The sequence below is a fragment of the Biomphalaria glabrata genome, chromosome 14, assembly GCF_947242115.1.
Source record: "Biomphalaria glabrata chromosome 14, xgBioGlab47.1, whole genome shotgun sequence".
In the NCBI taxonomy this organism is placed as follows: Eukaryota; Metazoa; Mollusca; class Gastropoda; family Planorbidae; genus Biomphalaria; species Biomphalaria glabrata.
In genome coordinates, this window is record NC_074724.1 from 4,482,395 (window position 1) to 4,548,049 (window position 65,655).

Sequence of the window (65,655 nt, forward strand, 5' to 3'; positions counted from 1 at the left end):
AGAATGGACGGGCCTGCCATTGAAAAAGGTTCTAACAAAAGCAAAAGACATGGAGGAATGGAGAAAGACGGTCAACGAGTCTTGCATGGTGCCCCAACTGTCCAACAGACTAAGGGATAGGTAAAGGTTAAACATTTGACCACCTCAGCGTAACTGTAAGAATCAAGAGCAGGCGACATATCATTGCCCGGTCTGTAGATCAATAGGGCTTACAAGTTTTAATCTTCTTTGGCTTTAGAATAATCTGAAGCAATGAGTTAGGAAATGACATTTCGATAATGCTGTTGCATCTAAGAGAACGTAAAATGTAGAATAAATATCTTTTAATGTGTCATCAAGATTTGCACTTCTTACACGTAGATGATCGTATAATCTCTTTTGACAACTCGTCAGGCTGCACATAAGTCAATAACTTAACCGAATTTGTGCTACTTGTGCTAGGTGTTTTCAAACATATTTAGCTTACAATACATCCAAAAGTTCTCTTTACGATATTTAAGTCTTTTCTTTATAAAATGTAGTTGTCATCCGTAAGTAATGCATTGGTTTGTCTAGTTTAGTTCATCAACATACCTAAACAGAACTACATCTTCTTTTCATTACAAGAGCATGTAAACTTTTGATTTCAAACGCGTTCCTATATTGACGACTTGCATACGAAACACAAGGAGACAGAAAGGCAACAAGAAACAAAAAGGTAAGCAAGTAGATCGACTCCTTTGGCCTTTTTTTGTGTGTTGTCAGTTTATTTAAATTATAATTAAATTATCTATTAAGGGTACTCATATAACTACGAAGTAAATTGTTTCGAAAATTTCCTACTTACAATAATACTATTTAACACAGTAGAAACAAAAGTCTTTGCGATCCATTAATATTTTATGATATGGCCGTAGTAACATCTTTTGTGTTTTGTAGTCAAATAGTCATCATGGTGAACTATTGTCTATGTAATTATATCTCGGATTTTGACTTTTGTATTCCGGTCTTTGTATTTTCTAACAAGAATCCTTTTACTATAAAGACCTCAAGACTGTAAGGGTTGGATCGAGACCAATCATCACAGAAGGCCTGAACAGTGACCTTTGACGTCGAAACATGTGGGCAGTTTAGACCCATAGCTCGTCGCTACTTCACAGGTTTGACGACGTGTCAACGAGCTTTTGGTCTCTACTGCCTACAGGTTGTGACTTCGCAGGTCAGTTTTGAGGTCTTCTATAACGCATGGTCTCGGTTGGATTCAGACTGACCTCCCTCCTAACTGAAATACCAAGACATCCCTCCTAACTGAAATACCAAGACATCCCTCCTAACTGAAATACCAAGACCTCCCTCCTAACTGAAATACCAAGACGTCCCTCCTAACTGAAATACCAAGACATCCCTCCTAACTGAAATACCAAGACCTCCCTCCTAACTGAAATACCAAGACCTCCCTCCTAACTGAAATACAAAGACCTCCCTCCTAACTGAAATACCAAGACCTCCCTCCTAACTGAAATACCAAGACATCCCTCCTAACTGAAATACCAAGACATCCCTCCTAACTGAAATACCAAGACCTCCCTCCTAACTGAAATACCAAGACATCCCTCCTAACTGAAATACCAAGACATCCCTCCTAACTGAAATACCAAGACCTCCCTCCTCACTGAAATACCAAACTATTGTCAAAAGCCAAAGGCATTCATTAACTCCCCCTTCTTCTGCTACTTAATATCACTTAGTAACACTTTGAGCCAAGACAATAGACCATGTAGAAAATGTTATATACCTTGGGAGTGTAGTCAGTGTATCCGGTTGGAACAGATGAAGACATGAAACGCCGTAGAAATCTATCGCGTCAGACATTTACACAGCTAAAACCAACCTGGAAATCTCCTCACATCTCAAACAAGACTAAACTAAGAATCTTTAACTCTAATGTCAAGGCTGTCCTACTGTATGGTTCTGAAACATGGAGAACAACTGAAGCCACAACAAAAAAAAAAAATACAGACCTTCATCAACAGATGCCTGAGAAATATCCTAAAAATACACTGGTATGACAAAGTAGAAAACACCAAACTGTGGGAGATGAGTGGGCTGAAAAATATAGAGGTCCAGATTTTAGAGAGGAAGTGGAGATGGATTGGTCACACCCTTATAAAAGATACCAGCAACAGAGCTAGGCAGGCCTTAGACTGGAACCCCCACGGAGCAAGACGTAGAGGAAGACCAAAAAGTACATGGCGACGCAGTGTACTTGAAGAAGCAGAGAAGACCGGGAAGAGCTGGGAAACCATCAAAAGACTAGCAAGAGACCGTGGAGAGTGGTGTGTTTTTTCATGAGGAACTCAAAGGAATGATGATGATGATGATGATGATGACGAACACGTTGAGCCAATTCAACCAGGCACGCGCAAAATTTGGTTGTCAGAAGTAATTCAGGCGCATGACATATTTACAAAGAGTTCTTCAAACCAGACTGACAACCGCCTGCTTTTATATCCCGAAAAATGAACCACGTAGACATGTGATTTTATAAATTTAAAAACTTTATTAAGTATCATTCACAGTCAAGTTAGCATACAGGATGTCTTTAGGATAGGGTTAGGGATGAATTCTTCATCTGGCATGCGGGTGACATGTTGTAGCCAAAGAAGTCTTCTGTGTCACGAAAGCATAGATAGTGTGTGAATTGTCCAGTTTTAAAACGTCTTGGCTGGAAACACGATCCTTATCTTATCTTATATGATACAGGAGTTGCTTTATGCTTCACGCCTCTAGTCATGCATGTTAACCAATGACTTTGATACTGCCAAGTCACTGATTTTGCTGGCTGGCTCAGGCAACCCATTCCATGCTCTAATAGAACTAGGGAAGAAGGAGCATTTGTACGAATGGACCTCATTCACCAATCGTAAACAAACAGCATTTAGCCACGTGATTCTCCATCTCTTCCATACAAATTACGATCAATGTCTATCACGTGACAGTTTTTTTTCCGTTGTTTTAATCAATATTATCACGTGACTAAATGTTGTTTGTTTACGATTGGTGAGTGAAGTCATTCAAAAGAAGATACTCTGTATGCGCGGCAAGCAGAAGAAGTGAAAACTGTTTTTATTTAAAAGCTCGGTGCATCAATGTTGACTAGCTCTCACGACAGTAAACAAGAGCTCTAATTATACAATCGTTGTAGATACGCATTTTGCTATCCATGGTCAGTTTGATATTTTCCCCGATATGCTAATAGAGTTTTACAAATCTTGCACTGACTGTAGCAAGATCATAAGATTATATGAGACCAATAAGTGTACTCCTCGGAACTCAAAAAATGATTAGTGATTGTTCTCAGCAAATAGAGTGATCGGTAGAGCATTATACAGAATTCCGACTCCAGTGCGGGGTAAAACAAGGATGTGTTTTGGCCCCAACAATATTTGGCAGGCCATTCTTCATCAAGTGCGGGGTAAAACAAGGATGTGTTTTGGCCCCAACAATATTTGGCAGGCCATTCTTCCTCAAGTGCGGGGTAAAACAAGGATGTGTTTTGGCCCCAACAATATTTGGCAGGCCATTCTTCCTCAAGTGCGGGGTAAAACAAGGATGTGTTTTGGCCCCAACAATATTTGGCAGGCCATTCTTCCTCAAGTGCGGGGTAAAACAAGGATGTGTTTTGGCCCCAACAATATTTGGCAGGCCATTCTTCCTCAAGTGCGGGGTAAAACAAGGATGTGTTTTGGCCCCAACAATATTTGGCAGGCCATTCTTCATCAAGTGCGGGGTAAAACAAGGATGTGTTTTGGCCCCAACAATATTTGGCAGGCCATTCTTCATCAAGTGCGGGGTAAAACAAGGATGTGCTTTGGCCCCAACAATATTTGGCAGGCCATTCTTCAATTCTTCGGCATAAAGTCAAAAGGAAAGACGGTCACGGAACTGTATTCGCCTGCGATGCGGCACTCACCTTTCAATGGCAAAAGAACCACAAAGCAGGCTAATGCAGCTGAAATTCTGGTCAAAGAAGAAGCGTGGTAGGTATCGGAAATAACACCCTTATGGTGGAGGGAGCAGGAATATAACTCCCCTGGGATTAACTTTTGCCTCTCTCTCTCTCTCTCTCTCTCTCTCTCTCTCTCTATATATATATATATATATATATATATATATATATATATACTTAATGAAAATATAAAAATAATAATTGTTTTTTATTTTGTGGTTGAGTGCATCAATAGAGGATTACTGACCATTGGATCAAAGGTCATCATAAAACTTTTTAAAATAGCAATATTGGTTGTCTTTGTACTGGTCGTGCGTAAGTTGTTGTTTTTTTTTAATTTTATTCTTCATTTTAACTAATTATTCAACTACTTGGTTTCGAAATTTCCTAAAGTCCATGTTGCACTGAGATAGAGCTAAAAACTTATACGTATTTATGTTTCTGCTGGTACGATGTTTATAATTAGTATTAAGATATTTGCATATTTTTTTTTTATTGGGTGTGATGACAAATAAGTTGATATTTTTACGTCCCTGCCGTGTCTTTCACATTTAAATTTGATTCTATTGTTGTCGACACATAAATCTAGGCTTGCGAGAAGGATTATAGTGAACTGTCTCATCAATAAACGTGTTTTTTGTAAAACAATAAAAGCGTTCATCCTATCTAATTCTATTTTATAATACCTGTTTATGTCAATAAAATATTATGTCAATAGAATATTAAAAGTGGTTCTCAAAGTTCAATGCCATATCTACGACTCATGATCACGGTAGCTGAGTTGCTAAGTGCTTGGATTCCGAACCTGGGGTCCTGGGGTTGAATCTCAGTGAAGACTGGGATTTTGAATTTCTGGATTTTTTTAGGGCGCCCCAGAGTCCACCTAACTCAAATGGTAACCTGGCTTAAGTTTGGGAAAGTAAAGGCAGTTGGTCGTCGTGCTTGCCACGTGACACACTGCTGGTTGACCCTAACCCCTAACCCTAACAGATGAACATAACATCATCTGCCCGATCTGCCCTATAGATCGCAAGGTAAGAAAAGGGGAATTTTATTTTTTACTTTACAATCACCAATCGTAAGAAGCGTGGTCGAGAGGCTAAGTGCGCTTGGCTTGGCTTGGCTACATAGAAGGGGGCACGAGGTTCGACACCTCAGAGTTACTGAACGCCTAAAGGCAGCACGGAAAACCAACTCCTAGATATCCCCCCCCCCACTGGTCCACAAATCAGATTGGACCAAAAGCGCTCTGAGCATGCTATAAACATGAAAGTAACGCTATATAAAAGCTATAATAATAATAATAATATTATTAATAATAATAATTGATTACGTACCTCTACTCTTGAGACAGTGATCTGTGGCTCAAAATCACAGGCTAAGTAAAACTGAAATCCCTTTCTCTGAGAGGTCTGTAGGAGAAATGCTTATTACCGATGATCAGCACATATAACATATAACACATATAGCACATATAACATATAACACATATAACACATATAACACATATAACACATATAACACATATAACAGTGTCTCTCTGACATCTAAATTTTAGAATAAATGATTAATAATACGTTTTTATATATATCATCAACCATCTAGTCACATATTCACATTTCTTTTTCAGATGTAACTGGTCAATCAGAATATAAATATAAGCCCTCAGTTGTCCAGGTGAAATGTACAAGAAATAGATCAGAAGGATTCCAATTGCTGTATGGAATAAATTTTCAAAAGTGCATTTACTGGAGTCAATCAAACAAATCCTTCGATCAAGCTGTCTCCCATTGTAAAGGTTTCCGTACATTCATATTTACACAGATAGAAATATTAATAACAAATCGACCCGCGGCGTAACATACGCCGCTTTTTAGTGACGGGTGAACCCTCCTGAAAGACACAGTTGTCCAAGTGGGGTAACTCCAGTCCGACTTGCAGAAATAAAAGAGTTACCTTTTCAAGACTTTTTCATCGAGGGTTAGAGAGTCGGAGTGCGTGCGCGTCTCTCATGGTTGGCCGAGGAAGAGAATTACATAAAGTCACACTAGCGGATCCAGAACTTTGGAGTGGGGGGGGGGGGCGACTTTTTTCCAAACCCTAACCCTAACGCCCAGTAAACCCTAACCCTATGCATAAACGTGCGTACAGCATATACATACATATATATATATATATATATATATATATATATATATATATATATATATGAGAAAAAAAGCGCAGCATTTCTCAACCTTCGGCGAAAAACAAAACAACTGGGGCAGCGCTATAAGGTTCCAGAGTTCCTTGTTTTACCCTACGCTAAAAGCGTTTTCTTTCATTCTTCAATGCAGAAACGCATTCTCCTGACATATAGAGCTCATTATTCATAAAAAGAATTAGGGGCTAAGCCCCGACGCCAAAAGCATTTTCTTGCATTATTCAATGCAGAAACCCATTCTCCTGACATCTACAGCTCATTATTTATCAATGGAGTTCGGGGCGAAGCCCCGTCGCCAAAAGCGTTTTTTTTTTCATTCTTCAATGCAGAAACGCATTCTCCTGACATATAAAGCTCATTATTCATAAAAATAATTCGGGGCAAAGCCCGGACGCCAAAAGCGTTTTCTTGCTTTTTTCACTGAAGAAACGCATTCCCTGACATATACAGCTCATTATTCAAAAAAGAATTCGGGGCGAAGCCCCGACGCCAAAAGCGTTTTCTTTCATTCTTCAATGCCGAAACGCATTCTCCTGACCTCTACAGCTCATTATTTATCAATGGAGTTCGGGGCGAAGCCCCGTTGCCAAAAGCTTTTTTTTTTTGCATTCTTCAATGCAGAAACGCATTCTCCTGACATATACAGCTCATTATTCATGAAAAGAATTCGGGGCTAAGCCCCGACGCCAAAAGCGTTTTCTATTATTCTTCACTGCAGAAACGCATTCTCCTGACATATACAGCTCATTATTCATAAAAAGAATTTGGGGCCAAGCCCCGACGCCAAAAGCGTTTTCTTGCATTCTTCAATGCAGAAACCCATTCTCCTGACATCTACAGCTCATTATTTATCAATGGAGTTCGTCAAAAGCGTTTTCTTCACTGCAGAAACGCATTCTCCTGACAACTACAGCTCATTATTCATCAGTGGGGTTCCGACGCCAAAAACCTTTTCTTGCATACTTCATAGAAGAAACGCATTCTCCTGACCTAAAGCTCATTTTTGATACTATTAAAAAAGGACCTTTCGAATAATGTTGTACTTGAAAAATATTCTAATATGAATTTATAGGCCCTTAATACATTGCAAATGAAACCGATTTGTTCCTTGAGAAGATAAGATACCCCACATATTTAGATTTGGCGTTGAGGATCGCCGCCGAAAAAAGAATTATTCGATAAATAATATTCAATAAAATTAAAGTATAAATTGTGAGTTATAGTCCCAAATTTATTTAACTAAAAAAATTTCAGATTGAGTAAAGGTTGGGAAAAGGCGACTATGTTCTGTGTTATTTGAGTTTAGAACTTCTCAATCATGACTCTTATACTAAAAATTTCGTTTGAATTCTAACTTTCTTAAAATAATTATGATAAATTCATGTGAAATTACATAAACTATGTTTGGAAATGAGAGAGCGGTAGAGTGAAAACGATTAATCCTCGCTCCTTTAATAATGTCTGCTAAAGATTGCATTTGGCATTAAAGAATAGGGGTGGGGCGACTCAACTAACACAAACTATGATTCTCCATAAAAATAGGACCGCCCCCCAACTCAGAGGGCTAGAGTGGGAGGGCAGTACATGCAATCACTCTCTCCCCAACTCCACCGAATCGGCCAAGATACCAGAAGGGGATTGACATAATATAAAATTTATATATTAATTCAATTAATTTTGTTCACAAACTATGATTTCTCCATAAAAGTAGGACCGCCCCCCAACTCAAAGGGTTTAGGCAGTAGAGGTATTCGCCCCCCCCTCTCCCCCAATCGGCAAACAGGGAACGACATAATATAAAGATCGGTTAAAATATTAATAACAAGTGTTAATCATATATACATATATTTAATTGTTTCTGTTAGCAAGTTGTGATTTCTACAAATAAATTGGACCGCCCCCCCCCACTCGAAAGTGTATGGGTGGGGGTGGGGGGGGGGGCGGGATTGATACCATCGCCCCCTCCCGACCCCACCAAATTAGTCTTACAATTTGTGCGTTACCACCAAACAAAAAACAGTATAACTTTAAGAAACCAAAGTGTACATTCACACCAGACTCACTCATAATTTACATGTGACAAAGTCTATACCAGATTGTTCTTATTTAATTATTTGATTGCCAGGGGAACAAAAGAGTGTTTGTGTCTGTTTGTCTTTGCTATCGGTGTCTTGTATCTCTTTTGTGATGGTAAAATCACAAAATCCTGACACAAAGGGTGATTCTTTATTTCGAGGATCTTGTTAATTTTTTTTATAGATGTTTGTCTCAAACAACTGCCCAAATGGGGTTTGTTTTTTTGCCAATGATTTTACCAGCAGCATTTAGGAATCTATAAAGTTTATTTTTATTTTTAATGCTCAGATAGTGATATTGAAACTTAAAATATTGCAGATGTGAGCGTGATAAAACATAGCCAATGCCTTTTCGCTAACATTAAATCGTTGTCTGGTGTGAATGTACACTTTGGTTTCTTATAGTTATAATGTTTTTTATTTGGTGTAATGCACAAATTGTAAGACAAATTTCCATACGAATAATAAAGAATATTATTATTATTAAACCTAAATAAAAAGATCAGCGTTATTTTAGACCCCCCCCCCCTTGGCTACGCTCATGGATATGCCAGCTTATGTGAATTTGACTCTAAAGCAAAGAGAAGAACAAAGTAATAGAAATGTGTACCAATAATAAACAAGGTTACAAAAGACATTTTGTGTGGAAACACAAACTCAAAATCGGCCCCCGAAGTAAAATGTTTTACATAATTCGGATAATCCTTCAGAGTTGAAGATAGTTTACTTCCTAGTCCAAACCTCCCGCAGGACGACGGGGTATGGGAGCAGGCAGAGTTTGAACCTTCGATCGTCGATTAATCCAAACGACAGTCCAGCGCGCAAACCGCACGACCAGTGGTCCACCCAGGTAGGCTTCAATATTTTCAGAAAGAACATCCGAATGAAATTATATCAAAGACAAATAAGAGATAAGAATGGAGAAAGAAGGTTAACAGATCTTGTGTAGTGCCCCAACCGTCCCGCAGATCAAAGGATACGTGAAAGTGAATGTAAAGTTAGATGTGACCCTGGCCTAACTAGTTTGTGGTCTATAGGGCAGATGATTTGTTTTGGGCTATAGAAAATATGTTCACGAAAATAATTTTTATAAGATTACTATTCGTCTTCAATTAGGTCTAACTTATAATGCATACTGATTAGCTTTTTCTTATAAAAAACTGCTTGCATAATTGAATTTAAAAATTAGAATTTTCGCTTTCAGGAAAAAAAAAGTAGCCGTTGCATCAGAACTTTGAATGGTCTAAAATATTGTGAAGTCGGATTTTCAATATCTCTTCTAGTTTACGAGATCTAAGGACAGAGGACAGACGGACAGACATTTCGCACAAAACTAATAGCGTCTTTTCCCCTTTCGGGGGCCGCTAAAAAACAAAAGTTTCCGAGCATTGCACTTTAGTAAAATAAAAAAAAATATGCTCTATTCCAATTCATTTTGTCTTTCAGATAAAGGTGGCTTCCTGGTCACAATAAAGACCAGCGCAGAAATGGCTCTGGTATCTCAGAATGCGAAAAACTGGGCTTTCTGGATAGGCTGTGATGACAAGAAGGAGAAAGGAACTTATGTCTGGCATGATGATGGGAGACCGGTTCAAGATGTGGAAAAAACGTTACATAGTAATACAAACTATACGCCTAGATACATAGTTCTTATTTTAATTATGGCTTTCACTTTCTCTCTCTCTCTTTCTCTGTTTATTTACCTTTTTTAACTCTCTCTCTTTCCCTTATTCCTCTAGTTCGTCTCTTTCCTTTTATATGTTGCGCTTTCATTATTTCTTGCTTTCTTTTTTATTTCTTCACTTGCCATTACCCCATGGTTCACTTGTTAATTCGCAACTTCGCTCTTTCTGCCTGATTCTCTCTCTCTCTCTCTCTGCAATATTCTCTACTTCTCTACCTCTCTCTTCGCCTCATTCTCTACCTCTCTACTTCTCTCTTCGCCTCATTCTCTACCTCTCTACCTCTCTCTTCGCCTCATTCTCTACCTCTCTACCTCTACCTCTCTACCTCTCTCTTCGCCTCATTCTCTACCTCTCTACCTCTCTCTTCGCCTTATTCTCTACCTCTCTACCTCTACCTCTCTACCTCTCTCTTCGCCTCATTCTCTACCTCTCTACCTCTACCTCTCTACCTCTCTCTTCGCCTCATTCTCTACCTCTCTACCTCTCTCTTCGCCTCATTGTCTACCTCTCTACCTCTCTCTTCGCCTCATTCTCTACCTCTCTACCTCTCTCTTCGCCTCATTCTCTACCTGTCTCTGCCTCACTTTCTCATCATCTTAGCCTCACACGTTCCGCTGTATTACTATTTCTCTGTTTTCCTTCTTTTAATTCTCTCTAGCTCAGGGGTTCTCAATATATGGGTCGCGACCCCTAGGGGGATCGAATGCCGATTTTGCTGGGGTAACTTAAGACCAACACAAAAATGGATTTTTTCAAAAGTATAAAACTTGAAATTTACTCAGTTTTTCCGTTGGTCGCAGCACAACAGAACAAATCCTAAACCTCAGAATACTCTGTAAAAAATACCTCCTACACCAAGATAATCTTTTGCATGTCTTTATTGATTTCAAGAAAGCTTATGATCGAGTGTTGCATGGGGTGACAAATACAACATAAATAAAAAGATAATTCAAGTTGTCCAGCCAGAACCTCTACAAGGAGGTCACAAGTGCGGTGTACTTCAACAATAATATTGGGGAGTGGTTGGAGGTACCCTAAGCATTAAAGGAAGAAGAATTACAAAATTTCGCTTCGAGGATGACTTAGATAGCCTAGCAGGAACAGAAGAACTAGCTGACTTAGTGATGCGCATTGACAAGACTCCCGCAGCATATGGTATGCAAATAAATGCCGAAAGAAACAAACAAATTACGACCAATAGCCAACAGGGCTTTTAAAGGGGCATCAGTATTGGAGATGAAAGGCGGACTAGTGTTAGCAGCTTCAAATACCTCTGGTCATGTCCACATTTTTATATGCCTGTGAGTCTTGGACGCTGACTGCAGAGCTAGAGAGGAGGATCCTAGCAATGGAGTTGAGATGCTACAGATGGATCCAAGGTATCACATTAAAGGACCGCATCACAAACCAAGAGATTAGAGACAGGGTTACTGCAGCAATTGGACCCCATGATGACGTGCTAACTATAGTAAAAACAAAACGCAAGCTAAACATCTATGGCCATATAACAAGGTCTTCGGGAATCGCAAAGACCTTCCATCAGGGAAAACAGTACGAGGAAGAAGAAGAAGAGGCAGACAGAGAAAGCAATTGTAAGAAAACATAAACGAATGGACGGGCCTGCCATTGAAAAAGGTTCTAACTAAGACGGTCGGCAGGTCTATGATGGTATTACATTGTATTACAGAATTATAGATAGGTAAATAAAGGAAGAGGTAAGTTACTATTTGTTGGTGTTTGAGATCAATGTTCCATATTAATAAAAAGTTTAAATATTTCAAATGTGTCGTGCGCGAATACAAAAACTATGTATGATTTAAAACTGTAAAAACTATTTGTTCTAAGACAACAAAATCATTCTAATACATTATGGCCTTGTTATGACCCTAAACAAGGCCATAATGTATTAGAATGATTTTGTTTTCTTAGAACAAATAGTTTTTACAGTTTTAAATCATACATAGTTTTTGTATTCGCGCACGACACATTTGAAATATTTAAACTTTTTTTTTCGTTTTTATTTAGAGTAGTTTATGCTATTCGGACACCTATAGGCCAAAATGTCAAAGTTTGACTTTGACAGGACATTATTTGACAATGGTTCGACATAGAAAAGAAAATAAAGTATCGGTATCTTCTTTAGTTTAAGGAGAAAAGGATGACTACTTATATTTGTACCTGTTATTATATTTAAGGTCAAAGAGGCCTTGTGTTTTCATTTAATTCAGACAAATTTGACCCACATTATTTGATTTCGGACAACATAATTTATTTCAGACAGTTTGTATATTTAGGCATCAATAAACTCTGATTTTAATTCTATATTAATATAAACTAAATTTTAAGATCCCCCAGCATAGCCCATCACATGAAATCATTAAGATGTTTCCGTGTTATGCATAAATACGAACACAAAAAATAAAAAATATCAACACACTTATCCTACCAAAATTAGGTCACTGGGATAATGACTGCTACACTGACTTTTAGACTTATTTTATGTTTGCATTATTAGATGTGTGTTGAATGTTTGTGTTTTTTAGCGGCCCCTGAAAGGGGAAAAGACGCTATTAGATTTGTGCGAAATGTCTGTCCGTCTGTCCGTCTGTCCGTCCGTCCCGTTTAGATCTCGTAAACTAGAAAAGATATGGAAAATCCGACATCACAATATTTTAGACCATTCAAAGTTCTGATGCAACGGCTACTTTTTTTTCTGAAAGCGAAAAAGTCTAATTTTTAAAATCAGTTATGCAAGCAGTTTTTTAAAGAGAAAAAGCTAATTAGTATGCATTATAAGTTAGACCTAAATTAAAAAGAATAGTAATCTTGTAAACGTCATTTTCGTGAACAATTTTTTTTATTGCGAAATATTTTTTTTTTTTTTGAGCATTCGAATAAGAGATTGATCCTTTTCAAAACAATTACATCTATTATAAGACTTCAGTTAGGCCAGGAGAGGCGCGGTAGCTGAGCGGTTAAGCGCTTAGCTTCCGAACCGGGGGCCCCGGGTTCGAATCCTGGTGAAGACTGGGATTTTAAACTTCGGAATCCTTAGGCGCCTCTGAGTCCACCCAGCTCCAATTGGTACCTGATATTAGTTGGGGAGAAGTAAAGGCGGTTGGTCGTTGTGCTGGCTACATAACACCCTCGTTAACCGTAGGCCACCAAAACAGATGAACTTTACATCATCTGCCCTATAGACCACAAGGTTAGTTAGGCCAGGTTTACATCTAACTTTGCATTCACTTGCACCTATCCTTTGATCTGCTGTACCGTTGGGGCACTACACAAGATCTGTCAACCTTCGTTCTCCATTCTTATCTCTCATTTGGATGTTCTTTTTGAAAATATTGAAGCCTACCTGGGTGGACCACTTCGGGGGCCGATTTTGAGTTTGTGTTTCCACACAAACTGTCTTTGTAATCTTGTTGTTTATTAATTTAATACATTTCTAACACAGATTATCTTTTGTAGTATAGTACAAGTTAGGATAGACATTCTTGCCTAAATAGCTGAATTCTCTATATTCTCTCTATATAAATCTAGATATATCTAGTAGGTCTAGATCTAGGCATTTCATTGCATTCAATGTACCAAGCTTACTCCATACATTTTCCTATTTATATTCTATAAAAAAACAACAACAAACAAACAAATATAAGATCATTAACATTGATGTCCAAAACTGGCTTTCTGAAATAAATTTTGGTAAGAAAATCGTACAAACCTCCCGCAGGACGGATGGCTGCCTGGTCGTGCAGTTTGCACGCTGGACTGTCGTTCAGATTTATCGATGGTCCCTGGTTCAAACCGTGCCCGCTCCCATCCCCCGTCGTCCTGCGGGAGGTTTGAACTAGGAAGTAATTATCTTCCACTCTGAAGGAACATCCGAAACATGTAAATTACAAACATTGAATCTATACAAAACTGAAACAACTGGATGGCTGCCTGGTTTGCGCACTGGACTGTCGTTCGGACTTTTTGATGGTCCTGGGTTAAAACCATCCCCCTCCCATCCCAAATCGTCCAGCGGGAGGTTTGTACTAGGAAATAAATTACCTTCAATTAATCGTAATACATTTTTTTTATAGTAGTTACTCTAGAGTCTAGACTATTTTTTTACTGTTGGGGGTCGCCGCATGATGGGAAATAATAAAAAGGAGTCGCCGAGCTAAAAGGTTGAGAACCGCTGCTTTAGCTCCTGTTCTCTTTCTATTTATTTATCTTTCTTTTCGTTCTCTGTATCACTCCTTCTCCGTCTTTTCTATTACCTCTTTTTTGTTCATTGTGTATCTCAATCCTCATTGTAGGCCTACTCCTTTCCTTCACCAGTCAGTTTTATTCTTAAAGGAACATTTTAACTGTATTATAATTTTATAATTTGGAATGATTAACCTTTTTTTTTTGCGGCCCCCGAAAGAGGAATAGCAGCTATTAGTTTTGTATGTGGTCTGTCCGCCCGTTCGTCTCGTTTAGATCACAGAAACTAAAAAAAAAGATATTGAAAATCCGACATTCTAATATTTTAGACCTTTCAAAGTTCTGATGCAACGGCTACTTTTTCTTTTCTGAAAGCTCATCATTTAATTTTAAAAATAAAATGCATACAGATTTTTGATATAAATACACCATTTTTACACTATTAATACTAAATACTAAAAAACAAGGAAGACTATATTACTAAAAAAATTGGAAAAGGGGGGGGGGTCATTTTTTTCTCTATATAAAAAATATTTATGCAAAAGTTTTTGTTATTTTCTAAACAATGATTTAAAATATATGTATTACTAATTTAAATGTTTCTGTTATAAAATCTATTTGAAGTTAAGATACAATGTTTACTTTTGTTTTTAAAGTGAAAGATGTTATTTATTATGTATATAGATCGAATATAATATAAAACATCATTTAATAAGCTGTCTTCAATAAGAAGCACTTGCAGTACAACCAAGGAGATGAGAATTGAATTAAATAAAAACAATTCCTCCCAGTTGACTTTGAGAGATCGGCTATGTAGATAATCATGAAAAAGATAATCATTCAATATCATCAGATAAGCCAGGTTTACGTTGAAACATATCTTCTCAATCATCAAGTCATTGAATAACTATGAATATTAACAATGCAATATTATAATAAAATTAATACATCTCCTTATTAAGTGCTATCCTGTGGCGTAGCTAGCCATAATCGGGCCGCACGGGGCATCAAGTGATGATGTGGGCATCAAACAGAGCACAAATTTTCTCAATGCACTAGATGTCTTGTCTGATACCTCAGAAAACATTACACAAGCGAAACAAAACAGACATCCCAAAAGTGGAGAGAAAAAGAAAACAAGATCGGTTTTAAATTTCTCCTGTTGAAAGCTTTCTAGTGAATCATGATGATGTCAAACTTAGTGGTTTATTTTGAATCAACTCTACCGAAACAGATAGCAGACATCCTGGTTTTGGAAACAATAAGCTATCGTTTAGAACAATCTTTTCGCGCAGTTCCTCAGATAAAATTCCAGGCTGGACATATCCGAAGTCTTTGTACTTAATTACAGCTTCTTCCACTTCTGGAGAAAGTGCTTTTGGAAGACCATCACATGACTCATCACCTGTATCACTTACTTCAGATGTTTTCTATGACTGTGGTAAAAGGGTAATTCCCTGGAGTCTCTTCAGCACTACTACCTTTATTAAGAGACATTTGCACTACTTCGACAGCTGTATCTTTGTATGAATCCTCTGAATAGTGATAATCTTCTTCGACACGTTCATGGTCTCCTTTGTTTTCAGTGCTCTTATCAGGTTTCTACTTAAATGATAAGGATGATGAAATAAAGCACCCTAAACTGCTATTTCCTGAGAGTAACACGGCACTAGTCAGCGCTACTCCTTGAAATTGAGAGTACCCTTGCACGGAAAGAGTTAATAATCTGTGTGGAATACATGCAACAGGGTCACTAACTTATATAACAACGTGAAAAGCAAGATTAGATGACAGTGAAGTAATATTTAATTTTTTTTAAAATTTGGACACTCATTTGGGGGACCCACAAGTGGGGGCCCGTAAGTATTTTCGAATTCTCCCCCCTCCTCCCCACCATCTAGCTACGTCATTGAAAATATTGATAACTACTAGTCAATTCTAGACTGCGCACTTTAATGGAAAACATTAAAAACATCGATAACTACTAGTCAGAAGGGCAACGCTGAAGCCATTATTACCTTCAGCGAAAGTATGTGCTCTGATCTGAGGATTAGTGCAGAATATCAAAGACGTATTGGCCACAATAAAAAGAAGCCAAGCCAAAAATGTGAAGATTCTGTATAAACACATACAAAAGAGCTACGGATTGAGATTCATTCTTCCTTGGACGTGATAGTTCAAGAAATAATCACCCAGTATTATCATAACATGATGTGGTAGGTGAATATGGATTTTGTAGCTCTCCCAACTATTTAATCCTCAGATTGAAATCAATCTCCATGGTGCTCATAGCAACATTGACAAAAACAAATTTCATCTTAAGTGAAAGAGGCGTCAACAGTTTGTCACAATTTCTTCAGAAGCCTTTGATCTTCTCAAACAAGGATCTGTTTGAAATCTTGAATTTAAAAAAAATAAATAACAAGATAACAGCTAGAATGCCACTAGATGATTCAGTTCTAAATATTGTCTAAATATCCGTGATGACTATTGAATCCCAGATTCTGCTTTGAGAGAAAAAGAATGATGTCTAAGATTCTCTTCATTTAGCATTATCAGATTTTTACATATTTCTGACAATGCGGTAAGTGTGGCTTTATGCGAGCGAAGTTTTTCGACACAGACTTAATTAAGTTGATCAATAATTAATACCAATCAGCGACACGTTTCACTAACTAAGCCATTAGAAAACAGATTTCGATAAAATTATTGATACCATGTAGTTTTTCGACTATTAAAGTTTGTAATATTTATTTGTAGTATATTTTGTTAACGTATAATAACGTATTCTCGCTGTTTTATATCCGAGGGTGGGTCATCCTGAGTAGATTCCGCACTTGGCATCAAACACCCTAGCTACGCCACTGGAGTGCTATCATGTCGTCAATCGACCTAACAGTATGATACTATCGGCTAAGCTTTCAGTAGGTACACGTGTCTTCATTTGTATTGCTGGTGACAGGGTTGTGGTGGATGATAGTTTTTAGTTCATAGCTTCTGATATTCTTGCTGAAAATATTAAAAGCTGCCTTTTTACCTGCTAGAGTGGACCACTTCGGGGGCCGATTGTGAGTTTGTGTTTTCCCATAAACTATCTTTGTAACCTTGTTTTCTTTGCTTCTGTCTGCAGTAGTAAAATCTGTTAAAGAAAGCCCGTACGGATCTTGCTGTGGTTTAATAGTTTTTTATGGTTTTAGCGAGATTTCTCCTAGTATCTGCTCACAAATAATTCCCTATGCCTGTGAGTTAAAATAATCGTTTGCTTATCAATTCATGAAACTAGAAATGTGGCATTTAAACATTTTGGATGTTACAGTTGAAAAAGAAAGAGGTTAAACGAAATATAAATTGAAAGCAAAAAAAAAAAGCACTCTTTGATTTTTATTTATTTGTTGTTTTCTTTAAGTGGGCAACAGTTGAAAAGAACTGTTGATTAGGTATTGAAAAATCAAGGCAACTATGTCGTTGTTGACCCCAACACTTTTATCCATTCATCACTGGACGCCATCTTGGGCAGAACTGCTTGTTCACAACAAAAGACACAATGACTAAGGGCTATAATTCTAGCATTAACAAGAACAAGAACCTTTATGGTGTTTGTCATTTGTTTAGAACTAGTGTAACGAAACTGGTAAAACTTCTTATTTTGGTAATTAACGAAATAAGAATTAAGATTAAACGCATTTACATCTGAACTATTGTAAATACATAGTAAACAGAAAAGGTAGTGTGTTTTTTTAAGGTACCCCCCAAAAAAAAACCAACTCAAATGCTTGATACTTTTAATACTAATACAGTTTACTATCTTTCTCCCACTGGGTACATTGGCCTTCTATAGACAATAAAAAAGAGTACGCTTTTTATAAATCTTGTATCAGCTCTGCCTTCCTGTCGTTCTGGTACGAATCCTTTACACATTATCCACACCCCTTCTTAATAACATCCCTTATTTTTTAATTAAAAATTCTGTATAGCCCTACAGTCGTACACTATTGGTGAAAAAAAAAATACAAGGCATTTGAAAAATGTTAATGTCGGTTCATCCCCGGTCATTTCATCCCATGGTCATTTCATCCCCTGGTCACTTCATCCCCGGTCATTTCATTCCCTGTTATTTCATCATCTGCTCATTTTATTTAGCAAATAGTAATTTAAAAAATCATGAAACGACCAATATTAAATATATTCATTTTTTATTTAAATGACAAAAAGTGTAACACATTAGATATGAATATAATTAAAATTTAAATTAAATGGCATTTCAAACTATAAAAATTTAACATGTATAAATATAGAGGTAACGTAAAAAAAGTGTTATCCTGATATGGGAGAGTCAGCCCTTTATTAGAAAAAAACAACAACACTATTTCAAAGATAAAAATTACGCGCCCAATTATAAAAAAAGAGCGATTGAAAAATAAAATAAAGTGAAACATGGTCGTACTTCCACCACACCTTGGCCTTTGATGATAAGTTATCAGCGGCACGGTCATAATTATTCTAATCGCACTTTTATCTCTCAACTGCAGCAAGTTTTAAAAAAAAATGAAGGCCTCCAAGAAGAAATTAATGCTCAACTTTTTAAAAATGATGAAGACTATAATAGTTTGTTTTTTTATTTGAACAGAAATATGTACAAATTTAAATATCTAAAAATTAAAATATCTAAAAATCAAAATAAGACTATCTAAAAATTTAAATATCTAAAAATCTAATTATGTGTTATGCCCCTCGGGTTGTTGCAATATGTCAAGCCGCCCTATATAGGAAGCTTTACACTCATTCTTTTTTACCAGTCCTGCGTGACTGAAGAAGTTCGCCAACAGAGATTTAAGAGATTGGTCATTCTGTTAACTGTCCTCTGTCTTTTAGCATTTCTGCGGACACCATGTCTAGCCCTGGTGCATTGTTGTTCTTTAGCACTGCAATGGCCATGGTAACCTCTCCAGTTCTTGGGTCTAACTTGACCTTGAGTTAATAGTCCGGAGAAGGTGCATTGAATGTGTAAGTCAGGTCTGGAGACGGTTGGTTAAGAGTCTCTTTAAAGTGCTGTACCCATCATGCATCCTGTTCTTCTTTCGTTAGCAAAGTTTTAACTTGTTAGTCTTTTATTGGTGCTATGTGTCCACTCTTTGCATCAGTGAGATCTAAGACGATACGAGTCTTTGTGTTATCTCTGCAAACAGTAGCTTGTGTCTCTTGACACTTCTGTTAAATCCACTTCCGTTTATCCCGCCGACAACTTCTCTTTACTTTCAGATCTGCTTCTCTATAGGCTTCTTCCGCTAGGCTGCGATCCTGTGTTTCATTTTTCTGGTCTCGTCTACGTTTGGCCTCTTTCCACTCATCGATCAATTTCCATGTTCTGTCTTGTATCCAACGTTCTTTGTATGAACCTCACCTCCTTCCGATGCTTTCTTCCGCGCACTCAATAGTGGTATCTCTACATTGACCCACTCTTCTTCAAATAAATAAATCTGCAAGAGCATCAAATTGGTTCTTTGATTCAATTGGAAGTGTCCTGCAATATTGCAGTCTTTGAGCTTGTCAACGCTAAATGGCCGGGGTCGTGTGGCTCGTTTCGGATGGAATTTCAGCCGGAGCTTACATTTACCATTGACAAGGTAGTGGTCTGAGCTAATATCCTCTCCGCACGTCTAATAGAGATGACCTTCGTCGCTTGGAGATGCAAATATGATCTATCTCTTTGATGGTTTCTCTTTTTGGTGATCAGCATGTTTTCTTGTGTATTTGTTTGTGCTTAAAATATGTTTCCGATTGAAAGGCTGTTGGATGCGCAGAGAGAAATCAAGCGCTCGCCATTATCACTGATGGTTTCTGCAGAGCATTATGGTCCCATAACATATTCAAAGCCAATTCGGTTGGGATTGATTTTGGCGTTAAAAACTCCCATTAGTAGAATTGCGTTATGCTAGGCGTTTCATCAAGTGTGGTTTGAAGTTTATTATAGAAATTATCTTTAATGCTATCTTCTGCATCCTCTGTAGGGGCATATACTTGGATGTAGTGATTTTGATTAGGTTTGCTTGAAGTCGAGCTGTAATAATGCGGTACTGTAATGCTGACACTGGTTTCAAAGCAAAAAGCGCTGAGGCTGCTATTTTAGAAATGATGATGCCTACACCACTAAAGTGTTCGGTATCGTGTCTTGAGTATATTATGGTCTTGCCACACTTGGTTCCACCGCATCTCACAGATTCTAAGGATGTCCAGCCGTTAGGTATCAAACTCTCTTTTAAAAGTTTGTCCAGTTTACCGCATTGGTTCAGGGTTCTTATATTCCATTTACCAATTAGCGTTGGTTTCTTTGCATTGAATGTCTTACCATACTTTGGGTTTGATACAATACCGTCACGTGAAATATTTAAAATTTGCGGTTTCTATTGCAATCGAGATTTTGCAGGGTGAGGTCTCTAGTCTAATAACAAAATCTCTTCCTTTATCCCCCAGGCTTGGGTCGGCATATAAAAATCTAAATATAAAAAAAAATAAATCTAAAATTGATTATATGCTTTCGGTGATTCTGTGTTGGAATTCCAGGAAACAAAAGACTAATAAGCAACACAATTTAATCAACTCAGAAAAATGGCATAGTCTATAGGCTCACATGACTCACATCAAACGTTATCCTTCAAGGTACAATGCAGGGTGCACGAATCAATGTCGTCCAAAGAAAAGCTGTCTGGATAAAGTAAAAGAATGGCCTCTCTCTTAATATCCTGCTAAGAAGAGCTGCTGACCTGGAAAAAATGGAGAGATTTGGTTACGCGAACTGTCACAGCAACCCTAGGATAAAAGTCAAGAGACAGATGATGATGATTGTTATTTTTAATGTCCAATAAATTGTAAGATTATGATGATAGGCCTATTGTTAATTTATTGGCTAAATTTAGCAAACCTAAATTAAAAATACAATAAATTTAATGACAACAAAGAATTATGTTATGAGATCTACAAAACACGGAAATAGGAGAATGTTTTCCTTTCAAACATATTTCTAATTTGCAAAGTAGAGATAATGATTAGCTTGCTTACTGTTAATACCTAACTTTACTCTGACCTGTATCAAGGACTTGAAAAAAATCTTCAATTGGATATACAAAATTTTGTTTCATATTCGCCCAGTGAGCAACGTATATATTAATTGGTTTGTTCATTATATGAACATCTAGAAGTATCAAAATCTGGAGAAAAAAATTACGGATCCAACGAAGCAGCTAAAACGATTTACAGGGCACTACCTTGAAGTCTATTCCACACAGAATACAGTAGACGTTGTCGTCCTGGCTTGTCTACCTTCGATGAAGTCCAGTAGGGAATCGGCGCCGGAGGCGCCATTATCCCGTTGATGGTTAGAAAGGCTTTTATCCAACCACCAGGCCTGGACATGGGGTTCTTCACCCCTGTCCTGTCTGAGGGCACCCAACGGTAGGCGGCCATAATGGTTGACTGACTGGTAAAACCGGGCCGTGCCGTGTACACAGCGCACCGCCCCCGAATCTTAAGTCACCCGCTATAAGTGTCAGGGACAGCGCTAACTGCGGGGAGCTTGTCTCATATTCCTATACTGTAACCGCCACTATTCCGTGCAAGGGCCGCCAATCCAGCAATCCGGAACTGATGACGACCCCCTTTGTGGAACGGCGTGGCGGACTTTTTGGACTGGGTTGCAGGTTACTTGTTCCATCCCCACCCCGAGTGAGATAAAAAAAACAAAAGCTCACCCAGGGAGACCTGCTAGAAGGCCTGGTTCGCTACTCGTTCTTAGCCTGTCCAGATCCACCTCTGGATGTTTCCACCGGAGGGCCACGCTGAGGCGACGGGTAGCTGGAAATCCTCCGGGGCTTGTCTACCAGATCTTCCAGTAATGGAATGCCATTATGAGCTGTCGATCCCTGATGATCTTAAAAAAAACAATAAATTGCATGGTGTTACATATTGATAGGGATTGCTTCTAATGAGCTTCTAATCTTACATAACAATTTTAATCTATGAATATTAACTAGTAGCGAGTATAGCTAAAAGTAGTATATGAGATGTATCGTTAATGACAGCCCCCATGCGACATTTGGTTCTCAAGTTATCTCTATCTAGAACTAAGTTATTAAGATATACTGATAAGTGTCTGAGGTTTGCCGACAAGTTCTTTTAAGTGGTAGCCTATATTGGTGCCTACTTTTATTTTTAAGGTTATTAAGTATAATGTATGCAAAATAATACTTAACAAAGTATCAGCTAAATAAATATACAAAATAGTTTATTTACATGAAGAGTAAAATAAATGTGTAAATAACTGGTCGTCAACTCTGCAATAACAAAAATTAAACATCACACGTTCCAAACTAGTATGATGAACCGCACATCTCATATATTACAAATAATCACATTATGCCAATCTACCGTTTCATTCTGGAAATCACACATCAGTGTAGAAAAAAACAACTTCTAAGGTCACAGGCCTCAAGCCAACGCAGCCAATTCTAGCCTAAATAAGGTCTTGATGGACTATAAGCTTCATGGAAACCCACTTATAGTCCTCCGTTTTGGAAAGCATATCCCATGATTCAGAACAAAGTTTAAATCCATCAGAGACAAGGCTAGAAAAATACGTCACATTTTGGACTATCCCTCTGCCGCTGCTAGGAAGCAGGTCATGTCCCACAGAACACTGCGGTATGCCAATATAGTCACAATATATAAGAACAAAGGGGATTGGAGTGACTGCAAAACTTTTAGGAGTATCTCTCTTCATCATAGCTGGCAAAATCTTTGCTAGAGTGGTACTATCCAGGCTACAAGTGATAGCTTCTAGAGTCTACCCAGAGTCTCAGTGTGGATTCAGGAGGGGCTGATCCACCGTAGTGTATGAAATCCTCTCTACGACTACTGCAGAAGAAATTTAGACAGAGAGAGACAGACCCATTTACATCGTTTTTGTTGATCTTACTAAAGCTTTTGACATGGTCAGCAGAAGTGGCATTTTCAAACACCTAAGGAAAAAAGTTGTCCTCCCATACTACTGAAGTTTATGAGAAAACAAAATGTACAGTGGAAATAAATGGAGCACCTTTTGAAATAAGCAGTGGTGTCAAGCAGCGATGTGTACTCGCACCTACTCCTGTCTAATGCATTATGCTTACAGCGACATCAACGAAAATATATTTCTCCATACAAGTTCCTCTTGGAAAACTCTTTTTAATCTATCAAAGTTGCGGGCAAAAATCAAAATTAGGAAGGTACTTATCAGGGAACTTCTCTATGCTGATGACTCAACTATGGTGGCTGACTTTGATACTCATCTTCAGACCCTGGTTGACAAACTGTGTGCTGCTTGCCAGAAGTTCGGCTTAAATATTAGTCAAAGCAAGATTAAATCACTAGAACAAAACACAACTACTGCACCTCACGTCACCAATCATGGCCACCATCGATATTGTTGACCATTTTTGATATTTTGGATCAATTATACCCAAAGATACACTACTGGAAAGAGACATTAACAACATGATAGCCAAAGCAATGCGCACCAAGTCACGGTTGCAGAAAAGAGTGGCGGGGCTCTATTAATAAAGTGCAGTGAGTAGTCATCTGCCGTTATGAAAAACACTAAATGTGGCTCAACAAAGATGTCTAAGACTGATTTCAGGAGTCAGATTTAGAGATCGTGTCTCAGTCAAGAAAATCCTATGCGGAGCTGGGAGTCGACTCCTTAGTAAGGTTGTATCAGAGCGTAGCATGAGGTTTGCTGGGCATGTTCTCCGACAAAATGAATTACTCATAATAAGAGTTGCGATGACATCCTAGTAAAACTTGGCACCGCACTTTCATTGAGGTCCTCAGAGAAGGTCGGAAGAGGCTTTAGACATTGCCAGTGACAGATTTTTGTGAAACAGCTTGCCGGCAAATGCGCCGAACGGTCTAAGTCAGTAAGAATAGAACATTAGGTTTTTGAAATAAAACTTTTTAATAGCAAGATAATGCACTGTAGGTACCTCAGAATATGCACTTTGTTGGCTTTCAATACCAGAAATAGTGCTTGGCGGCGGCGCTAGGGGATCTCCCAGCGCTCCCCCAGCAGACCCCCTTGCTTGCAAGGGCAGGGAGTCTACATGTTTTTCACTAACTCCAAGAAGAACCTATTCTAGGGCACAATAAACGTCTTTCGAAAGAATGAAAGGTCAGATTGTAATAAAGATTAATTACGTACACACACACACTGTTAAGGCCTCCGCGCGGTGTTGATTCTTGGCAATCTGTCTAGTGTAGATCTGACTGGAAGTAACGCTGAACTCAACTAATTCAGTAACACCGGCGAAAGGCCGAAACAATCAAATATGTAGTCGACGCTGATATGTTGTTCTACAAATATGTTTAATACTCAAGAAGGGAATCGTCCGATGTCAATTATGTCGTACTCAAGTCTACTACTCTACAACAAGCGTCTTCCTTTTAGCGTCACTTAGAGCGTTCTTATTTTTTAAAGATCTGTCACGTCACTTGTCGCTAATTAAAACTTTCCCCTTATTCCCGAAACAAATAACTAATTCCTAATCATGTCATAACAACTCCTCCCCCTCCCGCTAAAAAAAATTGCCTGTCAATTTTTTAATCTACTGTCTTAGTCTTACAATGTGCAAGGGCCAAAATGTAGGGAAACATAAAAGACAACACAACTTGAGTCTTAATTGCGATTTCAACTTCTCTTTCTGTGTCCACAATCAAGTTCCTCTGAACACATATTTACCTCAAGTGTCACTAACTGATACTGTCCAATGTGATGTGCCATAGGTGACCGCAGACATAGTTCGTTTGCGCTGACACTATAGGTGTGTCTATCTATACTTCATCACATCACGTTCCAGAGGTTACACCATTTTCCCTCACACGTCAGGACAGACATTTTACCTAATATGACAAATTGACATTTATCAATACTCATTCTCCCACTATACACCTAACGTTCTTTCGGGCATTTACAAGTGTATTTTATTTCTTCTCTCCACTTACTTGTCCCTCCACGACCTAACTCTTGACTGATGTATGATCATGATCAAATACAAAGAATAAATTATAAAACTTACTTTTTCTTGATGTAACTACATCGTCGCCTTATAAATGTCCTTTCTATTCATACAAACATACATACAATTCATACATACTACCCAAAATAAATAACCAACATGAGCTAATATAATAATAACGCACTAGCATATGTAACATAAATATCCTATTCAAAGATACCTTAACACAACATAATACCCATCTAATTATAACTACCAGCCAACTCGATTACTTAAATTAAAACAAAATCAACTGTGTTCAAGTTATATGCTCCTTCACCTATCTCAACGTAACTCGAGACAACATGTCCGCCACTATATTGATACTTCCGCTTATTGCCTTTATTTCAAATTTGAAATTCTGCAGTATCAGGAACCATCTACATATTCTTCCATTCTTCATGCTTTTCTGTTGCATGAACTGGAGAGGTTTATGATCAGTGAGCAAACAAAATTCTTTGCCCAACAAATAACTTTCTAACTTTGTCACCACCTAAACTATAGTTCTCTCCAACTGGAGTTAACATCTCTTCTTACGCCACTGTAGCCCGCGTGTGGCCTTCTACCTCGGTATGACTTGCGATTACCGCTACCACAGTCATCTCTTCTATCGTCACTGTCGGATACAGACCTGTGCCTCCTATCCGAACTCGCAATCTTCTGTTCAGACTGTTCTGTCCTACTCCAACAGTCTTTAGCGATGTGCCCATGTTTATGGCAATTAAAACAAATTCTGTCCCTTCTAGGTTTGTTTCGCTTCTTGTTGCCATACCTGCTTTTCCAACTTCTAACCTGTTTATCAGAAGCGGCTCTCACACCTGTTACATTTCCAAGTAAAACATCTCTAGATAACCTCGGCATGGCTACCCCTTCGCAATACCCTGTGTATAATGGAGATCGAAGGAACACTTTGCATGCTTCGAATCTCTTAACTGCGCCGTCTGCCAACCTGACTGATTTGGTATAGCCTAAATAATCCTTAGACTTCACTAATCCCCCTCGAACTGCGAGTGTACTGCTAGCTGTGTCTCGGATCACATTTACCTGTTTATTATTTATCATGCCTGGATATAATTTAAATCTATCTTCCCCACAATCAACGTAGTTAATTTCCTCTTCTGGTTCACTATCTCCATTATCCTGTTCCCTACCTTGAATGTTCCTCACAAAATTAACCCTATCTGGTGGCCGATTATCCCTCTCTTGTCTACGGTTTTCTTGATTACCTCTCCTATCACTAGTGCCACTATTACCCTGTGCATTTCTATTGCCAGCTCCATTCCCTCTATGTTTCTTACACTGGTATGCCATGTGTCCCTTTTCCTGACAGTTAAAACATGTAACATCCCTAAGGTTTCTATCACCCGCTTTAGGTCTATCTATTCTACTATCATAACTTTCCCTGCCATTGTTTTCATTTTCCCACGGTCTATCCTTTATGCCACCATAACTATCCCGACTATTGTTCCCACGTTCCCTGGACCTATCATTTCTCCTACCATAATCCCTATCACTAACATCATTTCTCTTTACATAATTTACCAGGTCAATAACTTTTTTGTGGTCGCTAACTGAAAGTGGGTTGTTTGGGTAAGCATTCTTAAAGATCCTAATGATTTCTACCAAGTCTTCAATTACCTTAGGGTTTCTTTCTTTTACAAAGGACTGTAGCTGAGGGTCGCACTTATTGATGAAATTGTCAATCAGAATAAAGTTCCTCAACCCCTCGTAGGTGTTCTCAACATTCTCGAATCCGAGCCATTTAGTGAAGAAGTCTTTCTCTGAGTTTATAGTTGTTTGTGGATCAACTTGGCTGGATGGAGTGTTTTCATAATACTTCTTTCGGAATGTTGCCGCGTTGTGCCCGTATGCGTTTAGCAGTTCCTTCTTTAGCACCTGATAGCTGTTTTGCATCGAGTGGTCATGGTTTTGGCAAATTGTGAGGGCTTTCCCATGTACGAAGTCCAACAATATTTCGGACCACTCCTTCTCCTGGACATTAAACTTTGCCAGCTTGATTTCAAAGGGTTTCAGATAGTCGCCGATGTCGTCCTTGTCTTCCGCAAACGGTTGGATTTTCTTTTTCATCCATGCAGCGCTACTATGGCTTTCTATGCTGGCACTATTGTTGCTGTTTCCTTCGGTGGGCACACTTACACCAGCCTCTATCCTCATCTGTTCTACTTGAATTCTCACTTTTCTGTCCGCCTCTTCTTTCTTCTCCCTCTCTACACGTTCCGCCTCTTCTTTTTTCTCCCTCTCTACACGTTCCGCCTCTCTAACCTTTTCCCTCTCCAACTTTTCTGCCTCTCTAACCTTTTCCCTCTCCAACTTTTCTGTCTCTCTAACCTTCTCCCGCTCTATGCGATCTGCTTCTTCTTTTTCTTTTTCTCTGCCTCTAGCTTTCTCTCTCTCCAAGCGTTCTGCTTCTGCCGCCACCATCTGCTGTACATAAGCAGTTAGTTCTTTGCCGCGCAGTTCTAGTTCTGTCTTGGCTTCATGAATTAGTTTTTTTCTAAATTCTTCCAGGTCGTAACCTGAAGTAGTTGCCATATTACCTTTATGTTCTATAAATCAAATTACCTTTTGAGCGTAACCTCGCTCCGCGGCTTCCTAATACCTCTTGATTCAAATAGATTAAATTCGTCACTCTACCCTTGGCGTCTAGACTACCAACTCCGACTTATAATAACTTCTGTACTTTCCAAGATACACTTAGTATCCTTGGTACCAGTGTGTAGGCTACACTCTGACCCGACTGAATACGCTGTGCGACACACGCACACTCAACCGACTACGTGTTACTCACACGAGTCGCCGGTAAATAGACCAACCTGTCTATTTACAAATACTAAAATTACAAATGGGCAATCAGGCTTCCCCTCGATTGTTCCCCAGATCTAGTCTAGATTACGCTAGATCTTAGTTACTTCTTACCTGCTTTCTCAGCCAGGAGTGTATATAACTTACTCATACAAATAAACTATGAAATTAAACCTAAATACGATAAAAACCAAACTATAGATCTAGTTCTAATGAATGAGACTTTCGTCTGACAGTAAGACTTAAGACGGGAGTATTACAAACAATTAATACACAACGTTACTACAACAAAAAATGCTTAACTCAATGATTCACATTCACATACAGGACGAATTAACAGCTAAACTTGCTAGACTACACCTAATTTTAAGGATATCCCCAATCCACCACGATTTAACCTGGTAGTGATAATCTAGCGAGTGGTCACTTCCCTACAGACTCTAATTATTCTAAGGAGAAAGTAGTTAAATAACACTTGACTTTTCTGTCTAAGAAGCGTCGATAACTCCACAGTCAGTCTCGGGTCCACTCTTCCTACGCTAATGTCTGTCCCGGCGGCAAGGCTCACGGCGATGTCTTCCCTAGCGGTGAGATAAGGACAGCGAACGTTTCGGCTCTCCAAGGTCCTTCGGTACTGGTCTGCAACGGCTCCGGTTCTTCGGTGGTACGGCGTCTGGTTCTGGTTGTGACAAGTCGGATTAAGATTTGGCCGTTTTGGGTGTCTAGGGGATTTTATAGTTTGAGAATCCTTACTTGCACACATAAACTACAAGCACAGAGTTATAATGCAGGCAACAAATACTATATTTAGATGTAAACTTATGTACAGTTTATTATACAAAATAAGATAATGAAAGGTGAAATGCTGTACAGTTGCTAGTATGGAATCTAGCTTATTTACATATATAAGACTATCATCATCAGATATTAGAACCAAGTGGTCTGAGTGTCATTAGGCTGGTTGCTTAGCTTTTGGTCCGGTGCTGCACTGGTGAGACTGGTGTGGCTGATACTGATGCTGTCTGCTGGTGGGCTGGCGTAGTGGATCCAGGCTCCGTGTGCAGTCCAACTTGTATGGTTGCAGAGCTAAGCTGCGTCTACCCATCAGTTAAGCCAGTGACGAGTCTGTGGCTAGCGTTGTTACTTGGACTCTTGAAGGATGAGTAGGTCTGACGTCTACAGATCTGGTGCCAGCAAATCTGCTATCAGCTTTAGGTTGCTAAGATTTCAGGCGGGTGTAGCCTATAGATAAAAGCACCAATCCAAAGTGAAATAAGGGAATGAAAATAGTCTAGAGCTCAAGCAAGAGATAGATGTGCTCCCTGTGGGCTCTCCAGCGTGAATGAGATCGGACGACGAAGTTTGTCCATATACACGTGGATAGAAAGGGGGGGGTGAGTGGCGGGAGACAAGTGCAAAGGTGGTCTAGACTATCTGGCGTCTTTGACAAAGAGATCCTCGCTTGACCGTGACAGCGTTTCCGGGAGATAGACATTGCGCGAAGACGCGAGTTGAAAGTCCAGGAAATCATCCCAGGTGGTCATGAAGGGGAGATTATCAGAGCTCGGCACATCAAGGGATGATTATATTATGATAATGGCTAGTGCTAGACGAACAGCGTTGCCCGAGGCGTTGAGTTGAATGGGCACTTTGAAGTGACCAGCCGCTCCCGGAAGGGGGGGGGAGGGGGTCAACGGATGTTTGCCACGATAAATGGAGGGAGTGTACTCTTGTCAAGAGTCTAGTGTGACACGTGTCAAAGTGGGGATAGTAAAATGTGACATCGATGCCAAAGGGGTGGGGTTGGATTGGAGGGGTGGTAGCTGTGTTTTTAGCGCTTGATTGGCTAAATTAATAAAATTGATGATTAATAGCGAGTAAATAAATTAATTAAATGCTTGGACCTGAGTGATATCTTGAGTGAGCTAAAACGGTTCGTCACACTGGTTCACGGTGATCTGTCGTCTGGCTCCGGTTCGTCGGTGACGTAGAGTCCGGTTCCGGTTGCTGGTTCCAAGGCAGGTACGGTGGTTCCAGGTGGTCGTCTGTCCAAAGTGAAACTGGAACGGTCCAACAGTTGACACAGCGACAAAGTCAAAGTCCAGTGCTACTGTGCTAGAATACCGGCTATCTGGCTATCTAACGTGTAGCACAGATTCAGCCGAGCCGTAGATCAAATTAGCACTACTGTACTTAAGTGCCGTAGGTAATAAGATGGCTCCTACGTCAAAAGTTCTTTGGCGGGCGTGACCTCAACGGTCGATCTTGGCCTTGAAGAGGTGACCTTCACGTTCGTTCTCCAGATGCCGGGCAGGCGATATCTCTTCAGTACGGCTTTGACAGGACGGTTTTCTTCCCTTCCACCAACTGTATCCTTCTCAATACCGAACTACAGGCTTCAGTACGATGCCCCAACGTATGGGCGTTTACAAATTACAAATGTAGATCTAGATCTATATTTCGTTACCTCCTAGGTCTACGAGTCCAGGATCTCACTGGCTTTCCTTCGCCGACGTGGCCGACGTGGCTGTATAATCAGGGTCTAGCTACAGACTAGGCCGATGACGTTAACTTCTGCCTCCTCCTAACAGAGGGCTTCTATCCTTCTGGATGTTGATGCTAGTGAGCTCCGAGTCTGGGGTCGCCACGTTGTTAAGGCCTCCGCGCGGTGTTGATTCTTGGCAATCTGTCTAGTGTAGATCTGACTGGAAGTAACGCTGAACTCAACTAATTCAGTAACACCGGCGAAAGGCCGAAACAATCAAATATGTAGTCGACGCTGATATGTTGTTCTACAAATATGTTTAATACTCAAGAAGGGAATCGTCCGATGTCAATTATGTCGTACTCAAGTCTACTACTCTACAAGAAGCGTCTTCCTTTTAGCGTCACTTAGAGCGTTCTTATTTTTTAAAGATCTGTCACGTCACTTGTCGCTAATTAAAACTTTCCCCTTATTCCCGAAACAAATAACTAATTCCTAATCATGTCATAACAACACACATATTTATACATATATAATTATTTTTCGCGAGGGGGGATTCCCCCCCCCCCCTTCCGAAATAAAATCCTGGCTACGCCCATGATCCATTCATAAGTCACCAGATTCTATAAGTAGTAGCTAAGAGGGGTTTTGTGTTTAAAACACACCTCCAGCTTTAAAAATACATCTTGAATTAAAAAAAAAAACATATAACACACAAAATTGTATGAGCGTAGCCAAAGGTGTTTTAAGTTCAAACCCCTTTCGTCAGGGTTTGAAGCTAAAAAATGCCTCTTCAATTTTAAAAAGCAAATTACGCACTCAAAATGATATGAGCTTTTAAGTTTACCCTCCCCCTTCTGCGAGGTTTGATGCTAAAAAAATGCCTCTTCAATATAAAAAAAAAAGCAAATTACACACTAAAAAATGAGCGTCGCCAATCCAAGAGGGGTTTTGATTTTAAAATCCCCTCTTCCAGAGGGCTTTTTAAAAAGTTTAAAACCCCTCCAGATGGTTGAGTTTAACATACCCTACAGAGAGATTTGAGGTTGAAATATTATTCTAAATTTAAATTAAGAGATTTTTTAGTTTAACCCCCCCCCTCCCCCCTAAGTAGGCCTACACAATGGAAACGATGAATATTTTATAGAATGCATTGTAAAATGCATTGTAATATTTAAATAGTGAGTACCCTTTTATAGTATAACTTTCATTATTATAGCCTTTACAGAGCGCTATGGTCCAATCTTTCAAGACCAACCTGCGGGGGAGGGGGATAACTGTAAGCAGGTTTCCTTCCTGCCTTTAGGCGCCATTGGAGGAAAAGGTTTTTGAGAGAAGGTTTTCTGTGCTACCTTTAGGTCTTTATCAAACACATTTCTGCCTGAGTTGGGATTAAAACTCGAGCCTATTTGATAAGTAGCCAAGCAACTCTTGTCACTCAGCCACATATAACACACCGTATAGCTTATGGCAAGAATGATAAACAAAATATTACATAGAAGTATTTTTCTTCCAACAACAAAAAAACAAAAAAAAAACATAAGGTGTAAAAAAAACAACAACTATACGTTTAGACACAGCTAGCGGTCAACGAATTAGCGTACGCTGCCACCTTTTTTGGTTTAACTATAAACCTAGGTAAAACGGTAGTCATGTTCTAGACGTCACCCAATAAAACCTACTCAGCCCCAAAGATCACCGCGAATAGGCATCCCTTAACGTGGTAGACAACTTCACATATCTGGGAAGCATAGTGTCAAATGACGCATTGCTTTTTAATTACGGGAGGTTGATAACTGATCAAGGTCAGTATTACTTTTGAACGCCTCAAATCGATAGTATGGCTAAATAAATCGCTTTGCCTGCCTACAAAAATCAGTGTCTACCAAGCAATGGTTCCCACAGCAACTCGATGTGAATCTGAGAAATGCTACTTAACAGAAATCAACTATGACTTCTTGTACTCTTTCACCAAATATGTTTGCATCCAAAAATGGACAGAAAGTGGCTAGACCGCACTACAAACAGCGATTTCTTGCTAGTTGCTAATGCGGGATGAACTTTTTATAGACCGACAGTCACGTATCCTGTATGGGTTACGAACATATGCCAAAGGCAATCTTTTTTAATGAGTTTATAGGTGGTCGTCGTACCAGAGAAAAATGCTTCTTTAGAATAATAGAGCACATTTTTAATTCAGTCTCCTAAGGAAAATTCAATATTATAAAGTGCATATTTTACCCAATAACGTAGAGATTTCGCAGCACATTTTAGCCCGTAAACTATACATTCCTTGATGATAACCATTAAAAACATGTGAATTAAATGGCAGATGATTAAAGTTAAGGAGATTTTATTTAGAAATAAATATTTATTTACAAAAGTTTTCTTTGTGTTTCACATAATTGTACAATGTTAAACTTTAAATATGAAGATTCAAACTCAAAACAAAGTGACCAGAGTGTCAACCGATTTCTTAGGCTTTCTCATAATTCAAAATGATGGCAAATATGGACTTGAATTTATATTTTTAAAAAATTGTTTTGACGCTACTGTTTAGTTTTACTAGATTTTAGAATTTGGATTTAAGCATTTATATTTTTTTAATGTAGGACCAAGTTGTCTAGAACCAAGATAATTCCTATAGAAATTAGACCAGACTATTACATTTTCTCGACGTCAACAAAAAGGTCTCTTGTTTAGAGCATTTTGATTTCTTTCAAATGACACGCACTTGCCAGGGCAAAACGTCTCCAGTATTAGATAAATTAAACAAAAGCCAAAAAAAAAAAAAAACACACACACACAAAAACAACAAACAAACAATTAATCTTCTACTGTATAAAGAAACAGGATGTCCCAGACACTAAGGGCAAGACATCAAGTATAAAGATTGCCGAGTTGTGATGTCTTCATGAGTAGTCCCCTTTGCTTTGTCTTAGATTTACGATCTAATGCAACGGTAATGTTTCTCTAACTGCGGTGCACTCTCTTTACAATGCTGTGTGTGTGTGTATATATATGTGGGTGGGGAGGAGGAAGGGTGTCCTATTAAGGTAAACCCAAAGTCGGTCTTGTTTTTTTCAAGGACGGCAAAGGAACAATGTAGTTGTATTACAGTTAAAAATCAATATGAATTAAAAACATAATTCTCAATTTTTAATCATTTTGATTAAAGTTTATTAGTGAATTTCTTTCTTTGAATAAGGACCTTTCATATTGCTTTGATGAGGCACCGACAACGATATGAATCTAAAAAGTTTAATTACAGAAGACATTTTCAATATGATTCATTTAAAAAGGTGGTCAGGCATAAAAGTTTGAGAAACACTGAGCTAAGCGCTTTGCAGTTCCTATATGTATGCAAATGGAACCATTTTAAGGACATTACATTTACAGAAATGAATGAAACGGGTGCGGGAAAGGAATTGAAGGAACCAAATGACACCAACAAAGAGACGATAATAAAATATCTTTTGTTTAGATTTTATAACTTTGAACTGATCACAGTGAAATTAATGGGCAGACAGTATTTTTCCAGGTATAAATCAAAATAACCCCAACCAGGAAAAAAATATAATCTTTAACGATTTAGCTCTTATTAAACTTTTCACTGCATAATATAAACGATTTGAAACTAAAAATAACAATCATTACATTGAGTTTCGTCGTAGGGGTGCTGTGGCAGTTCGCGTTATCAGATTCCTCCACATTTCGCGGTCAACAGATGTTCTTAGCAGGGTATCAAAGAAAGTCCGATTCATCCTTTTATGATATTCTAGTTAGGTTTTCTTTGGACGACCCATTCTTGCTGCTCTTTCCACTGTATCTTTGAGAATGACGTAAGGTAGTGAGTCATGTCTTACAATTTGACCAATTTGTTTGGTCTTTTATAATCTGCATTTTTCTGTATCATTTATTTTAAAAGGCTAACAATTACAAATGGGAATAGGGGGTACTGTAAAGGATAGTACCTTTGATGGTCCAGCATGCCGCACCTTTACGTTTACGGCCTCACTGGTCCACTTCCAACCCCGAAATCTCTCACATTTGGCTCCAAGCGCCATGCCCTGGAAAACCGCTTCAGCTGGCAGACTAAACCATGCGAGGGAGGGGTGGTGATAGCATGCACCACTGGACGAAAGGTCACCGGCCAGGTGGCCAAGCCAACGAAGGCGTCTGCTTCTTATAACATAGCGGATGGCCTGGCACTCTGCTGTTTTTAGCATGTCCTCATTGGTTATCTTGCCACCTTATTTTAAAAATCCGCCTTAGGCATCGGAGGTGGAAGACATTCAGCTTTTTTTTTCTGCCGTGAGTAGGTTGACCATGTTTCACTTCCGTATAGCAAGGTGCTCAACACATATGTCCGGCAGACTAGGGCTTTAGTACTGTTAGTCAGCAATATGTTGTCCCACACTCTTTTGTGCAACCGTGACATGGTAGCCATTGCTTTGGCTATCCTGTTGTTATTGTCTTTATCCAGTAGAGTGTTGTTTGGAAATGATGGAGCCAAGATAGCAAAAGTGATCAACAATTAATAGTGGTTGGCCATTAATGTTTACTTGAGGTGTAGTATTTGTGTTCTGAACTAGTATCTTAGTCTTGCTTTGACTAATATTTAAGTCGAACTTGTGTCAAGCAGCACACAGTTTGTCAACCAGGAACAGTAGTTGAATATCAGAATCAGCCACAATAGCTGCATAATCAGCATAAAGGTGTTACCTAATAAGTAGATTCCTAACCTTGGTTTCTGCCCGCAACCTTGATACATTAAATTGTTTTCCAGAGGATCTTGTATGGAGAAACACACCTTCTTTGGTGTCGTTGAACGCATAATGCAGTGGACAGGAGAAGATTATGCCTAACAGAGTAGGTGCGAACACACATCCCTCTGTCAATCCCTACTTGACACCACTACAAACTTAAAAGGTGCTGATTGGGCTTCATTGAATGTGACAGTACTTTTCGTTTCCTCTTGAATCCACTCAATGAATTTCAGTAGTTTGGGAGGACAACTTTTTTCCTCAGGAGTTTGAAAAGGCCACTTCTGCTGACCATGTCAAAAGCTTTAGTCAGATCAACAAAAACGATGTAAAAAGGTCTGTCTCTCTCTCTGAATTATTCCTGCAGTATTCGTAGAGAGGATATCATGTCTATGGTAGATCTATCACTCTTGAATCCACACTGAGACCCTGGGTAGACTCTAGAAGTTATTACTTGCCAATCTAGCAAAGATTTTGCCAACTATGCTGAGGAAAGATATACCCCGTATAACTGTTTCAGTCACTCCGATCCCCTTTGTTCTTATATATTGTGACATGAACTGATTCCCAGCAGCAGCAGAGAAGATTATAGAGTTCATCAGGATTTCTGGAGTTCAGTGATTAGTTGACCTTAACTTCTTCGCTGGGAAGCCATCACTCCCTGAAGATTTTCTATTTTTAATACAGTTTATTACTTTTTTAAGATCACCAAGACTCGGAAGCTCATCTAAGCATTCCAATACTGAAAGATATAGAGAAGCCAGGGCGACATCGTCTACTGTATTCTCTGTGGGCATAGACATCGAGGTGGTGTTCTGTTGTCAGAATAGCCGCTGGGAGAGGCCTCCATTGTGATGGGGCACTGTGTTTAATTAAAAATAATAAATTATTGAAGTAATTTAGTTTTGTTGACTTCAGGTCTAGGAGTTTCTAACGCCACCATAGACCAGCGTGCATTACATATCGGAAACAGGACACACAGGTAGCATACAAGTGATAAAAGAATTCCTTTTAGTCAACAAAATAAAATAGGTAAAACGTAATTAAAATGAAAGGGGGGAGAGATTACAAAAAATGAGGACTATAATCATACAAGCTAAAGTAATATACAACGTAAGAATAGATAAATAAAATGGTTAACTCATCATAACAAACGAATATTCACATTTAACTAGAGTAACACCTTTAGTAAAGTCACTAAATTAAGAAAGCCTTCAGGATCGAAGACTCAAAAGTAAAGTAGCAAAATCATACATAAAACACTTAACCATAATCTTCAAATACAAAATGTAATTAGACACAGAAAGACACAAAGATAAAGGCACATTTCTCATTCCATATGCTAGGACAAATTTGTCCAAATGCTTCCTTTTGCCTAAGCGATATTAGAGCATGGAATGGGTTTCCTGAGCTATCCAGGAAAACCTGTGATTTGGCAGAATGTAGGTTATTGGTTAATATGCATGACTAATTGCATGACGCGTAGGACGTAATCATCTCCTTTTTTTAGGTAATATATATATGTATGTAATTACACTTCATTACATTCATACCTTTCATTCTTTCCGGCGTTTTTTTTAGTCTAGAATAGGTTATTCTTTTAATTAGTGGAAAGACACTACACACCACCAGGGACAGCTAGGAAGTCTGGGGGAGCGCAACATACTTTCCGTTATTTAAAGTTTAAAAAAAAATATATTCTGGGGTTAGGGTTATCTACAGTGCTATTAGCCTGCTACTCTTCCGCTAAGAAATTCAAAAAACCAAATCTGCCATTCACTGCACTTAATTAATGGAGTCCAGCGACTGGTAGAAAATGGTAACTATAGTTTTCCTTTAGTTTTGTATTGGTGGGGGATGATAACCGCAAACCACTTTTGGCTACGCTTATGAAATTTGGTTACTACACTGGGGCATTAAGGGAAATTTCCCTTTCAAATAATGAAGTCTTAGGCAACTGATGGTTTGAACCCCCCTTCTCTCGGCTACGCCCATGTGTCATAATATAGGTGTAGGCCCTAAGCCTAATTCTAATCAAAATATATACACTTTTATAACGCATCGAAAACTGGATGTATGCTTACGTACAAAATGTATTTAATTTATAGGCCAACATGTTAATCATGATTATATGCAAATAGTCTGAAAACTATAAACAATAGACCTACAAAAGCAGCCTTAATGAGTTTGAATCTTTTTGGTATTACTTATAGATTACAGACGTTTCTTCCAAGAAAAAAAAAGTTACGTCCTACGCATTTCATGTGTCAATGTAGTCACGCATATTGATCTGTGACTTAAAATATTCCTTGCTGACTCAGGCAACCCATTCCATTAAAAGATAGGAGAATGCAGAACGGTTAGAGAGGCTTTTTTTTTAGTACATTCTCAAAAACGCGAATTGTATATAAGTCTCCTTTTAGTATTATATCGGATGTGACAGCACTATATAAATTATTATAATTATTGTGCTAATAATTTGTTGTGAATGTTTTGTGTGAAAGTAAAGGAATTGACAAAATAAAAGATATGCTTCTATGTCTACTTGTATAAACACAAACTTTGTTATTATTATTGTTATTATTAATTAATGTCTACAGTATGTTATTTATTTATTTGTGAAAACAGAACAATTATTATAAGAATTTTCATCATTAATGACTTCATAATAGTGAAAAATGATTTAGATCTATATATAATTAAATAATATTTTTTGCAAGCCTTAAGTGTAGTATTTCTAGATCTATTATGTCATTAAAAATAAAACAAAAAAAAACTTACTTTTGTTTACAAAGTAGAGATTTATACCCATGTTGAGTTGTGAATAAGTTGGGTGGTTTGCAATTTCGCGGCTGGGTGTGTGTTAAAGTTAATTCCTATTAAGTATTGTTAAAGAGCTTTTCTTCTTCTTCTTCTTCTTTCTCGTTCTCATTTTTATGTTGGAGTGTTCAGATGACTAGACCAATATATGAGATAAACTGCGCAGTGGTTTCCAAATCAGGGAGCTCTCCATACAGTTTTCTTTCTATTGGGGTGTTTTTAGGGCCAGTTTCTTGTTCGGGTCTCTTGGTAAAGAGAGCAGTTTTGGAGGACGTGGTCGGCATTCTCTGGTGACACTCCACATGAGCAGATTTCACTGGTTCCAATTTTGAGCTTCCGGTACATATGTTGTCCAATTCTGTTGTGTCCGGCCCTGAGTTGAAAGATTAGACGTTGATCTTGTCGGGATAGCTTATAATAGGCATCATCTTTCTTGTGATTCGGATGAGAGCTTGTCTATTTCTCATTTATTTATTTTACAATTAGTTTCTTCATTTCTTCTGGATAGAGTGCAATGTTTAATTGTGAGTTTGTTCTCTTGGCGAGTGTGTCAGCCTTCTCATTTCCTTCTAGTTTTATATGTGCTGGTATCCATTGTATCTGTTAAAGAGCTAGTTGTCGCCCCTATTTATTTACGTTATATGAATGTTTTCTAACTTAACCTCTCTCTCAACCCTTTAACGGGGAAGGGAAGGAGTTAAAACAAATTGGAGTGCCATCAAACGTCCATTACGACCAGCAAAATGATTATGCCAAACACAATTATTAAGACATCAAAGTAGTGTTGAAGTCCATGCCGCTCGTTCATAGCAAAACGAAATTCTAACCTTTTGCAAATGATAATACGCATGGGCGTAGCCAGGGGGGGGGTTCTTGGGGTTCAAACCCCCCCCCCCCGAAATGAAATCCGGGGGGACGGAATTAAGTGAATGATTTTTGCTTTTATTTTGTTTATTTTAGGTGAGATTTTAATACTAAATCATCACTTACCACAGCACAGCCGAGGCAGTTTTGAGTTAAAAACCCTCTACCAGGGGGTTTTGAGTTTAAATCCCCCTACCAGGGGGTTTTGAGATTTAAAAAAACCCTATCAGGGGGTTTTGAGATACAAATCCCTCTACCAGGGGGCTTTGAGTTTAAAACCCACTACAGGGGGTTTTGAATTTTAAATCCCCTACCAGCTATAAAACAAAACAAAAAAAAATGCAAACAACAATCCCCAAATTCCAACAGCACAGTTGAGGAAGATTTTGATTTTAAAACCCCCTCCAAAATTTACGATAAACCCCATCTTCAAAATAAAAAAAGCAAATTACACACTCAAAATTCTATGAGCGTAGCCAAAGGGGTTTTGAGTTTCAACCCCCCCCTCCAGTTGGGGTTTGAAGCTAAAAAGTACCTCTTCAATATAAAAAAAAGCAAATTACACACTATAAAATGTATGAGCGTAGCCAAAGGGGTTTTGAGTGTAAATCCCCCTCCTCCAGATGGCTTTTTCTTTAAAGTTTAAAACCCCTCCAGATGGTTTTGAGTTTAAAATTCCCCTACAGAGCGTTTAGAGTTGAAAACCTCTCTCTTCAATATTATTTTAATGCAAACTACAGTCACCAAATTCTATGATAGTAGCTAAATGGGGTTTTGAATTAAAAACAAAACAAAAAAACTCCAGAGATTTCTTAGTTTAAAACCCCTCAACAGATGATTTGACGAAAAAACTTTCCTTTTCGATATAAAATCTAAAGCGAAATACAGGCATGTAATTCCAAGGGCGTAGTCAAGAAAGGTTACAAATTTCTACCAGTGGCTTGGGCTCCATTAATAAAGTGTGAATAGTCTTCTGCCGAAATTGAAAATCATTAAATGTATCTCAACAAAGATGGCTAAGACAGATTTTAGGAGTCAGTCATAGAGATCGGGTCTAAATAAAAGAAATCATATGCCGAACTGGGAGTCGAATCCTTAGTAAGGTTGTGACAGAGCGTCGCATGAGGTTTTGCGGGACATGTTCTCACACAAAATAAATTACGCAAAATAAGAGTTGCGGAAACAGCTTGCCGGAAAATGCGCCGAACAGCGCTAGAGGGTCTAAGTCAGTAAGAATAGCACATTAGGTTTTTGAAATAAGACTTTTTAATAGCAAGATAATGCACTGTAGATACCTCAGAATATGCATTTTGTTGGCTTTCAATACCAGAAATAGTGCCCGGCGGGGAGTCTACAATAAACAATAGACGTCTTCCGAAGGGGTCAGAATGTAATAAAGATTAATTATGTACACACACACACACACATATATATATATATTTTTTTTTTCCGCGGGGGGGGGGGGGTTTAGGGGGAATCCCCCCCCCCCCAAAAACCCTCCCCGAAAAAAAATCCTGGCTACGCTCATGATAATACGTACAATGTATAGTGTAGATTTTTTTGATATTCTTGTTGAATTTCAAACAAAAAAAAAAGTGAAATAATAATTAAAAAAAAAAAAAGAAAACGTGTTCGAGCATCTATCTTGCTGCCGTCACTTTAAAGTTGTCTGCATTGAAAAACAAACAACTTTTCTTTGGTCTCGACCAGACCGGCCCGTTTGGTACCGGCCCGCCGAGCATTACCAGTTTGCCCATATAGCCAGTCCGCCCCTGGTCGTAAGACTCATCTTGTGAAAAACAAAATAGGAGCATCGTCACAGGGTGTAGCACGGTCTGCTTCTCTCAAAATCTTTTTTTATAATTCCACTTATCCGTTTGCAAACTCTTCATGGTTTCGAAAACGTGTGGACACTAGGTGGGTGGTGACGGATCTCGAAAACGTCTCTATCGATTTTTCAAGAAATTTGACAGTTTCTCTTTGAGAAAACAGTAACTAAAAGGTAAAGTTCCCTTTTCAGACCTTGCGATCTTTAGGGTAGATGATGTAAAGGTCATCTGTTTCTGTGGCCCACGGTTAATGAGGTTGTCATCACCAACTTTTACTTTTTCCCTAAAGATCCCGAAATGTAAAAAAATCATAACTTCAGTAGGATTCGAACCCTAGAATTGGAACCCCTCGGTTCATAAGCTAGGTGCTTTATCACTCGGACACCGCGGCTCACATTATGGAAAAAGAATTACTATCTATTTGAACACAATGGGAAATCTCTAATTTATAATTTTTCAAAAAAAAAAAAAATTTAACTAAAGGACTAGACATTCTTATGTAGCAACGTCTTTCTACTGTAGATCTATAGGCCTAATTTTAGACCTGTTACATAATCTTTGACTATGACTATATCTATACATACGCTTACCAATTTTTTTGTTCCTGGGGAGGGGGACCTAGGTTGGGGGTACATAATGTTCTTTTTGTTTTGTTTAAATACATTATTCATTAGTTACTAAGAGTAAATATTCGCTCTTACAAAACAGTCATCAGCTTCTTAAAGGAGGAATTGTCTTTTAACAAAAAAAATTATTCAAGCTGTATATTTGGAATTGGGGCATGAACAAAACCTTCTGGGTGGGTTGTCACAGTTCTTGAAATTGGCTCTATTTTTTTTTTATAGAAATTTGACTGTTGATATATATTGTTGTAAAATCTAAGGCAAGCACTCAGCGATAGGTAATAATGGCCGAGCTATTTATTTACAGCTAGTATAAGCAAACACTGTTAAAACAAGCATGGACTTCAGCTATGAAGTGCCAGAGAGTCTTAGCTGAAGTGACACCAGTTCTTTTCTATCTAAGTAACATTCGAAGTCTGAAAAATAAACAAAAATTCATAGTTCACTCAACTAAAACACGCAAACCGGACTTTATTTTCCTACAGGAATCCAATATCAATTCAATTTTCACAAAAACACACATGCACCTTAGTTACAAACAAACCCATTTAAATATATAATCATGGAGGACATCACGGTTTTGTCTCTCAACATTCACGGACTCACAAACAAACAAAAATATGTAGTTCACTTATCAAGAAAGTACAAACCAGACTTTATTTTTTTACAAGAGACAAACTTAGATACAGAACACAAAGGACACAAATACACAACAGATATGGGTTTTAAGGAAGGGTGTTTTAGTTATGGTAGCAGATGCAGGGGGGTAGCCATTTTTCAGGTGTCAGATAGGTTTAAAATAGTCCACAAGTATAGTGACAATAAAGGGAGAGTAGTCATCATAAAAGTAGAAACAAGAAATGAAACATTTACACTGGCTAACATCTATGCACCAGCGAAAAAAACAGAAAAACGGGAATTTTTTGAATATTTGAGTGAAAAATTACACGACACATACAGAGGGGATAGTTTAATTTTAGGAGGGGATTTTAATTACATCACGTCCACACTAGACAAGCAGTACACAACAACGGTGAATCTTCCTTCACAGAGGTACACTACCATTAATAATTTCTTGAAAGACATTGAGAGTGAATTCAAATTACTGGATTCGTATAGGAGTGTAAACCCCACAGGTCAGGACACTACTTCGGTGAATAAAGCTTATCCCGTAACTTCCAGACTAGACAGAATTTACGTACCAACGGAGTACCTTATAAGTAAGGTAGCTCATTTGGAAGAGTCTCTGGAATATTCAGACCATAAGGCAATAATAGTTACGATAAGTAAGGAAAGTAAAAAAAAGAAAAGGAAAACTAGTCATTGGAAATTTAATAATTCTCTTCTAGAAATACCTCTTTTTATAGAATTAATCTCAAACACACTCAAGTCTTGCTTACAAGATACAAACAATCCAAATTTTAACCTAACAACAACTTGGTCACTGGTAAAAAATTCAATAAAACAACAATGTCAGGTCATATCAACGCTGGTACAGACACGTAGAAAACAAGAACTAGAGAAACTGAAGCACACACTATTACACGCTGAAGACGAAATAGATAGAACTCAAGCCTCATTAAAGTTGGAAGAATTAAATAACTATATCTACAAAGGAGCAGAAGTTAGATGTAGGAACTATTCAAGTCAAGAAGGCCCAAACAAACTTTTCTTGTCGATTGAACAAAATGTTCAGTCTAGTAAATGTATTACAAGTGTTCTTGATAGACATGGCTCCAAAGTTGAAGACGAAGACAAAATTAAAGATGTTTTCATAAGTCATTTTACAAATATCTACCAGATGGAACCTATAAACAAGGAGGCTCAAGAATGTTTTCTAAAATATTGTAAACAGTTGAAGCAGACCGACGAAGAACTTTTGGGGACTCCATTTACTCTAGACGAACTCCAAACAGCACTAGACTCGACACAAAACAATAAATCTCCCGGACCGGACGGTCTGACATTTGAGTTCTATAAGACTTTTTTTCCTTTAATAAGCCCTCTACTTCTGCAACTGTATAGTGACGCGTTTAAAACAGGACAACTTCCAAAAAATTTCAACGAAGCATATATTACACTATTAGCCAAAAAAACAACAGATAACAGTTCTCCAAATGACTACAGGCCCATCTCACTACTCAATACAGACTATAAACTACTGACAAAAATGATTTTTAAACGACTTAAACCCTTCATTCCCCAACTCGTAGGACAAGACCAATACTGCACCCACCCCGACAGGAGTATTGATGGAATGACACATTTCATTCGAGATTTTATCATGTACAGTCATGAAAAAAACTCTAGCGTTTCCTTGCTATCTGTAGATCAAGAGAAAGCTTTTGATAGAGTCAGCCATAATTATCTCTTTAAAGTATTAGAAAAATGTAAAATCAGCTCTTTTTTAATAAAATTTATTAAACTAATTTACGCCAATGCTAACAGTAGACTAATAATCAACCATTCTTTAAGCCAATCCTTTCCAATTCAAAGATCTGTTAGACAGGGCTGTCCCTTATCCCCATTTTTATACATCCTTTGTCTAGAACCCTTTCTAGAATCTATTAGGTCAGACCCATCTATCAAAGGAACAAAAATCCCGGGACCCATCCCAGTAGTCAAAGTTAAGGCTTATGCCGACGACACAACATTTTTTCCCTCCTCTGAAAATGATATTAATAACATAGTTAAAAAGTTTACAATTTTTGGCCATGCCAGTGGTTCTAAAATTAATATAAATAAATCCTCAATAATGGGTGTAGGGAAGTGGACATTTAAGGAAAAATATTCTTTTAAACTTGTAAATAAAATCAAAATATGTGGTATAGAATACAATAGTAACCCTTTTTTCTTCTGTGAAGATCAGTGGAAAAATATTATTATTAAGGCATCCAATATAGTTAACATGTACAAGCACACAGGTTCTACTATTTTTGGTAGAGCCATCCTTATAAACAATTTGGTCATCCCAAAGATAGTCTATTTAGCCAATATTATAGAACCCCCTACAAAATACATATTTCAATTAAATAACATAATTAGAAGTTTCATCTTCAAAAACACACTTAGAAACATCAAACATACCACAATCATTCAAAACAAAGAGGATGGGGGGATCAATTTACAAGACATCAAAACTAAAATATGTGCACTCAGATTAAAATTCATAGGTCAAGTAGTTAAGAATCCAAATGATTTCCCCCTTACAATATACTATTATGGTTTGAGATTAAGCAATTTAATTCCAATACAAAACAACACTCCACACTATTTTGGCACAAACTTACATCCTTTTTACAGATCCATCTCAAGAACTCTTTCTGGCAATGAACCTTTAATACACAATAAATATAAAGAAATATACACAACATTAAAAAAACAGTTACAAGAAAATTTAGCTATTAGGATTAAATGGGGAAAAGATTTAAATATAACAGATTTTAAAGACATTTTTACTAACCTTCATAACAAACACATTGCAACAAAAGCTAAAGAAATATCTTACAGACTTATCTTTGGGATGACTCCATTTTCAAAGAAAAAACCTGGTGTAAAATATTGTAAATTTTGTCAATTTGTTAATGGTGACAATGAAAAGCATTTATATCTAGAATGTTCTTTATTTAGTAATGTTAGAAATACTATAAGAGATTTATTAGAAGGAAATTGTGAAACCAATGTGAATATTAATTTATCTATTCTCTTAAATAAGTTACCTAAAACTAAACACAAGATGATACATAATTTTAACTTAATAATTGTGTCAGAATACAGAAACTTAGTATGGAACAGTAGACTTAAAGCTGTGTACCATAATGCCAATTTTAACCCTAATGATTTAGATATAATATATAGAAATATGGTTGATTTTAAAATTGAACACTATAAAGGCTAACCCCAAGGTAATTTTACATCTACCCATTGTATGTACATATGTTATATATTAACCAAGGAATCCTTTCTTTTCTATCATGAATTGGTAGATTCCATTTGTATCATAAATTATCAATTTACAAAGTCTTTTAAGACAATGAAGAAAATAAGTTTGAATGTATGGGTGTGTGGTTTTGTATAAGTAATAACTATTAAAAATTTGCATGTGTATGTATTTAATACATCATTTATTTTCTTTAAAATTATAATTATTAAAAATTACCTATAAACTATATTAACCGAGGAATCCTTTATTTTCTATCATGAATTGGTAGATTCCATTTGTATCATAAATTATCAATTTACAAAGCCTTTTAAAACAATGAAGAAAATAAGTTTGAATGTATGAGTGTGTGGTTTTGTATAAGTAATAACTATTAAAAATTTGCATGTGTATGTTTTTAATACATCATTTATTTGCTTTAAAATTATAATTACTAAAAATTACCTATAAACTATTCATTAATTTCTTTTTTCAACAAGAGAGACAATTAGGACTCGAAGATGCAAGGTGGAAATTTCTTTTGGTTACATCCCTTTGACCAAATTAATAAATTTTCAAGACAACCCAAACAGGACAGGATTTCATGAAAATGGACCAAATGGACTACTAAATTGTTAAAAAATAAAACAGAAACGGAAAAAAAAAAACACAAAAAAAAAACACTATTACAATAAATAATAATAATAATAAATCTAATCTTAAAATGAGTTATATGCCAAAATGAAATAATTTTTTAAGCTCTTCATACACATACTTACTTTGTGCTCTGTACTTAAATAGAAACCAATCTGCTTCATTAAATGTATATTTTTGTAACTCTAGCAGACCCCAGAGAATTTCTAAGGATATAGGATGGAGGTCCTTTGTCTTAGGTTCTTAAGGGAAAAATTGTTGCAAAAATAAATCTAAATCTAAATAAAAATGAATGCTAATCACTCATAAGTCTTTAAAAAAAAAATTAAAAAAAATAATAAAAATATAGTTTGGCAATACTCATTTTAAGGAAAACCTTCAAAATTTTTGTGAATGTTTTTTTTCACCAATTTCCGGACATTTGCTGTCAACATTTTATGGACCGTTGCTGTCACCTTTTTCTGGAACTTTGCTGTCATCATTTTATTGGAACTCTGCTGTCATCATTTTCTGGACACATTCCCGTGACCATCTTATGGATCTTCGCTGCAGCCTACTCCGCGATCATACTGAAAATCCTGGAATATGACTTTGATAAAAATGTCTTTTTTTTTTTTTTTTTTTTTTTTTTTTTTTAATGAAATTTTCCTTGTGTTAATTATTGTTAATAATTTAGAATGATGTTTTTTTGTGTTTTTTTCTTTGAAAAAAAAAAAAAAAAAAAAAAAGCCCAATAAAGAGGCCTATAGCCCAAAAAAGAGGCAACGCCCAAAAAAGAGGCAAAGAAAAGAGGCAAAAGCCCAAGGATTCCTAGGATGTACTAAGCTAGACAACTGAAGTCAAAAGCTAAAAAACTGAGGTTTCCTAAAAAAAGAAAAAGAAAAAAAAAAAAAAAAAGAAAAAAAAAAAAAAAAAAAAAAAAAAAAAAAAAAAAAGTTATTACAGCGCCTTGAGTCTACATTTTGTTTGTTAACAGCGCTTTATAAGTAAAATTATTATTATTATTATTATTATTATTTTTGAGTATTTTATTAAATTTTGTTTTTGAAGATCTCGTAAACTAGAAAAGATAGTGAAAATCCAACACCATAATATTTTAGACCATTCAAAGTTTTGATGCAACAGCTACTTTTTTTTTTCTGAAAGCGAAAAATCTAATTTTTTAAATCACTTATGCAAGCATTTTCTTTTCATGAAAATACACCACTTTTACAATTGTTCAGTATTAATAGTAACAAACACTGGGGGCATTTTAGTAGGGGAGAATACTAAGTACCATATTTCAACACACTAATGTAAATGATTTTAGGAAAATGGTTTTATATTTTTTAATATATATTTTTTTTTACAAATGTATTTTTATGTTAAGCAAGTTCTGTCATACTAACTACTACATTTACACAAAAGATGTTAACTTTTTTTAAAGAGAAAAAAATATATTTCATATGTTTTTTTCATGAGGACTTGAATACGAAATTGACCCTTTACAAAACATATAGATCAATTAGATATGTATTACAAGATACTAGTTCGATCAGGTTCACATTTAACCCAACATTCACTTTTACCTATCCTTGGGTCTGCTGAACCGCTGGGGAATCACACATCATCTGTCAACCTTCTTTTTCCATTCTTCTGTCATTTTTCTTTCATAGAATTTTATTCTGATGTTCTTTCTGAAAATATTGAAATCTGCTTTTTGACCTGCCTGAGTGGACCGCTTCGGGGGCTGATTTTGAGTTTGTGTTTCCACACAAACTGTCTTTGTGCTTCTTTGTTTGTTTGTTTTTTCTATTTTCAAATTATAATTAACCGAATGTCACTATCATTTGCAGTTTGTTTTAAATTTGTTCGACTTTTTTAGTTCTCTTGAAAGTGATTTTTTTTCATTTTTTTTGACATAACATGCACATTGTATTATTATTATATTTGTTAATACCAGAATGCGAATTTCACACTTTAAGCCTAGCCGGTACTATTTACACATATGTACAATGAAAAAAAAATCAAAGAAATTTAAGAATAGAATATCGATCAGCCCTGATTTAGCTGTATCCTAGTGTATATTGTATATTTATTGTCAGCACCGGTCTTAGGCCACTGCAATCTATGGGAGTCGCAGTGGGCCCCACGCTTTCATAGGCTCTGCGCTAATTCTATGTGTAATTATTAAGTTGCAAAATATATAAGAATAATTCCTGGAAATCTCCTGAATATATTAAAATCTCCTGAAAACTCATAAAATCTCCTGAAAAATAGAAAAATTGTCCTTTGTGAATGTCATTCATTGCGGAAAATGGCCATCCTATGTGCGATAAAAGAAAATAGGCATTGTCAGCTTTCATGAAATAAAATGTAATAATCGGTGAATTTTCACCTTAATAGGAAGTTCGAAAATTTAATTTACTTTTATAGTCACTGGCATATAGGTTGGAAGGTTTGTTAAGTTAATTTGATCGCAATTTTGCACTTAGTAAAGAATGAATAAAATTCAAAGTGGAATTTTGATTTCTAATACAAAATTTTAAGTTTCACTTATTATCCTTATTCCCACCCCGATTAGGGCCCCACGCAATCAGTTTCGCATGGGGTCCCGCAATTATTAGGACCGGCTCTGTGCATAGTAATGTTTTCCCATATAATATACTAGTATCTTTGTATATCACGAAACAAGGTGGGTTTTACAGGGCTTAACTAGGATAATGACTCGAATTAAATGGATTCCACAACTCGGCATGTGAATACAGTTTCAAACAGAGTAGATAAATGACTTTCAACTTCAAAAAAACTTTAGGGGATCCGTCAACTCAAGAAAACAATAAAACAAAAACTAGAACAAAAACAAAATAGATCAATGAGATTTATAAAAACGAATATGTAAGATAATTAAATTTAGAGAACCTTAAGACAGAAGAGTAAAAGGTAGCGTAGCAATAATGCTTAGCACAATGGACCATAAATTACAAATAGAAAAAAAAAAAACGTAATGAAATATTCAGAACGCATAAAATAGTGGCATTTTTCTTATCCCATAGGCTAGGACTAATTTGTACAAGTGTTCCTCCTTCTCTAGTGCCATTAGAGAATGGGTTGTATGATTCAGACAGGAAAACCAACGACTTTACAGAGTTTAAGTCACTGTGATTAACTGACAAGATGGACAGTGCGCTAGTGTGCAAATGTACATATAATACTATTATGTTACAAAATGCGTAGGGCGTAATTATCTTCTTGTTTGACGTAACGCTTGTAAAAACTTATCAATGCACTTTTTAACCTATTAATTTTGAATAACTAATTAAATAAATGTTTGATGAATGTCTTTGTTGCAGACAAGAAATATATATATATTATATATATAGCTCCTTTTTGTCTCTAAAGGCAATGGGTGCGCCCAGATGAGTCACTGGTTTTGGTTTAGTCTTGAGACGGGACAGATTCTGGTGTGGTTAATCAAGCCAATTCTAGAGCGGCATACTTTGCCACAATTCATGCAAGTGTATGCATCTGATTCAGGGCTAGCAGATAGGGCAGCTTCCCTTTTTTGCTTCTTGATTAAGGCGCTTTAATTCGTTTGTTCTCAGCGAGGGTTGTCCCAGCACGCAGTCTGTCTCCATGCACTCCGGTCTTTGGTTATGTTTTCCCACATACTTTCGTTGATGCCCTCTATATGTTAGTCTTGGGCGGCCCTTGGGTTCTGACTCCTTCCACAAGCTCAGCATATAAAATATTTTTCGGGATTCTACCATCCGCATGCGGGTGACATGTCCGAGTCTGCGTAGTCTTCTTTGTGTCAGGAGAGCATACATGCTGTTCATATTGGCCAATCTCAAAACTTCCTGATTGGAGACATGGTCCCTCCAAGAGATGCCCATTATGCGTCTCAAGCAGCGCAAGTGGAAACTTTTCAATCTGTGCTCTTGGTACATGTATGTTGACCAGATTTCGATGCCATAAAGGAGAGTGCTCACAACACAGGCGTTGTAGATTAAGTTTTTGGTCGCTGTGGGCAATTTAGCATTTTCCCAGACGCGCTTGGAGAGTTTTGCCAATGCTGTGGTAGCTTTCCTATTCTTTTTGTCAGCTCAATGTCTAAATCTAGGTTACTGACAATTGTTGAGCCCAAGTAGGTAAATTCCTGCACCACTGAAAGGGTGTGGTTCCCAATAAGTATTACAGGTATTTCTGCAACGTCTTGTGCCAGGATTTCGGTCTTAGAGAGGCTTATTGTAAGGCTAAACTCTTGACAAGTATCTGCTAAGGCGTTAACTAGCTTTTGTAGACCTCCTTGTGAGTGAGATACGAGTGCCGCGTCATCGGCAAACAGCAGCTCCCTTATCAAGATACGACGTTTTTTTGTTTTGGCTTTAAGACGTGCCAGGTTTTAAAGAGCCTTCCATCGGATCTGCTATGGATATATATTCCGTCTTTCATGGATTTAAAAGCACTGGTTAGTACGACTGAGAATAAGATGCCAAATAGTGTTGGAGCCAGTACACATCCTTGTTTTACACCGCTCTTGATGGAGAATGACCTGGAGGAAGAACTTTCAAACTGAACAGTGCCCTGCATATTTTCGTGAAAAGCTGAAACTAGTTTTCTTAAATTATTTGGGCAGGGTTATATTATAATATGTATAGTGTAACATATTTGTATATCAATCCATCTCACATACACATTTAATCATGGCTATAAACATGCGGCCAGTTAAAGCGCTTTGTTTCAATGATGTTATACAATCATGTAGATAGCCATGACGTACTACTACACTACACTAGCCAAGGCATGACATATGACTACACTACACTAGCCAAGGCATGACTCAAAACAAGACCAATCGTTGTAGTATGCCTCAGCACTGGTTTGCGACGTCGTCACCAGTGGGCAGTGGAGACCAATAGCTCTATTCCACCTCGTACAGATCTGTGATGAAATATACACATTGCCTATTGTAACAGGTTTAGCATTTTTTTTCCAGATTATTAATGAAACACAACTGTTTACATGCATCATTCTACATTTTTTTTCCAGTTGTATATCTATCTGAAGCTCTTAAAGTGGATACAAGTATCAATTTAAAAGCAGAAATAAGCACAAAAACTTGGACCGTGGATTTGATTTGTACATGGACAGACATGCCAAACTATGAGGGCTACGTTGATTGGTACAGGCACACGGAAAACTCTCTTCCCATCTGTAGATGCAGCTTTACGTCCACAGTGTTCTGCTATCCAGGCGGCAACTGGGAAGACCGGTTTATCGCGATTTCAAATCAAACAAACAATGCAATTTTGACCATTACAATGGCAAGTTATTCAGACCAAGACAACTACATATGTAAGGTCTCTCAGAACAGCCCTTATGTCTTCGAACGATCGTCAATACAATTAGAGATACCAGGTTAGCGTTCTATCTATCTATCTATCTATCTATCTATCTATCTATCTATCTATCTATCTATCTATCTATCTATCTATCTATCTATCTATCTATCTATCTATCTATCTATCTATCTATCTATCTATCTATCTATCTATCTATCTATTTATATTTCTGTCTATCTATCTATCTATCTATTTATCTATCTCAATATATGTCTATCTATCTATCTATCTATCTATCTATCTATCTATCTATCTATCTATCTATCTATCTACCAACTCAAATTGGTACCCGAAATAGGGTCACGTGCTTTAATTATCGGCCAAAGAAACGGACGAGCTTTACATGGATCAGCTTTAAGATCGCTAGTTATGAAAGTAGTGTCAGGTGGGTTTTGTCCTCGCGCTCATCTAGGGTATGATGTACTCCGCCGGGCTCCCCACCTGAGCAGTGTTTATTAACTTTATGCCGGGGTTATAATTTAGCCTTGGCTCGTCTGCCTGGGCACCCCTAACAGTCTAGTAATCAATTTATGCAATAAATATCTAGGAACGAATAAACCACATATCAACGTATACTAGTGAATAACAATATTGCATATAACAACAAAGGTTTAATGAGTTAATGATATATATGATATTATGAGGCATACATTATGAATAAATATCAATAGCAATTACAGATTACATTCAAAGGGCTATAGCACACCTTAATCTCAGTGCCATGGTCAATCAGGCTTCACAACGCCAACCCAACGCCACAGGCAATAGTCAACTACAAAGCCTACAACTCAGACTTGACTCCAGCAGAGTCCCAAGCCTGCGTCCCTAGATAAGAAAAATACACACTCCTTTGATACCGCCATTCTCACGATTATTAAAGAAACGATTGTAAAGCTACGACATGTAGAAGATAGTAAAATAAACTAACTTACCCAATACTGGGGAATAACACCACACAGATAACTCAATCTCAAGGCACACCAAGAGAACACAAAGAGACTCATCTCAAGGCACAACAAGAGAACAATGACACCAATATAGCGCATCCTTAGAAACAGAACTAATAAGACCTTATGGTGCTCAAACGAAAATACCCTACCAGATGCGCACGACAAGTAGTACGTTAATTATTTGACCTGATCTAGAGAAGGGCGATTGACAGAAGTATTAAATAAAGTGTGTGTTCTACTAGCCAGCATAAGAAGTTTACGAAGCTCAAAACGCAGCAAAATACTTGGCGCCTAGGGCTTCACTCCAGTTACTACTGAAGCATCAAGCTAAGTAGACAGCAAAAGTTAATTCTTGGGTCTAGGTTAACAATGTCCAAACTATGTTCCGTGACACGGTGGAATCCGGATTTGTTAATAATAAGACCATAGAGAGTATGCTCAATAGAACATTTGTATCGGAAATGTATAAGGTTCCCATAGCGAGGCACCACTGGTCAATGGACACGCGTCAATTTTAACAATAAAAAAAAACTATTTCAAAGTTAAACTGTTTCCGTAAAGTCTAAAAATCTGTTTCTTATTTTAATAAGCTTACATTTTGATATAAAATTAAATATTATCCTTTTAAAAATGTATAATAGTGTCAACATTCATTCTTATTTGTTTAACAATAAAAAAAAAATACAGGTAATCCTTTCAACAAAGAGAAGAATAGTTTTTTTTTGTGTGCATATTTTGGATTGAGGGAAAGTAGATTGACGAAAGGGGTTGAATGCACCGGATGACACCGACCTTAGTGACGCTACTGTATATAATAAGACTTATGTCTTATGTATAGTATAGTATACATTTACTTGTCATTATTTATAAAATGTTTTTTCTTCAAAACGTAGATTATGACCCTGTAGTCATATTTTTCAAACCTGACCCTTCGACGAGTTCCGACTCTAGTAAGTTGTTCAGATATGAAGTAATCTTCTTGCTTATGTTATTATAGTGCATCTTATACGTGAATCTTTTAGAAGGAGCAGAATGAAGACAACACACCCACTCATCTGTAGACACTGCACTCACCCAAAACTAATAACGGTCATTATTAACCAATGCTATGTTTTGCAGTAGGGAAAAAACCTCATTGGATGCGGCGAGTCTTTCCAATACCAACTCTAAAAGCACCGGATGTCTCTTGAAAAGACCCTTTTTTAACCTTACTTATGTTTTATTTCATTTTTAAATCTTAATTTTAAAGCTCATAATAATTTAACTGTATTTATAGCAATTATAAATAAAACACTGAACCATAATCTTCAAATACCAAATCTAATAAAATACTCAGAAAGACTCATATATTAATTAAAATTCCCCAATTAAAAACATAAAATACCATCTAATCAATAATATTATTTCAAGAATAATTTATAGAAAAAAATCTAAATCTAGACCCTCTATATTACATACATTCAAGATTTACCGTACTAAGAGAGGAGAGAGAGAAAGGGACAGTGAACGGGCGCGAACTGCTAGTAGAGCGCGCGAGCAGCTGAGGTCACGTCAGTACGTCTTCATACATGCGGATAGACAGCTGCCAAATAATTGACCTGAAAAACTTTAAATATCAAAGTTGAACTGAGAAAGATTTAGAGAGATCCCCTAGTCAGTTATTCTGGCGTTTTTAAATCTTGAGGCAAGCACATAGGCCTATGCTTTTTAGATCTAGAAAATCTATATGCGATGAGTATCTCGTTATGAAATATTATTTACTTATCTTTTTTCATTTATTTTTTCACTTTTTTAGTAAACACTTTAAGAAAAACTAATTTATATAAATATAATAGAATCTAATTTATATAGTATAATATAGGCCTAATATATTATAATATATTATTATATTTTATATATAGTTATAGATCTATCTATATTTCTATATATATATAATATATTTATAAAATTTTATATATATATATGATAGAATGATATATATAGGCCTACTAGTGCACTATTAACCTTTTATTTCTATATCATTTTTGAGTAATTGCTATCAGACTCAAGACTCTTATATTTTATCTTGTTTTGATTTCCTTTCCACAGTACTCAGCCCCAGCAAACCATTGGCAGCCGAGACCTCTCGTAAGTCTTCCAAAAGTATAATATTTTTTTATATGGAATGAGTATCTCGTTATGAAATTTTATTTAATTATCTTTTGTTCAATTATTTTTTTACTAATTTATATAAATAATATATATTTTTATATATATATATATATATATGATAGAATGATATATACTAGTGCACTATTAACCTTTCATATCATTTTTAGTAATTGCTATTCGACTCTAGACTCTTATATTTTATCTTGTTTTGATTTCCGTTCCACAGTAGTCAGCCCCACCAAGCCATTGGCAGCCGAGACCTCTCGTAAGTCTTCCAAAAGTATAATATTTTTTCATATGGAATGAGTATCTTGTTATGAAATATTATTTACTTATCTTTTTTCATTTATTTTTTCACTTTTTTTAGTAAACACTTTAAGAAAAACTATATTATATATATATATATATATATATATATATATATATATATATATATTTATATATATTTATATATATACATATGATAGAATGATATATACTAGTGCACTATTAACCATATCATTTTTGAGTAATGCTATCAGACTCAAGACTCTTATATTTTATCTTGTTTTGATTTCCTTTCCACAGTACTCAGCACCAGCATACCATTGGCAGCCGAGACCTCTCGTAAGTCTTCCAAAAGTATAATATTTTTTTTATATGGAATGAGTATCTTGTTATGAAATATTATTTAATTATCCTTTTTCAGTTAATTTTTCACTAATTTATATATATATATTTATATATATATGATAGAATGATATATATATATACTAGTGCACTATTAACCTTTTATATCATTTTTGAGTAATTGCTATCAGACTCACGACTCATATTTTATCTTGTTTTGATTTCCTTTCCACAGTAATCAGCCCCAGCACACCATTGGCAGCTGAGACCTCTCGTAAGTCTTCCAAATTTTTAATTTTTTTTTTATATGGGATGAGTATCTCGTTATGAAATTTTATTTACTTATCTTTTTTCATTTATTTTTTCACTTTTTTAGGAAACACTTTAAGAAAAATTAATTTATATATATATTTATATATATATTTATGATAGAATGAAATATACTAGTGCACTATTAACCTTTTATATCATTTTTGAGTAATTGCTATCAGACTCAAGACTTTTATATTTTATCTTGTTTTGATTTCCTTTCCACAGTACTCAGCCCCAGCAAACCATTGGTAGCCGAGACCTCTCGTAAGTCTTCCAAAAGTATAATGTTTTTTTTATATGGAATGAGTATCTCGTTATGAAATATTATTTAATTATCCTTTTTCAGTTATTTTTTCACTAATTTATATATATATATATATATTTATATATATATGATAGAATGATATATATATATACTAGTGCACTATTAACCTTTTATATCATTTTTGAGTAATTGTTATCAGACTCAAGACTCATATTTTATCTTGTTTTGATTTCCTTTCCACAGTAATCAGCCCCAGCACACCATTGGAAGCCGAGACCTCTCGTAAGTCTTCCAAAAGTTTAATTTTTTTTTTATATGGGATGAGTATCTCGTTATTAAATTTTATTTACTTATCTTTTTTCATTTATTTTTTCACTTTTTTAGGAAACACTTTAAGAAAAATTAATTTATATATATATTTATATATATATATATATGATAGAATGAAATATACTAGTGCACTATTAACCTTTTATATCATTTTTGAGTAATTGCTATCAGACTCACGACTCATATTTTATCTTGTTTTGATTTCCTTTCCACAGTACTCAGCACCAGCAAACCATTGGTAGCCAAGACCTCTCGTAAGTCTTCCAAAAGTATAATATTTTTTTTATATGGAATGAGTATCTCGTTATGAAATATTATTTAATTATCCTTTTTCAGTTATTTTTTCACTAATTTATATATATATATATATTTATATATATATGATAGAATGATATATATATATACTAGTGCACTATTAACCTTTTATATCATTTTTGAGTAATTGTTATCAGACTCAAGACTCATATTTTATCTTGTTTTGATTTCCTTTCCACAGTAATCAGCCCCAGTACACCATTGGCAGCCGAGACCTCTCGTAAGTCTTCCAAAAGTTTAATTTTTTTTTTATATGGAATGAGTATCTCGTTATGAAATATTATTTAATTATCCTTTTTCAGTTATTTTTTTCACTAATTTATATATATATATTTATATATATATGATAGAATGATATATATATATACTAGTGCACTATTAACCTTTTATATCATTTTTGAGTAATTGCTATCAGACTCACGACTCATATTTTATCTTGTTTTGATTTCCTTTCCACAGTAATCAGCCCCAGCACACCATTGGCAGCCGAGACCTCTCGTAAGTCTTCCAAAAGTTTAATTTTTTTTTTATATGGAATGAGTATCTCGTTATGAAATATTATTTAATTATCCTTTTTCAGTTATTTTTTCACTAATTTATATATATATATATTTATATATATATATGATAGAATGATATATATATATACTAGTGCACTATTAACCTTTTATATCATTTTTGAGTAATTGTTATCAGACTCAAGACTCATATTTTATCTTGTTTTGATTTCCTTTCCACAGTAATCAGCCCCAGTACACCATTGGCAGCCGAGACCTCTCGTAAGTCTTCCAAAAGTTTAATTTTTTTTTATATGGAATGAGTATCTCGTTATGAAATATTATTTAATTATCCTTTTTCAGTTATTTTTTTCACTAATTTATATATATATATTTATATATATATGATAGAATGATATATATATATACTAGTGCACTATTAACCTTTTATATCATTTTTGAGTAATTGCTATCAGACTCACGACTCATATTTTATCTTGTTTTGATTTCCTTTCCACAGTAATCAGCCCCAGCACACCATTGGCAGCCGAGACCTCTCGTAAGTCTTCCAAAAGTTTAATTTTTTTTTATATGGAATGAGTATCTCGTTATGAAATATTATTTAATTATCCTTTTTCAGTTATTTTTTCACTAATTTATATATATATATATTTATATATATATGATAGAATGATATATATATATACTAGTGCACTATTAACCTTTTATATCATTCTTGAGTAATTGTTATCAGACTCAAGACTCATATTTTATCTTGTTTTGATTTCCTTTCCACAGTAATCAGCCCCAGTACACCATTGGCAGCCGAGACCTCTCGTAAGTCTTCCAAAAGTTTAATTTTTTTTTATATGGAATGAGTATCTCGTTATGAAATATTATTTAATTATCCTTTTTCAGTTATTTTTTTCACTAATTTATATATATATATTTATATATATATGATAGAATGATATATATATATACTAGTGCACTATTAACCTTTTATATCATTTTAGAGTAATTGCTATCAGACTCACGACTCATATTTTATCTTGTTTTGATTTCCTTTCCACAGTAATCAGCCCCAGCACACCATTGGCAGCCGAGACCTCTCGTAAGTCTTCCAAAAGTTTAATTTTTTTTTTATATGGAATGAGTATCTCGTTATGAAATATTATTTAATTATGCTTTTTCAGTTATTTTTCACTAATTTATATATATATATATTTATATATATATGATAGAATGATATATATATATACTAGTGCACTATTAACCTTTTATATCATTTTTGAGTAATTGTTATCAGACTCAAGACTCATATTTTATCTTGTTTTGATTTCCTTTCCACAGTAATCAGCCCCAGTACACCATTGGCAGCCGAGACCTCTCGTAAGTCTTCCAAAAGTTTAATTTTTTTTTATATGGAATGAGTATCTCGTTATGAAATATTATTTAATTATCCTTTTTCAGTTATTTTTTTCACTAATTTATATATATATATTTATATATATATGATAGAATGATATATATATATACTAGTGCACTATTAACCTTTTATATCATTTTTGAGTAATTGCTATCAGACTCACGACTCATATTTTATCTTGTTTTGATTTCCTTTCCACAGTAATTAGCCCCAGTACACCATTGGCAGCCGAGACCTCTCGTAAGTCTTCCAAAAGTTTAATTTTTTTTATATGGAATGAGTATCTCGTTATGAAATATTATTTAATTATGCTTTTTCAGTTATTTTTTCACTAATTTATATATATATATATATGATAGAATGATATATACTAGTGCACTATTAACTTTTTATATCATTTTTAGTAATTGCTTTCAGACTCAAGACTCTTATATTTTATCTTGTTTTGATTTCCTTTCCACAGTAGTCAGCCCCAGCAAGCCATTGGCAGCCGAGACCTCTCGTAAGTCTTCCAAAAGTATAAAAAAATTTTTATATGGAATGAGTATTTTGTTATGAAATTTTATTTAATTATCCTTTTTCAGTTATTTTTTTCACTAATTTATATATATATATTTATATATATATGATAGAATGATATATATATATACTAGTGCACTATTAACCTTTTATATCATTTTAGAGTAATTGCTATCAGACTCACGACTCATATTTTATCTTGTTTTGATTTCCTTTCCACAGTAATCAGCCCCAGCACACCATTGGCAGCCGAGACCTCTCGTAAGTCTTCCAAAAGTTTAATTTTTTTTTTATATGGAATGAGTATTTCGTTATGAAATATTATTTAATTATGCTTTTTCAGTTATTTTTTCACTAATTTATATATATATATATTTATATATATATGATAGAATGATATATATATATACTAGTGCACTATTAACCTTTTATATCATTTTTGAGTAATTGTTATCAGACTCAAGACTCATATTTTATCTTGTTTTGATTTCCTTTCCACAGTAATCAGCCCCAGTACACCATTGGCAGCCGAGACCTCTCGTAAGTCTTCCAAAAGTTTAATTTTTTTTTATATGGAATGAGTATCTCGTTATGAAATATTATTTAATTATCCTTTTTCAGTTATTTTTTCACTAATTTATATATATATATTTATATATATATGATAGAATGATATATATATATACTAGTGCACTATTAACCTTTTATATCATTTTTGAGTAATTGCTATCAGACTCACGACTCATATTTTATCTTGTTTTGATTTCCTTTCCACAGTAATCAGCCCCAGCACACCATTGGCAGCCGAGACCTCTCGTAAGTCTTCCAAAAGTTTAATTTTTTTTTTATATGGAATGAGTATCTCGTTATGAAATATTATTTAATTATGCTTTTTCAGTTATTTTTCACTAATTTATATATATATATATTTATATATATATGATAGAATGATATATATATATACTAGTGCACTATTAACCTTTTATATCATTTTTGAGTAATTGTTATCAGACTCAAGACTCATATTTTATCTTGTTTTGATTTCCTTTCCACAGTAATCAGCCCCAGTACACCATTGGCAGCCGAGACCTCTCGTAAGTCTTCCAAAAGTTTAATTTTTTTTTATATGGAATGAGTATCTCGTTATGAAATATTATTTAATTATCCTTTTTCAGTTATTTTTTTCACTAATTTATATATATATATTTATATATATATGATAGAATGATATATATATATACTAGTGCACTATTAACCTTTTATATCATTTTTGAGTAATTGCTATCAGACTCACGACTCATATTTTATCTTGTTTTGATTTCCTTTCCACAGTAATCAGCCCCAGTACACCATTGGCAGCCGAGACCTCTCGTAAGTCTTCCAAAAGTTTAATTTTTTTTATATGGAATGAGTATCTCGTTATGAAATATTATTTAATTATGCTTTTTCAGTTATTTTTTCACTAATTTATATATATATATATATGATAGAATGATATATACTAGTGCACTATTAACTTTTTATATCATTTTTAGTAATTGCTTTCAGACTCAAGACTCTTATATTTTATCTTGTTTTGATTTCCTTTCCACAGTAGTCAGCCCCAGCAAGCCATTGGCAGCCGAGACCTCTCGTAAGTCTTCCAAAAGTATAAAAAAATTTTTATATGGAATGAGTATTTTGTTATGAAATTTTATTTAATTATCCTTTTTCAGTTATTTTTTTCACTAATTTATATATATATATTTATATATATATGATAGAATGATATATATATATACTAGTGCACTATTAACCTTTTATATCATTTTAGAGTAATTGCTATCAGACTCACGACTCATATTTTATCTTGTTTTGATTTCCTTTCCACAGTAATCAGCCCCAGCACACCATTGGCAGCCGAGACCTCTCGTAAGTCTTCCAAAAGTTTAATTTTTTTTTTATATGGAATGAGTATTTCGTTATGAAATATTATTTAATTATGCTTTTTCAGTTATTTTTTCACTAATTTATATATATATATATTTATATATATATGATAGAATGATATATATATATACTAGTGCACTATTAACCTTTTATATCATTTTTGAGTAATTGTTATCAGACTCAAGACTCATATTTTATCTTGTTTTGATTTCCTTTCCACAGTAATCAGCCCCAGTACACCATTGGCAGCCGAGACCTCTCGTAAGTCTTCCAAAAGTTTAATTTTTTTTTATATGGAATGAGTATCTCGTTATGAAATATTATTTAATTATCCTTTTTCAGTTATTTTTTTCACTAATTTATATATATATATTTATATATATATGATAGAATGATATATATATATACTAGTGCACTATTAACCTTTTATATCATTTTTGAGTAATTGCTATCAGACTCACGACTCATATTTTATCTTGTTTTGATTTCCTTTCCACAGTAATTAGCCCCAGTACACCATTGGCAGCCGAGACCTCTCGTAAGTCTTCCAAAAGTTTAATTTTTTTTATATGGAATGAGTATCTCGTTATGAAATATTATTTAATTATGCTTTTTCAGTTATTTTTTCACTAATTTATATATATATATATATGATAGAATGATATATACTAGTGCACTATTAACTTTTTATATCATTTTTAGTAATTGCTTTCAGACTCAAGACTCTTATATTTTATCTTGTTTTGATTTCCTTTCCACAGTAGTCAGCCCCAGCAAGCCATTGGCAGCCGAGACCTCTCGTAAGTCTTCCAAAAGTATAAAAAAATTTTTATATGGAATGAGTATTTTGTTATGAAATTTTATTTAATTATCACTTGTTCAGTTATTTTTTCACTAATTTATATATATATATATATATATATATATATATATATATATATATATATATATGATAGAATGATATATACTAGTGCACTATTAACCTTTTATATCATTTTTTAGTAATTGCTATCAGACTCAAGACTCTTATATTTTATCCATATGCATTCCCGGACTTCTGGACGACTTTAAATGTTCAGTCTGCAATGATCTACGGGGAAGTGATCACTTCCCAATCATCATTACTAACAATCTCCCTTCATTGGGATGACCTCATCGGTGGAAACTGAATAAGGATTGGGAACAATTCCAAAAAAGATGCTCCGAGGATATCACAGAAAATATCCTCGATGAACAGAACCCAGCTGATACCATTGCTAGTAAGCTACTAAGTATAGCCAGGAAAGTTGTACCCCTTACCTCTGCAAATCCAAAACGGCGTAGCAAACCATGGTTTGATACAGCTTGCAAAAGTGCTATTGGCGATAGGAAAAAACGACTGGCTGCATTTATAAAGAATCCTTCCCAGGAAAACCTAAAGCTATTCAGGATAGCTAGAGCAAAGGCTAGACAAACCATACAGTCAGCGAAAAGGAATTCCTGGAGAAGTTTTGTCAGTAGTCTGGATGCCAAAACTTCTGCTAGAGCGGTTTGGAAGGCAGTAAGGCGAATCAAAGGGAAAGAATCAAATGCAATAGGGCATTTGAAAAACCAAGGAAGAACTGTCACGTCCCCCAGAGAAATAGCTGACTGCCTTGCATCCTCAATAGCAGAAAAATCATCCACTGCACACTACACGCCAGAGTTCCAAAAAGTCAAAACCAGGGAGGAAAAACACCCCATTGATTTCAGGTCAGAGAACAATGAAGACTACAACAAACCGTTTTCGCTTGAGGAACTGAGGGAATCGCTGGACAAGTCACATGACACAGCACCTGGAGAAGATGAAATCCATTACCAATCCCTCAAGCACCTTCCCGAACCCTCATTGGCAGTCCTGCTAGGGGTCTATAACTGTGTGTGGCAAACAGGCGCTTTCCCAAACAGCTGGAGGAAAGCCACAGTTATGCCGATACCTAAACCGGGAAGAGACGGCTCTGACCCAGCTAACTATCGACCAATAGCACTAACAAGCTGCTTCTGCAAAACCATGGAAAGAATGATAAACAGTAGGCTGGTCTGGTACCTGGAGAGGAATAAAGTGATCTCCAACTACCAGTGCGGATTCCGGCAGGGGCGGACAACAACTGACCACCTGGTAAGGCTGGAAGCTAATATTAGAAATGCATTACTCAGAAGAGAACATCTAGTAGCTGTATTCTTCGATATAGAAAAGGCCTAAGACACAACCTGGAAACATGGCATTCTACGTGACGTGGAGCTTATGGGGCTTAAGGGACACCTTCTCCGTTTTGTGGGGGAATTCCTGAAAGACCGAAAATTTCATGTTCGAGTGGGCAACTCCGCTTCTGACACTCATGACCAGGAAATGGGTGTACCCCAGGGCAGCATTCCGTCAGTCACCCTGTTCAACATTAAAATAAATAGCATCATAAATGCTCTGTCCCCTGGCATAGAGTTCTCTTTGTATGTTGATGACTTTGTCATTTTTACTTATGGGAAAAACATGAACACCTTAGAAAGAAAATTACAGTTATGTTTAAACAAAATTTAAAATTGGGCAAACGATAATGGTTTTAAATTTTCGGACTCCAAAACAGTTAGTATGCATTTTTGTAATTTAAGGGGACTCCACTCAGACCCTGAACTATTTATACACAAAAAGAAGATCCCTGTCATGAAAACTACAAAATTTTTAGGCCTCACCCTAGATTCCAAATTTAATTTTCTCCCCCACATTAAGGAATTTAAGAAGAAATGCCAAAAGTCATTAAACATACTTAGAGTACTCAGCCATACGGACTGGGGAGCTGACAGAGATACCTTGCTGCTGCTATATTGGAGTCTAATTCGATCCAAGCTAGACAACGGATCCATAATATATGGAGCAGCAAGGAAGTCTTATCTAAAAATACTGGAACCAATACAAAATGCTGCCCTGCGTTTCTGTCTCGGTGCGTTTTGCACATCACCTATTCCAAGTCTCCAAGTGGAGGCTGGAGAACTCCCCATGGAAATGAGAATGAAAAAGCTTGCAATGCAGTATATAGTCCAGCTAAAATCCAACCCACAAACCCTGCTTTCGACTCCATATTTAACCCCCCAGAGGTAGAATTATACAATCGAAGGCCTAACGTCATACAGCCGTTGGGCCTTCGAATGAGAGAACCCATCCAACATTTAACCCCACCCATTGACCAAATCTCTAAAATAGAAACCCCTCAGAATCCTCCTTGGCTAATGAATAAACCCAAATTAAATTTATCCCTCCTTAATTTCAAAAAAGAAAATACAGACCCAAGCATACTACAAGTCCACTTTAGGGAACTGCAGGAGAGCTATAGATTATGGCACCATCTACACAGATGGATCCAAAATGGATGGAAAGGTCGTGTGTGCCTGCTCTTTTCGGAACAAAACAATCTCCCGTAGACTCCCCGATGGCTGCTCCATCTTTACGGCCGAATTGCATGCAATATCGCTTGCACTTATGGCCGTTAAAGCATCCGAAAGGAGGAAATTTATAATCTGCTCCGACTCCAAATCTGCATTGCAAGCTTTGGGGCGGATGAAGACTGACATCCCATTGGTACATAAGAGCCTGAAGCTGTTGGACCAAATAACAGCCGACCTTAGGGATGTCACCTTCATCTGGGTCCCCTCCCCTGTTGGCATTGAGGGAAATGAAGCCGCAGACAGTGAAGCAAAGAGAGCCCTAAATCATGCGGTGTCAGGAACCCAGGTTCCCTGCTCGGACCTGAGACAAAGTATTGCCTCTGCCACCTATCGAGAGTGGCAGAACCGATGGGAGGCTGAGACTCACAGTAAACTCAGGCAGATTGTGGCGGCCCACATCTAAGGGTAGCACGACCATGTCCAGACTTAGGATTGGCCACACCTACATCATGCACTCTTTTGTGCTGAAGAGAGAGGAGCCCCCACTTTGTGAGTACTGTGACTCACTGTGGAACATATCCTCGTTGATTGCCCCAGATACCAGGATGTCAGGGAGAAATATTTTAGAGCCACTAACTTAAAAACACTATTTGATAATGTCGACCCTGGGAAGGTACTTGGCTTTATCCGGGAAGTGGGGCTATCTACGAAGATCTGATTTATGAATTTGTGAACATGTACTATTTACATTAGATTTTTACCAAATAATTAAATTTTTACTACCTTTACTATTTTAACTGTGAATAGACCTTGATTTTAATCATATGACTGTTGTTTAGAGAGAGAGTAGTCCTTAAGGGACTGCAGGCAGACATGGCCTAAATTGTGCCGATGTGCCTAAAACCAAAACCAAACCATTAAATTTTGTTTTTGTATTTGAAGATTATGGTTCAGTGTTTTATGTATAATGGCTACTTTACTTTTGAGTCTTCTGTCCTGAAGGCTTTCTAAATCTAGTGATTTTACTAAAGTTGGTCCTCTAGTCAAATGTGAATATTCGTTTGTTATGAATCTCACTGATCACCCAGATAATCTGCTTTCTCCCCTACCTATTTCCAACTGGTCTAGACAAGTGATAGGATCATATTGTAAACAAAAACAATAGGCAAAAATATTTCTAATCACACAAATTTATTATTGTAAATTTATTACAAATTCAATTACATTACTGATCCAAACTAATTGATACATTTAAATAAGACTTGTTTTTTTTTTTTTTCAAGTATATTTTTGTATTTTGCTTGTTGTGTAAATTTTGGTTTAATTTCAAAATAAATTTATTGAATGCACACTTAGTGGGTCCAAAAGTAACTGGCGGGATTAACTTTGAGCTTTTTAAAATTTAATTGAGTATCGTATGTTTTAAAACTAAATCAAATTTGATTTTTGTTTACTGTTCCACAGCAATTTACACTATATACTATTTTTTTTATTTTTAAAAATATCTTTTTTTTTTTTTAAACAGTCTGGTTGAAAGTTGTTTTACCATGTTTA

General features: G+C 36.2%; 1 protein-coding gene and 1 long non-coding RNA gene across 3 annotated transcripts in view; both read left to right on the forward strand.

Annotated features, from left to right (window-relative positions):
* Window positions 1-314: 314 nt before the first annotated feature.
* On the forward strand, window positions 315-17,518 carry LOC129922852 (uncharacterized). 2 transcript variants are annotated; one of them, XR_008774783.1, is made up of 5 exons: window positions 315-697; window positions 4,213-4,303; window positions 5,619-5,786; window positions 9,713-9,883; window positions 17,282-17,518. It is a non-coding gene; the product is annotated as an uncharacterized LOC129922852 (long non-coding RNA). The 2 variants fall into 2 exon arrangements; XR_008774782.1 differs by having other exon boundaries at window positions 330-697; window positions 4,224-4,303.
* A 35,702-nt stretch (window positions 17,519-53,220) lies between these two features.
* Window positions 53,221-65,655, forward strand: part of LOC129922908 (mucin-2-like) — a 15,673-nt gene continuing 3,238 nt past the window's right edge. The window contains exons 1-27 of the mRNA XM_056011105.1: window positions 53,221-53,299; window positions 54,438-54,476; window positions 54,727-54,765; window positions 55,068-55,106; window positions 55,345-55,383; window positions 55,647-55,685; window positions 55,930-55,968; window positions 56,232-56,270; window positions 56,513-56,551; window positions 56,791-56,829; window positions 57,072-57,110; window positions 57,349-57,387; window positions 57,627-57,665; window positions 57,904-57,942; window positions 58,182-58,220; window positions 58,459-58,497; window positions 58,721-58,759; window positions 58,999-59,037; window positions 59,278-59,316; window positions 59,554-59,592; window positions 60,109-60,147; window positions 60,371-60,409; window positions 60,649-60,687; window positions 60,928-60,966; window positions 61,205-61,243; window positions 61,467-61,505; window positions 65,627-65,655. The exon at window positions 65,627-65,655 is cut by the window's right edge and continues 54 nt beyond it. Coding sequence (XP_055867080.1) covers window positions 53,221-53,299; window positions 54,438-54,476; window positions 54,727-54,765; window positions 55,068-55,106; window positions 55,345-55,383; window positions 55,647-55,685; window positions 55,930-55,968; window positions 56,232-56,270; window positions 56,513-56,551; window positions 56,791-56,829; window positions 57,072-57,110; window positions 57,349-57,387; window positions 57,627-57,665; window positions 57,904-57,942; window positions 58,182-58,220; window positions 58,459-58,497; window positions 58,721-58,759; window positions 58,999-59,037; window positions 59,278-59,316; window positions 59,554-59,592; window positions 60,109-60,147; window positions 60,371-60,409; window positions 60,649-60,687; window positions 60,928-60,966; window positions 61,205-61,243; window positions 61,467-61,505; window positions 65,627-65,655 — 1,083 coding nt within the window. The remainder of the gene's footprint in view (window positions 53,300-54,437; window positions 54,477-54,726; window positions 54,766-55,067; window positions 55,107-55,344; window positions 55,384-55,646; window positions 55,686-55,929; window positions 55,969-56,231; window positions 56,271-56,512; window positions 56,552-56,790; window positions 56,830-57,071; window positions 57,111-57,348; window positions 57,388-57,626; window positions 57,666-57,903; window positions 57,943-58,181; window positions 58,221-58,458; window positions 58,498-58,720; window positions 58,760-58,998; window positions 59,038-59,277; window positions 59,317-59,553; window positions 59,593-60,108; window positions 60,148-60,370; window positions 60,410-60,648; window positions 60,688-60,927; window positions 60,967-61,204; window positions 61,244-61,466; window positions 61,506-65,626) is intronic.